At 39.2% G+C, this 72,089-nt stretch overlaps 1 non-coding gene across 1 annotated transcript; it reads right to left on the bottom strand.

Moving 5' to 3' along the window:
• Positions 1-34,594: 34,594 nt before the first annotated feature.
• TRNAT-AGU (transfer RNA threonine (anticodon AGU)) lies at positions 34,595-34,668 on the bottom strand. Its single transcript has one exon. It is a non-coding gene; the product is annotated as a tRNA-Thr (tRNA).
• Positions 34,669-72,089: the final 37,421 nt, after the last annotated feature.

Below are 72,089 nucleotides of genomic sequence, written 5' to 3'. Positions count from 1 at the left end.
CACCCTCCACTTGACAGCAACCCCCCTCCCTCCTCATCATCATCGCAAGGAGACGCCCGGCACGATGCTCACAGAGAGTGCGATAATTCTATCTCTCGTACGCGCATCTTCGAGTATGGCCCCGAAGCGTAGATATACAAGGATAGCCAAAAACCCCGCAAGAGTAGATGGCGGCTTGAATCAAGACGGTACCGCAACCATGAATGGTCTATCATTACACGTAAATACCACTGGAATCAAGGCATCACTCCAAACCCAGGTTGCTCTATTATTAAATCATAGATTATAATTATCATGGTGAAAATCATATTCACGTGCATCACATTGATTGCGCGATTGATGGGTAATTGCCTTGGTATGAATTTAGTTGTGATGTTTGTAACAAACAATATAAATTTCGTTATAAGATGACATCATAATAGGTGAAATTGATTAGGTGATTGCATCGTAAATTACCCCAAAAATTTCTTGCATGAATTCTTGCATAAAGTGCATTGCTCCTTGCACAAGTTCTTGCAAATTACATTTCCACAGGACATTGAAAGAAGCAAAGTGCATCTCCATATCACAAGATGGATTCTAAGGTACATGTAATAAACTGCAGAAAAGATTAAAGTGCAGCTAGACTCATACAATAATCACATAAAGTTATAAAGATTAGATCATTCAAGAAGATTATAGATCGTGTAAATAATTACATAGAGGATAATGTTAAGATTGCATGCATAGAAAATACATTCGCATGTGTGGCATAAAATATCATATGGATTATATCAAAATTATAAGCATTGAAATGAAGGCATGGCATTACGTTGCGTGCATTAAAGTTGAGAAAATTCAACGTTGTTTGTAATTTACCAAATGGGACTGAGATCCATGAGTCCCATGTCAAAGTCCTTGGTGACTTCAAGAGGGATAGGTAAAAGCTTAGTGCATCTGAGCATTATTAAGAGGGCTTAAGAATATTATACTTAAGACGGAGTAGGAACTATTCTAAACAGAACCATCTTGAACAGCCATGGTCAAGGGGATAGACAATCTTGATCAATTAAGATCAAAGATAAAGGTACATAGGTACTTCAAGGGATCTATGAGATAACCAGCAAGTTGACCAACCAAGGATGACAGGATTGTCCATGATCTATTTTACAAGGAGACCCAAGGTAAGGATAATTAGGGTCAGTAGGGTACAAAACCTAAACCAAAGAAAAAGGGGAAACAAACAACCTAGCTTGCCAAGCCCCTGGAATCTTGCCAAGTCGCGAACGATCCATGACCGAATGCTGAGAGCATTCGGAAAGAAGGAATCACACCTTAGCAGCTGGTCATACACGACTACTGAAATGATCGTGATTGTACACTTAGGTACATTGTTTGAACTTCTTTGCTCAAGGAACTAATTCAAGGCAAAATACTTAATGCTTCAGGTTAAAATCTTGGAGGGAGAGGTAGGTTCAGTTACCTCCAACTACTTACCTGGCCCTATCCAAGGGGGTTGTTAGCCGCGCCGGGTATATGGACCGAACCCTCTGCGAGAGGTCTCTCCGTGGGTGTTGCTTGGATTAAGAGGACGCTTGGGTGCCAGGGGAGGCTTTGGCTATAAATCCCTTACCTCTGAATCCCACACAAGAGGCCAACGTGACTCTAGATGGGATCTTGAGGCCCGTGTACTAGTCTACGAGTGAAACTTGGAGCAGCAATCCTGTTGATTTGCTGGGTGAGCCTTCAGGCAAGATACTTGATGTATTCCAAGACTATGATAAATAAATGTCAAATATTTTGGAAAATGAACTTGCTTGACATTGTTTTTTTAAATGTCAGTGTCTAAGTTGTGTGAAGGAACTTGTGTTTAAATTAATTAATTAAGGAAGCTGCTTTTGCATGTCAAATATAATGTGGTAGCTAATTAGATAACTAAGCAACCCGAGGAAAGTGCAGTGGACGTGATTTGGGTCCATCCTATGGAAAAGTGGTCCCGGTTAGCTAGGAACTTTTCTCAAAAGACGTGATAACGATACTATGAAGACCTAAAGTCAGTTGAGTTAGAATCCTGATTTATAATATTTTTGTTGAGATATCGAGCTCCACTCATGATACGCCAGGGTGACCGTTGTGTATTTATGTCACCGACTTGTCAGTTGCAGACGCCGTTGGTACACCGCCCATGAATAATAGCTACATGATAGCTATCCTTATCTACTCTAGTTCGTGGCTCAGTTAGTATGCCACCTTAGTTAGTTGAGTTTGGTTTGAGACCCATATATAGGGTTCTTCTATTTCTTTGTACTTGAGTTCTTTTGGCTTACACAACTAAGAAGAGGAAAACTGTTTTCAGCCTCCACCCTTGTGTGTATTCCCCCATTGTGCAAGCAAGAAAGCTTCAAGTGAGACTCCTTCCTTCTCTCCCACAATCTTGATATGGTATCAGAGCCTTGTTCGTGGTAAGGAGCTCAAGAAAGCAAGCCAAGCTCACGGTGTTCTGGTAAGAGGAGCAGTGTTGCTTTCATTTTCTGTTTTGGGAGCAGATCTCTGCAAGTAGCATAGCCGGAAAGTGCAGGAGTGCATTGTCTCAGGTTGAGACGCCCTTCGCGGTGAAGCAAGAGGGCAGTATATGCTGCGGGGAAAGGCCTTTAGCCCTTGGCGACCTTGTTTTTTTTATTTGAGGCCATTTCGGGGCCTGTTTTGGAGGCGGAAGTTTTCTGCACGCACTCAGGAAAAGGCCCAGTTTTATGCTGTGCGACCACTGTTCTGCAAGTCGGTAAAAAGTTACTGTAGAAATTGCATTGTATGCCTGTGCGCAGAGACATTGGGAGTTACAGAATCATCCCTGTTGCCTGTTGATGCAAAATCGTCACTAGGAAGTGACTGTGTGGTCAAATACCACTTTCGTCAGTTTTGCAGATTTGCCCTTGTGAGACTGAAGCTGTGTTCTTTGCAGTGACAGAATTTTTTGTAGTGTTCTGTAATGGCGTCTGATTCTCTTTCACAGATTGTCACTGAAAAGCTTGACAAGAACAACTTCCAAGCATGGAAGTTTAGAATGACAATTTTTCTTATGGGAAAAGGATATTGGGAATTTGTTGCAGGAAATGAAGAAGAACCAGTTCTTCCTGATGTTCCCAATCAACAGCAAATGCAGGCATTCAAAACATGGCATGAGAGAGCCATGAAAGTTATGTATTGGCTGTCTATCAGTATTTCAGACTCTATGATTGTGCATATTTAGGATGCAAGTATGCCAAACGAGACATGGGATACTTTGTCAAAAATGTATAGCACAAATACGCAAGCCAGGAAAATGCAGCTCAAGCAAGAGTTGCATAATGTGCAAAGAGAAAGTATGAGCATCAACGACTACCACATGAAGGTGAAGAAGATTGCAGATGCACTTGCTTCCATTGGGTCGCCAGTGGAAGATGATGATTTAATTTCCGAGACCTTAAATGGTCTAGGAAAGGATTATGCACAGTTCTGAACATCCATTTCCGTCCGTGAAAGAGTTCCTGATTTTGAGGAGTTGATTGCTCTTCTAATTTCTGAGGAGCAGAGAAATGGTGGTGCATCTTCTTCAAGAGGAACTTCAAAAGAAGCTGTCTTCTACTCAAATGCTGGAAGAGGTAGAGGCAGAGTAATGCCAGGAGGCATATTCCACGGTGGATTCTGTGAGGTTTTACGGTGGATTCCGTAAACTTAGATGACCGGGGCTCATACGCAAAGAGGATTCTTTGTGCGAGAAGTTGATGGGGACGCCTGTCCTTTTCGGGTGTTTCATTAATTTAGTATGTACATGGGTGATTCCATAGCGGGTGATTCCGCAAAATGCATATTAAATTAATAAACGTTTATGAGTTTAGAGTGCGCACTCGTAATAAATTAAGGTTAGGATTTATTTCTAACCAGTTGATTTATTTATGTAGCTGAAGACTGCTAGGTATTCACTTTTGTCGGTTTAATTGTGTTATTTTACTAACGATTGTGAATGCTTCAGTTGATGTGTAGAGATAGCAGCAGTGGCAGAGGAAAGCATTGGAGTCTAGCGGGTTTTCGACCTTTGGACTATATTTTGATAGGCGCCACGCCTATATTTTGTTATGTCTATAGAGACATCAATTATTTATTATTATTTTGTATGCGCTTATGCGCCTGGATATGTTATTTCTATTTGGACATTGAGATTGGGCGTGCCAGACTCTATGGGCACCGTCCATTAGCTTTATTTTCTTATTTTTGGTAGAAAGCAAACTCAAAAGCTAAAAGCTTGTCATATTTTTGTAATTGGGCTATTTTTGAGCATGAAGATTGGAAATATACATTAAATACATGCTTTGTGAAGCGCTCACACAAGGCATGGGGGAGATTGAACCCAATTTGTCTCTTGCCTCATGTCGTGCTTGCTTTTACATGGGTTTTTGTGCTAAAAAGTAGAGTACTTTGTTCTTGGGGACCTTCCGGGATTCACCACGTGAGCTATCTGCGACCGATCTGCGCACCAGTGGTATCAGAGCGGAGCAGAGATCAAGAGCTTCCAATCGCTACCAATCTCGGGCGAAGGCGGAGCTCCAGGAACAAACGGCCTCTACAGTCAATCTCGTCGCGAACCGTCGATACAGGCAGACTTCTGGCGATCAAGAACCCCTATTTCCACTGTCAGATCGCGAAGGACCAGGCTCTGTCGGCGGAGGACCACTCATCCATTCTCTTCATCAAGTCGTTGCAAACAGAGATAAGATCTCTTCATAATCAAGTTTATTATTACCTTAAAGCTTAATCTTAAGCTTAAGAAGCTTATAAAGCTTCAAAATCATCAAGTCGACTTGCAAGAGGAGCCCCCGAAAAATCCGCGCGGGCAAAAACGGTCCCCCCCCCCCACGAAAATTGACGACGTGCTGCCAAATTTCTTCTTCCATAACTTAAGCTTATTAAGCTTAAGCTTAATTCATTAAGCTTAAGTCACTCCATACTTTGCAAGTTATACAAGGCAGAGAAGTCGATATACTCCGGGTCACGCACTCCAGAAGTCAAGTTCAGTAAGTCACTTGGAATCAAGTTCTGCAAGTTCTGCAAGTCGGCCTAAGTCCAGCAAGTCAACAACCCTGCAAGTCTGTTAAGTCTGCAACTCTGCAAGTCAGACTAAATCAGAACTGACTAGTGCTTAAAACTCATAGAAGACTTGTTCGTATGCAAAAACTCTGAACTGGAAAGTTGTTCGCAGCAAGCTGTTTTACCTATCTACAAGTTCGTTGAAGTACTTTCAGCAAATGGAGACAGAAATATTGCAGAATTTCTGAAAATTGAAGAAGAAAATACCCAAAAATACATAGCCTTGTAACCCCAAATTTGAGCTACGCTCATCCCGCTAACTGATTTTGAGTGAGAAAGGTTTGTTGAGTTTTACAGGATGACTACCCCACATATGGATGATCCTATGGCTGAAGACGATCTACCCGAGCCTACCATGGAACAAAAGCTGGATCTTATCATGCTGCAATTGGAAGAAGAGCGAAGAGCTAGGCAAGCCTTGCAAGCGCAATTGACAAAGCTACAAGGAGCGTCCACTAACAAAGAAGAACCTCAAGCTGAAGATTTGATTCACCGTACCATCGACGCCACTCTTGAAGCACAAACCATTCGCAAGGAATCTAAGATAAGTAAACGAAGTTTCAAGTTTCCCACTTTCAATGGCATAAGAGACGGAAAGACTGTTTTATCATTCATTAGCTAGTTTGATGACTATTTCCATGAGGAAACTTATCCCGAGAAAGATAAAATCAAGTGTGTTACTAATCATCTGATAGACAGAGCATCACTTTGGTGGACTGAAGTCCATAAGAGCACAGAATGTCCTGCTACATGGGAAGATTTCAAGAAGAAGTTCATGCAAAATTTCCTTCCACCGCAATTTCATGAGAAGGCTATCAAGCAATGGGATTTACTTCAACAACGCGATCGTGAGCCTATTCCACAGTATACATAGCGTTTTTGGAATGCACTCCTATAGCTACGCATGCTTGAAGACGTACCAGAGACGACACATAAGCGGAAGTACATGTCTGGACTTCTTGGACATTACTACGCTGAGGTGAATATGTTCAAGCCTGCTACCCTTGAAGACGCCATCTCCTTAGCTCACGACACTGAAGATAAGTTACGTGGAAGAGATCGATGACCACAGCCATTCCAAGCAAACGGTAATTATGGATCTAAACAATTCAATTCCAATTTCAGAAGATTTAATCCAGGTCGTTTCTCATCACCATCTTTCCGCAAGAATTGGCCTAAACCACCTGCATTACCATCCACTGTCAATCCAAATCCTAAGCCTATTCCACAAGCAAATCCAAATATACCCAGACTCCCAGCCATTGCAAATAATGTGACCAAAGCCAAGCCCATCGTATGCTACAAGTGTCACCAGCCAGGGCATCTCGCAGCAAATTGTCATTCAAAGAAGCCATCAGCACATATCAACTACCTTGGAGCTATGGACGAAGAAGAGCATGAGGATATGCCAGATTTCACTGAAGATGAAGATGATCCTACTACTACTTCCGACACTTTACCAGGTATGCCTACTTCGCATTCATTGTTGACTATGAAATGTATGGTGCATGGAACAGAAAGAACTATATTGCATGATGACGGTAGTACGCATGACTTTATTTCAGCAAAATTGGTAAAGGAATTGAAATTGCATACAGTACCTACGCACTATCGCATAAAAGCTGCATTTTTAGGCATTAGGTACAATGGCACACAAGAAGTTCAAGATTTAGAAATTCAAATTGGTTCATATATTGAAAGACGAAATTTCTTAGTTGTCCCATTACAGTCTAGCGACATTATTCTAGGAATGCCATGGAGACACCAACATAATCCCAATATAGATTATTCCACACACACGATGAATATTAATTTTCAAGGAAAATCTATTACATTATTTGGTATGCATGCATCTCATATGTTTCCATTGCTTTCGCATACTCAAGCAAAACGTGCACTACGCAAGAACACTAAATCATATCTCATTTGGGTGAATGAATTGCACGCAAAAGAAACTCATATGCACCCTCAGCATAAGGAATTTCTTGCATATTTTAAGGACTGTTTTGCAGAAGACCTACCACCAGGTTTACCTCCATCACGTCCAGAAGACCATAAGATTGACCTAATACCTGGCACACAACCACCTTGCAAAGCCCCATATAGGCACAATCAAATAGAGCAAAAAGAAATCCAGAGTCAAGTTGAAGAATTACTAAATAGAGGCTTAATTCGACCTAGCAGTTCTCCATTCGGTGCACCTGTGCTCCTAGTCAAGAAAAAGAATAATACTTATCGGATGTGTATTGACTACCGAGCATTAAACAAGATCACTGTAAAGAATAGATATCCTATACCTAGAGTTGATGACCTTATGGACAAACTGCAAGGATCTTCTATATTTAGTAAAATTGACCTTAAGTCTGGATATCATCAGGTGAGGCTTGATAGATCCGACATATTTAAGACTGCATTCAGGACACAGTTTGGCCATTACGAATTCTTAGTCATGCCATTCGGATTAACTAATGCACCTGCTACTTTCAGTAGAATGATGAACCGTATTTTTCTAAAATATCAATATTGTGTCATTGTTTTCTTTGATGATATATTAGTGTTCAGTCAAAGTGAAAAAGAGCATTATGAGCATTTATCATTAGTTTTTCAATTACTGAAAGAAAATCAATTATTTGCAAATCCTGACAAGAGTGAATTCTTTAAGACAGAAATAGAATATCTAGGTCATATTGTATCAAAAGAAGGAATAAAAGTTGATCCTAAGAAAATTGATGCAATATTGCATTGGCCTGTTCCTAAAAATCTACATGAATTACGCTCATTCCTTGGTCTTGCTAGTTTCTATAGGAAGTTTGTACGTAATTTCTCATTACTTGCTTTACCACTGACCAAACTTCTTAAGAAAGGCATTGTTTATCAATGGACTGAAAATCAGCAGAAATCCTTTGATTTACTCAAACGTGCATTGACCAATGCCCCTGTTCTACAATTGCTTGACTTTAACAGACCATTCTTTCTAGTTGTGACTGATGCTAGCGGATCAGGAATAGGAGCCGTGCTAATGCAAGACAACCATCCAATAGCATATTCTAGTTCTAAGCTGAAACCCTCTGAGCTTAAATATTCCACCTATGACAAGGAACTTTTAGCAGTTGTACAAGCATTAAAAAAATGGAAGCATTATTTAATGGGTTCAGAATTCATGATAAAGACCGACCAGCAAAGCATTGGACATCTACTTAGCCAACCCCAAATTTCTGACCGTCATATCAAATGGGCTTCATTCATTCAAAGTTTCCATCCTATCATTCAATACCAACCTGGAAAAGAAAATGTAGTTGCTGATGCATTGAGTAGAAGACCTGCAATTCATAACATTTCTATCATATCTTTTGATTCTTTAATTGCTATGAAAGACACATATCACCAGGATATTACTTTTCATTCTGATTGGCAAAAATTAGTTCAAAATAATTTCATTCCTGTTGATTCATTGTCATATAATGATGGGTTCATGTTCTTTGAAAAGAGACTGTGTGTTACTATTCCATTCCGATCTTTTGTTTTGAATGAAATTCATTGTCCCCCATATCAAGGTCATAGAGGTATCATCTCTACATTACGCATGTTAACTGAAGATTTTTATTGGCCGCATATGGATGCAGATGTATCTAATTTTGTCTCTGAATGTTTGATTTGTCAAAGAATAAAAAGACATCATGGTAAACAGTATGGATTATTAATGCCTTTATCTATTCCATCTAAACCTTGGGAACATATATCTATGGATTTCATTACTGGCTTACCAAATACTAAATCTAACCATGACATGATTTGGACAATTGTAGATAGATTTAGTAAGCAAGCATATTTCATTGCATGTAAGAAAACTTTAACAGCATCACAAGCATCACAGTTATTTTTGAAAATTGTTTTTACTAACCATGGATTGCCGAAAGTGATTATTTCAGATAGAGATTCTAGATTTTGTAATAATTTTTGGATTACACTGTTTGCAAATCTAGGCACAAAGATTGATTTCTCATCTGCATTTCATCCAGAAACAAATGGACAAACAGAAGCCACAAATAGCACCATTCTAGATCTTTTATGTGCATACACTATCTCTAAACCTCAGACATGGGATACTCATTTACATTTATTACAGTTTGCATATAACAATACACCGCACACATCTACAAAGAAAGCACCTTTTGAAGTTATTTATGGATATAGATTATCTACACCTGTTGCCTCTTTGTCTAATAGAATACAAAGTGCCGATGATATTGCTGTTATGCATAACACTATTTTTGATGAGGTCAAGGATATGATTGCTAAAGCCCAACAATCATATACCAAACAAGCCAACAAGAAAAGACAAGCCATGAATTTCAAAGTTGATGATTATGTTTGGCTTAGAATAGAAAAGCGTAGACTGCAAAGTGTAGATAGACATCCAGTTGTCAATTTAGCTCCTAGATTTTACGGACCATTTAGAATCATTCACAAGATTAATGACAATGCATTCAAGTTAGAACTGCCATCCCATTGGAAAATTCATAATACATTTCATATTAGTTTATTGAGACCATTTAGAGGACAATTACCTATCCACCCTGTCTATGAAAACCCACCTTTATTAGAAGAAGAGACTGAAATACTTGAACTAGAAGCCATTATAGACACTGACTACATGACCACTAGAACTAGCCGAAGGTATTCTAGATATCTAGTGAAATTTAAGAACCATCCTGTAGAGGAAGCACAATGGATGCACGCTAGAGACTTAAATGCTTTCCCCACTCTGTTAGCTCCACATTGAGCTAATAGCAATTGAGGTCAATTGCTATCCCACCCCGGGGGTATGATGCCAGGAGGCACATTCCACGGTGGATTCTGTGAGGTTTTACGATGGATTCCGTAAACTTAGATGACCGGGGCTTATACGCAAAGAGGATTCTTTGTGCGAGAAGTTGATGGGGACGCCTGTCCTTTTCGGGCGTTTCATTAATTTAGTGTGTACATGGGTGATTCCATAGCGGGTGATTCCGCAAAATGCATATTAAATTAATAAACGTTTATGAGTTTAGAGTGCGTACTCGTAATAAATTAAGGTTAGGATTTATTTCTAACCAGTTGATTTATTTATGTAGCTGAAGACTGCTAGGTATTCACTTTTGTCGGTTTAATTGTGTTATTTTACTAACGATTGTGAATGCTTCAGTTGATGTGTAGAGATAGCAGCAGTGGCAGAGGAAAGCATTGGAGTCTAGCGGGTTTTCGACCTTTGGACTATATTTTGATAGGCGCCACGCCTATATTTTGTTATGTCTATAGAGACATCGATTATTTATTATTATTTTGTATGCGCTTATGTGCCTGGATATGTTATTTCTATTTGGACATTGAGATTGGGCGTGCCAGACTCTATGGGCACCATCCATTAGCTTTATTTTCTTATTTTTGGTAGAAAGCAAACTCAAAAGCTAAAAGCTTGTCATATTTTTGTAATTGGGCTATTTTTGAGCATGAAGATTGGAAATATACATTAAATACATGCTTTGTGAAGCACTCACACAAGGCATGGGGGAGATTGAACCCAATTTGTCTCTTGCCTCATGTCGTGCTTGCTTTTACATGGGTTTTTGTGCTAAAAAGTAGAGTACTTTGTTCTTGGGGACCTTCCGGGATTCACCACGTGAGCTATCTGCGACCGATCTGCGCACCACAGAGGCAGAGGAGGCTGATTTGGAGGCCGTGGCAGAAATCAGAATATGCAGCAAACTCAAGAAAACCAGTCCTATGGAGGAGGACGTGGTAACTCTAGAGGCAGGGGGAGCCAAAGAGGTCGTGGTGGATGGCAAAGAGGCCGAAATGCAAACAGTAATGTTGAATGCTACTACTGTGGTAAAATGGGTCATATGGCTAAAGACTGCTATAAAAAGTAGAATGACATCATGAATGGAAAACTACAACAAGGGAATTATGCATCTTCTAGTAGATAGGGTGATGACAGAAATGAGCACTTGTTTATGGTGCAGCACATGAACAATTCTGTGACAAGTGCAGAAGAAAGAAATGATGTATGGTATGTTGACTCAGGTGCATCAAACCACATGACAGGTCATGCAGAATGGATGGAGGATGCAAGAAAAATGGAAAAACCAGGATTTGTGGAGACTGGTGATAATACTGCACATCCTATTGTGCAGATTGGAAAAATTCCCTTGTCTATGTAGGATGGGAAAAAGAAATACGTGTCCGATGTATTTCATGTCCCGAATATCACCAAGAATCTGGTTTCTGTTGGTCAAATGGTTGAGCAGGGCTTGCATGTCAGATTTAATCCTCATGGATGCTTTGTTGAGGATATGAAAAATAAAGGTCGCTTGATAGCAAAAGGAAAGAAGAAGGGCAGAATGTTTACATTGGATGCAGACATGTCTGAATTGAGTGCAGCAATGTTTGCACATGGGACTGCACTATTGATATCTGGCATAAACGCATTGGTCATGTTAATGTACAACGACTTAAATCAATGCAGGCCCAAAATATTATTGCAGGTTTGCCAAAATTCAAGGTTGCAGAAATACATAAGGTATGTGAAGCCTGTCAGTTTGGAAAACAGGCAAGGAAACCATTTCCTAGACATGTTCAAGAGAGTAAGAAGCCATTGGAATTAATCCACTCTGATGTGTGGACAACTAAAGCTGCATCTCTTGGAGGCTGTCATTATTTTGTCAGTTTTATTGATGACTATAGCAGAAAAGTTTGGGTGTATTTTATGAAAAAGAAAAGTGAAGTTTTTGGGCATTTCAAAACTCTTAAAGCGATGGTTGAAAAAGAAACAGACCTGCAGATAAAATGCCTAAGGTCAAATGGAGGGGGAGAGTACCTCTCAAATGAGTTTGCAAGGTTCCTACAGGAGCATGGCATAAAGCAGCAATATTCATGCAGTCATACCCCACAACAAAATGGAATTGCAGAAAGGAAAAACAGGCATATTGGAGAGGTATCTCGTGCCATGCTCAATGAAAAAGACTTGCCAGATCTTTATTGGGCTGAAGCAGTTGCTACAGCAGTCTACATAATGAACAGGACTCCCACTGCAGCAATACATGGAATGACTCTAGAGGAGAGGTATACTGGTAGGAAACCAGATATTTCTCATTTGAAAATTTTTGGTTGCATTGCCTATGTACATGTGCCAGATGAGTTGAGATCCAAGTTGGATCCAAAAGCTGAGAAGTGCATCTTTATTGGTTACTCTCTGCAGCAAAAAGGGTATAGATGCTATAACCCTTCTACTCGTAAGTTTACAGTGAGCAGAGATGTTGCTTTTGATGAGATGAGTAGCTGGTATAAACCAGTAAATGTGATTGATGATGTAGATGCACAAAATGGTAATGCTGCACAGAATTCACAGCAGCAGTCACAAAATATTAGTGGACCTGGAGTGTCCTCTAGCAGTGGTTCACATTCTTCACCATGGATAGGCAGATTGAGATCAGAGGAATCTTCTCAAAGTAATGCAGATAGTGGTATGCAGGTATCACGAAAAGGAAAAGAGAAGGTTGATCAGCCCATGTTTGATGTGAATGCAGGTCACTCTTATGTGGATGGTGAATCCAGTGGCTCAGAACAGAGCATTAATGATGAGTTGGGTATTCCTTCTATTGTTACACCTGGAGTAAGGAAGACCAGGGATGTTTTGAGAGCACCTGGGAGTGAACCTACTTTGCGCAGGTCTACGAGAGCTAGGTATCCTGTGGATAGGCTGAAATATGATGGATTTACAGCCATTCACTATGCATATATGGTCAAAGTGATACAGGAACCAGAACCCACTTCTTATGAGCAAGCCATGGGAAAAGAAAAATGGGAGAAAGCCATGGATGAAGAAATGGATGCCTTGGAAGCAAATGCTACATGGGAATTGGTACCTTTGCCTAAAGGTAAAAATGCAATTGGCTGTAAGTGGGTTTATAAGGTGAAGCACAATGCAGATGGTTCTGTGAACAGATACAAGGCAAGATTAGTAGTCAAGGGGTATGCACAAACATATGGCATTGACTATGAAGAAACATTTAGTCCGGTTGCAAGGATGGCAACCGTAAGAGCAGTCATTGCTATGGCTGCATCAAAGGGATGGTCTTTACATCAGATGGATGTAAAGAATGCCTTCTTGCATGGTGATTTGCAAGAAGAGGTCTATATGGAGCAGCCACCAGGCTAGACACATACTCAGGTATGTGAAGTCCACATTGCAGTATGGACTATTTTATGAGACTGGGATTCAGATACAGTTGCATGGATACACTGATGCTGATTGGGCTGGTAGTATCTATGATAGACGATCTACCAGTGGATATGCGTTCTCTTTTGGGAGTGCTGCAGTCACTTGGAGCAGTAAGAAACAGCCTACAGTTGCCTTGTCGAGCACAAAGGCTGAGTACAGGGGTGCAGCAATGGCTGCATGTGAGGTAGCTTGGTTGCATAAACTACTTTATGATATACATCAGTCTACAGATGGGCCAGTTGTCATTTATTGTGACAACATGAGTAGTATACACTTCGCAAATAACCCAGTCTATCATGCTAGAACAAAGCACATTGAGATGCATTATCACTATGTGCGAGAGAGGGTTTTACTAGGTCTTATTGATCTAGTTTATGTAAGCACAGAGGATCAAGTAGCTGACATATTCACGAAGGCATTGGGCGCAGAGAAGCTGCGCAAGTTTAGAGACCTGCTTGGTGTGCAGGAATTGGGATTGAGCTCGAGGGGGAGTGTTGAGATATCGAGCTCCACTCATGATACGCCAGGGTGACCGTTGTGTATTTATGTCACCGACTTGTCAGTTGCAGACGCGGTTGGTACACCGCCCATGAATAATAGCTACATGATAGATATCCTTATCTACTCTAGTTTGTGGCTCAGTTAGTATGCCACCTTAGTTAGTTGAGTTTGGTTTGAGACCCATATATAGGGTTCTTCTATTTCTTTGTACTTGAGTTCTTTTGGCTTACACAACTAAGAAGAGGAAAACTGTTTTCAGCCTCCACCCTTGTGTGTATTCCCCTATTGTGCAAGCAAGAAAGCTTCAAGTGAGACTCCTTCCTTCTCTCCCACAATCTTGACAATTTTAGGGGAGCAAAATGGGACTATGCCTTATGGGCAGAGAATTTGAGCTTCGCATCCCTCTGGTTTCCCATTCTCCATGAACCAAGTGCAGTATAAATCCGCTTCGACTCTGTTGTTCCTACGCAAAGTGGTTCATCTGGAGCTCAACGCTAGCTACTTCCTAGAGACTTGGTTCATAGGAAAAAAACCCTAACTTCAGGTCAATCCTAAGTGGGAATGGCCAGATACTTCCGCTCGAGGTAGACTCGGGAAGACCTAGATCGCAAACCCTGTGACATTCCTTGCGAGTTCCAGGTGGCACTTTCTAGACTCCCTTCCCGATGGGCTGCTAAGATGTGTCCCACAAGTGGTCAAGCGGACACGTTACAGTTGGTATCAGAGCAAATCAACGAGATCTAAAGGTTACAAGGGAACTTAATGGAGGAAAATAAAGGGAATAAGGGGATAAACAGGGGAAGTGAGTAGAATAGAGTAGTGTTTTCTGTTGGAAACATTTATTTACTCACTTATGGATGCTGGGTTGCAGAGTCACGAAGCATGGAGCAAGTTCTTGGTGTTCCAGGTCATGTTCATGACTGCAATGCATGCTTCAAATTATCATTAGAGGCTTGGCATGATGGATATTTTGGACTGCATCTATAATCCCTCGCCCCTGTATTCGGAGCGGAGATGGATGGGAGACTCGGGAATTTACTACATAGCAACCCATCGACTCGCGTATCTTCAGACCAACTTGAAGAGAATCAAGTGGATGGAGGATTTAAAGATCGTGAAGCTCTTCATATTTGTCGAAGCTCGCATAAACGCAACTTTGCATGTTAGCAGTTGGCAAGTCAAGCAGAACAAGTATGTCTATGAATAAGTGACCCAGGTGGTCTCTGCTGAGACAGAATTAAAGTGTTAGGGCACTATAAGAAGAACGGGTATCAAAGGAAGGGATACCCCAAGCTTCCTATGACTTAGCGTTTCCTGAAAATCCATGACCCCACTCCATATTATTATTCTGTCCCTGTAGCCGATTGTAACACAATCCTATTTTTCCCAAACTGATGTATCAATCAGCCTATCCTACTTATCCAAATAAATCTGCTCAAAGGGTTATGCACTCATGAATAAATAAGACTTCTTACAATTATCTATCTTGATCATAAATGTTAACTAAGGTGTTAAGTGATTAAATCACTTAGCTAAACAGCTGTGCTAATCATATTAACATAATATGAGAACGTATGATAAGATGTTAACATAAAGAATCTTATTGCCTAGACACAACCCCAAGCACAGGTTCCAAATCCAACTCCTGCACTAAGTCCAATTGTGGCTCAAGAAAAGAAATTCCTTCTCAAACAAATTAAGCCACCCGAGTTTGATGGTAAGGGAAGGACTGTTCAAACCGACACCGAGATCTGGATTGAGTTCATGGAGGACTATTTTGAGGCAGCAGAAACTGCACCTACTAACCAAGCCATGCTCGCCAAACTTAAGCTAATAGGCGAAGTGAGACTTTGGTGGAAACAATGGTATAGAGACCAAGAGATCTCCGAGGGGACAATCACTTGGGATAAGCTTAAGGAAGCTGTGCGAGGGAGGTATCTACCACCTGTCTACTGCACACAAAAGATGAATGAATTCTATGACTTGAAGCAACTAGGATTATCCCTAGAAGCATATTATTCGACGTTTGTTTCACTCCTAAAGTATGCATCTCCAATGGATATGACATAACAGGTGTCAAAATTCTGTATTGGGTTGAATCCACCCATAAACACTCGATTGGAATCAATGCGCCCAACGGACCTACAAGACGCACTCATTCAAGCCACTCCAATAATACAAGAGGTGCAGTCCAAACCAAGGAACAACAGGATTTGGCCTTACAAATATCAGAATAAGGGCATGTCTAAGGCTCAGACTAAGAGAGCACAGGGTCAAAACCAAGGCCAAAGAAAGAAAGCTAAGGCTAATGTTGTCAACAGGATTTGGCCTTACAAAGATCAAAATAAGGACATGTCTAAGGCTCAGACTGAGAGAGCACAGGGTCAGAACCAGGGCCAAAGAAAGAAAGCTAAGGCTAATGCTGTCAACAACCTTGTTCCAACACAAAGCAATGATCGCAACCCACATTGCTTCCATTGCAACGATCCCGAACACTTCAAGAGGGAGTGTCCCAAGCTTGGCAGAGGACATCACCAGGGGCAATTCCAAGGTCAAAACAAAGCCACTCATGGCCAAGGAACCACCGTTATGGCTAGAGGGAGAACCTCCAGTGTTTCCAACAAGGAGTCGAACAATGAAGAAGATCCATCCATGGATGCTGACATTGAGAGGACGACGGTTCATGCCACTCTTCACAAGAAGGGTCCAAATTGCCAATTCTCGGTGATTCAAACTCCATCAGAATATCAAGATAAAAGCTTCAAAACCTTGATTGACTATGGCAGTACACATTCCTTCATTTCACCAATCTGTGCAAAAAGATTAGGGATAGCCACAATAGATCCACCTACTTTACTTGTGGAATTAGCAAATGGTTGTGAGGTCACTTGTACTAGGCAAACTACTAAGATGAAATTCCTACTGGGTGGGAAGCCAACTTCTGTGAGATTCAGGGTAATGAACCTAGGAGTCCACGAATGTTTACTCGGAATGGATTGGCTAATACCCAATGATGCCCACATCCACTCTGGGAAGGGCCAAGTCTCCTTCCGAAATTTTGAAGGGAAACTAGTCACGACTCAAGGTGAGGATGGTAATCCAAAAATACAGTTGGCAAAAGCAACACTGATAATAAAAGGTATTCAAAAGGGTCTACCTGTCTATCTGATTAAACTAAATAAGCTAGATCAGAATTAGGAATCTGGAGAAGAACCTTCATGGTTAAAGGAATACGCAGACGTATTCCCTAAAGATCTGACAGAACTTCCTCCCCAAAGGGAAGTCGACCACGAAATCAAACTTGTGCCAGGAGTTGCACCAGTCGCAAAGAGGCCATATGAGATGCCCATTCCAAAAGCTATCGAATTGAAAGAGAAACTCAAGAAACTATTAGATCAAGGCTACATCCATCCTAGCAGTTCACCATGGGAAAAAAGATGGAACGCTTCGCCTATGCATTGGCTACAGAGGGTTGAATCAAGCAACCATCAAAAATAAATATCCCATTTCAAGAATAGATGAATTACTTGACCGTCTTCAAGGGGCGAATATCTTCTCAAAGATAGATCTCAGATCTGGATATTACCAGATAAGGATCAAAGAAGAAGATATCCCGAAGACTGCATTCAATACAAGGTATGGACATTTCGAATTCCTAGTGATGTCATTTGGGCTGACGAATGCTTCTTACCAACAGAGTATTCAGATGACCCCTTTCCAAGCATTGTATGGGCATGATTGTTGTACCCCTTTGAACTTCTTGGATCTATCTTTGAGGGTAGAAGCTTCAAGATAGATGCTGGAAGACATGGATGATTAAATCAAATCAATAAGACAAGACATTCAAGCTGCCAAGGATAGACAGAAGGCTTACGCTGACTTGAAATGGCAAGACAGATCCTTTGTCGAAGATGATATGGTCTTCATCCGTGTACACCTTAAAAAGAGTTCACTATCCTTGGGAGAGTACAAGAAGCTAAGTCCGAGGTATTGTGGACCTTATAAGATCACTAAGTGCCTAGGGCCTAACTCTTACAGACTACAGCTGCCCGCAACTCTAAAGATTCATAATGTATTCCACATTAGCCTATTGAAAAAGTATCTAACTAATCCGAGTCATGTACTTGATGATCAACAAATTGTAATGCCTAGCCAAGGAGTCCTTGAGCTAGGGCCTGATAGAATCCTAGATGTTAGGGAGAGGCATTTGAGATCAAGGACCTTGAGAGAATACCTCATCCAGTGGAAAGATTATACTGAAGAGGATGCCACCTGGATGGATGAAAATACTCTCAACCAATAATACCCCCAGATCTTCTCGAGATGAGGACATCTTGATTCCTCTATGAGGGAGAGGATGTAACATCCCCCTGTGCCTCCCCCATGAGAACCCCCCCATTCTTTTTAATTTTTTTAAAATTTTAATTCTTTTTTTTCTCTTCCTCTCTCTCCTCGTCGACAGCATGTCGGGGAGAGAGAGAGAGAGGGAGTAAAGAGAGAGAAGGGGGGCATGCATCTCCCCAGGTGGAGGAGTGGCAGCCGTTAACGGCCATCTCCCCCCTTGTGAAGCACTCCCTCCCCCACCATATAAGGGGAAGCAGCCTCTCCCCCCTGGTGGTCTTCAACAGCAGCCCCCCCCCTCCGAGATGATCTAGCGCAACGCCACCCCCTCCGCCTGATAGCAGTGCCACCCCCCCTTCCGCCTGACAGCAACCCCCCTCCTCATCATCATCGCAAGGAGATGCCCCGGCACGCTACTTTGACGGACAGTGCAAGAATTCTATCTCTCGTATACGCATCTTCGAGTATGGCCCCGAAGCATAGATCTACAAGGATAGCCGAAACCCCGCAAGAGTGGATGGCGGCTTGAATCAAGATGGTACTGCAACCACGAATGGTCTATCATCACGCGTAAATACCACTGGAATCAAGACATCACTCCAAACCCAGGTTGCTCTATTATTAAATCATAGATTATAATTATTATGGTGAAAATCATATTCACAAGCATCACATTGATTGTGCGATTGATGGGTAATTGCCTTGGTATGAATTTAGTTGTGATGTTTGTAACAAACAAGATAAATTTCGTTGTAAGATGACATCATAATAGGTGAAATTGATTAGGTAATTGCATCGTAAATTACCCCAAAAATTTATTGCATGAATTCTTGCATAAAGTGCATTGCTCCTTGCACAAGTTTTTGCAAAATACATTTCAGAGGACATTGAAAGAAGCAAAGTGCATCTCCATATCGCAAGATGGATTCTAAGGTACATGTAATAAACTGCAGAAAAGATTAAAGTGTAGCTAGACTCATACAATAATCACATAAAGTTATAAATATCATATCATTCAAGAAGATTATAGATCGTGTAAATAATTACATAGAGGATAATGTTAAGATTACATGCATAGAAAATACCTTCGCATGTGTGGCATAAAATATCGTATGGATTATATCAAAATTGTAAGCATTGAAATGAAGGCATGGCATTACGTTGCGTGCATTAAAGTTGTTGGAAAAATTCAATGTTGTTTGTAATTTACCAAATGGGACTAAGATCCATGAGTTCCGTGTCAAAGTCCTTGGTGACTTCAAGAGGGATAGGTAAAAGCTTAGTGCATGTGAGCATTATTAGGAGGGCTTAAGAAGATTATACTCCATCTTGACCAACCATGGTGAAGGGGATAGACAATCTTGATCAATTAAGATCAAAGATAAAGGTACATAGGTACTTCAAGGGATCTAGGAGATAACCAGCAAGTTGACTAACCAAGGACGACAGGGTTGTCCATGATCTATTTTACAAGGAGACCTAAGGTAAGGATAATTAGGGTCGGTAGGGTACAAAACCTAACCCAAAGAAAAAGGGGAAACAAGCAACCTAGCTTGCCAAGCCCCTGGAATCTCGCCAAGTCGGAAACGACGATCCAGGACTGAATGCTGGGAGCATTCGGGAAGAAGGAATCACACCTTAGCAATTGGTTGTATGAACGACCATTGAAATGATCATGATTGTACACTTAGGTACATTGTTTGAACTTCTTTGCTCAAGGAACTAATTCAAGGAAAAACACTTAATGCTTCAGGTTAAAAGACTGGAGGGAGAGGCAGGTTCAGTTACCTCCAACTGCCTGCCTAGCCCTATCCAAGGGGGTTGTTAGCCGCGCCAGGTACATGGAGCGAACCCGCCGTGAGAGGTCTCTCCGTGGGTGCTGCTTGGAGCAGGAGGACGCTTGGGTGCCAGGGGAGGCTTTGGCTATAAATCCCTTGCCTCCGGATCCCGCACAAGAGGTCGACATGACTCGAGATGGGATCTTGAGGCCCGTGTACTAGTCTACGGGTGAAACTTGGAGCAACAATCCTGTTGATTGCTGGGATGGCCTTCGGGCAAGATACTTGTTGTATTCCAAGACTATGATAAATAAATGTCAAATATTTTGGAAAAGGAACTTACTTGACTTTTTTTTTTAAATGTCAGTGTCTAAGTTGCATGAAGGAACTTGTGTTTAAATTGATTAATTAAGGAAGCTGCTTTTGCATGTCAAACATAATGTGGTAGCTAATTAGATAACTAAGCAACCAGAGGAAAGTGTGATGGACATGACTTGGGTCCGTCCTACGGAAGGGTGGTCCTGGTTAGCTGGGAACTTTTCTCAAAATACGTGATAATGATACTGTGAAGACCTAGAGTCAGTTGAGTTAGAATCCCGATTTATGCTATTTTAGGAGAGCGGAATGGGACTATGCCTTATGGGCAGAGAGGTTGAGCTTCGCATCCCTCTTGTTTTCCATTCTCCATGAACCAAGTGCAGCATAAATCCGCTTCGACTCTGTTGTTCCTACGCAAAGTGGTTCATCTGGAGCTTGACACTAGCTACTTCCTAGAGATTTGGCTGATAGGAAAGAAACCTTGACTTCAGGTTGGTCCTAAGTGGGAACGGTCAGATACTTCCGCTCGGGGCAAACTCGGGAAGACCTAGATCGCAAACCCTGTGCCATTCCTTGGGAGTGCTAGGTGGCGCTTTCTAGACTCCCCTCTTGATGGGCTGCTAAGACGTGTCCCACAAGTGGTCAAGCGGACACGTTACAATCTTTCACTCAAGCTCTCTCTGTCACATTCTCTCAATCACTCATATCTCATAGTCCTCATCCAATATAATATAAAAACACATAATAATTCTCTCTTTGTTGTGAATACACCTCTTAAGAGATATGTTTGATATGAAGAGACACTAGAGATATTACAATGACCTTTCAAGGCTCATTATTATCACTATCACTTCAATATTCAATTCAAGTCTTCATCATCTACATCTTCACTTCTTCAAACTCTTTTGATCTTATATTATTTCATTTCTAATATTAGAAAACTTTTCCAATATAAACATTCATTCATTAGTACACTCATAGAAACAAACATAGGCTTATAGAATATATATTGAAGATCAATAGAAGCTCAACAAAACGACAAAAAACATAAAAACTATATAGCCCTAGCCAAAACTAATCCAAGCCATAAAAAATTATTCATCACATAACCACACTCAAACCCAACAATTCATGATCTCAATCTCTCAAACAATTTAAAAAAACCAAAAACAGAGACAAACTAGACCTATCAAAACCAAACCATAATCAAATAAATCACATAAGCATATCATAAATCATTCAAAAACCATCATGAGCTAATCAAACATATTCAACCCCTCCCGACACATTTCAGAAAACATCAAAAACTACTCAAACCCATCAATTCCATCACAAAATCAATCATTCAATACTAAAGGGGAGGGAAAAAATCCAATCATTTCATTCCCCAACATATCCCTACACTGAATAAAGGAGCATCCTCGTGACCTTGGAAAAAGACTAATAAAAGCTTTAATCCATCAATCACTCCAATCTTTATCTTCAATCCATCAACTCCAACTCCATCCACACCACAAAATAACTTCAGTTTGAATAAATATATTAAAGGAAAACCATAAACCAATATTAACTAATTCTTAACAAAAGAGCAAAAAAACTATTAAAAGATATAATAGCTTTTATTTCTCATCTGCACAAAATCCATATCTTTATCTTCAATCATTGTCCATGTTTGATCTACTTCAACTCGAACTTCTTCTCCTTGTGATAAGGATAACTCACATACACATACACATCTCACACAAACAAAATATCTATAGAACATTGAACTCACATTCATAAGAAAATGTAGTCTGAAGAATGACACAACCTTCCAAAAAATTGAAGACAAAAAAAAACTTTTCATTGAAAATCAAGATACATAAAAAAGCTATTCTATTTGCTTGTTAGGATGAAGATATTTCTTTTTAAACTCCATATCAAGTTCAAATCTCTCTAGTGATGTGATCTCATCCACAAAATACATAGAAATATTTTGAAGAAACTAGAGACACCACATCCTTTCCATTAAGACAACAAACCTAATAGGAAAAGCCTAAGTAAAATAATACAACACATCCATTTGAGCTCTAATACATCTTCATTAGGATCGATAAGAAGAGGAGGGATAGACTTCCTTGTATTTATGTGCAACAGCTGATGCATAAAACTTAAATGCCAAAAAAAGTGAGCAACCAACCTCATAGAAATAACTTCTGATTGAGCATGTGTTTGAGTAAACTGAAGATAGAAATGTGAACATGTAGAATAAGTCTCCCATGATCCTAAAATAACAGGCCAATTAAAAGTGGTTATGTCAAAGAAACTTGTAAATTCCACTGCCATGATGACAAAGTATATCACTATCAAACCCACTCGTATCCATTACTAATGGTGGAGGTAGGTTTATATAATTAGAAGGCTAAGGTAAGAGAATCACAACTGAACAATGGAAAGGGGGATAAGATAAATCATAGAAAGTCAAAATATTAAGCAATAGGGATACTGGAAAAGAAAAAGAAAAAAAAAAGAAAATTTGAAGAGATAAATGGGCAAGGGGTAAATATAGGGATATGAGGAGATAATACATAGGTCAAGGAAAGCATAGGAATGGAATCAAGATTAGTATTAAGAAGGGAAATATAAATAGAAAGGCATTGAGACATCTTTTAATAAGAAAGGGGATCAACAAGATCAGTCAGAGGGGGAGGTAAAGTGTGATTGACCTTCTATATCCACCAATAGAGAGGTCAGGTTTGAGGGACGTTATGACAACTGATGTGTTAGAAGAATGAAAGAGAGATGGGGGCAAAAGAGAGCAGACATCTCTTAGTGATATTCTTCATATTATTCATCACACATAATAACCAACTAACTCAATACATGAACTAGGTCTTATATACCAAAAGAACTAACCACTGACTAACTATGGTTAAGTCAAGTATCGACTTATTGAAGGTACACACATGATAGACAGCTATACATACCCAATTGTCATGTCGGTAGATAGTAGGTAGATTGACAAGGCTTGCATATCTCAATATTCCCCCTCAAGTTCAAGTCACTGCACATATCCCAACAAGTAGCAATCGAAAATGAGTGACCTTATCTCTACCAAGTGATTTGGTAAAGATATATGCTACTTGGTCTTCAGTCTTCACATGAGATCTATCCTACCTCCAAGCACCATTTCCTAATGAAGTGATAATGTACCTCTATGTGCTTTGACCTAGCATGATAATCTTGATTGCTTATTGCCAAAAGCACACTACTCATGTTATCACAATATAGCTTGACTAGTTTATCCACACAAATCCCCAAGTCATCCATCAACTTAACTAGCCAAGAACCTCACATATAGCTAATGTTGCACCCTTGTATTTTGTTTCTATACTTGAGAGAACCATAGTCAATTGTTTCTTACTACTCCAGCTAACCATGTTACTTCCAAGTCCAAATGCATATCCACTGGTCGATCTCTTATCATACATATAGCTAGTCCAATCCACATCACAATAACCTGTAAGCTCAAAAGGATTACCATGCTCATAAAACAACCCATTATAAGACAATTTACCCCTTCACATATCTCAAAATCCTCCTCACAAAATCTAGGTGAGATTTCCTTGGCTATTGCATAAACTGTCTGATCAAACCAACTATATAACTCAAGTCCAGTCTAGTGACAGTGAGATAGATCAAACTCCCAACCATCTATCTATACATAGTCACATTCTCTATTACATTCCCTATATCAACAGCCAGCTTTACATTTTGCTCCAGTGGTGTATCCATGGGTTTTCATTCCAGCATGATGCCATACTTCTCCAACATATTCTATGCATATTTTTTTAATATCATCCATATCCCATGAGGTGTACGCATAACTTCAATCCCTAAGAAAAATTTTGGCTCTCCCAAGTCTGTAATCTGAAATTCTTTCTGCAACATAGCTTTTATGTCATCAACATCCTATATGTCATCACTTGTGATCACTACATAATCTACATAGAGCACCAAAATCGAATATCATGTCTCTATTTTCCTAGTGAATAGGTTATGATCACTAGATTAAAGGTCTCCTCGTAATCCAACCCATATATTGTTGGGCATATCATTTTACTACCAATCTGGCTTTGTACCTCTCTAGTGAGCCATCAAACTTACATTTTACTTTATAGACCCACTTGCATCCAATAGGCATTTTTCCCTCAGGCAACTCAACCAAATCCCATGTTCTTTTTTCAGCAAATCCTCATATTCATAATCCATAGCCTTGTACCAATTCTCATCCTTAATTGCTTCTACAAAAGTTGTAGGCTCTTTGTATTTCTGCACCTCTATCATGTATACATAATGTTTCACTGAGTATCCAATGTACACCAAGAGCTAGACCAAAATACCTATGGTTGCTAAGCAACTCAACAAGTATCAGCTTAGCAATTACCTGTATAGTTTCATGGAGCAGTTCGAGCAAGTATGTGAGGTGTATGGCCCATGGACCTTGCTCAATGAGCATAAGCTTTCGGACTTTACTGGTTTACTAGCCAAGACAATGCCGAATGTTTTAATTTAAATAACCTCAAGAGTCTCTTCATCAAGAGGTTCTTTGAAGCGGGATACTCCAACAACCTCACTATCAAGTTGATGAATGTTAGCCAAAAGGATAATGAGGATATCCAAGACTACATTACCCATATGCAGAGTCTCTTTAAGAGAATCATAGTGATAGAAATGATCTAATGAATGAGAGGTCTCCATTGTATTTATAAATGCAATTTGAAGCAAAGAGCTCTACAAGCCCTTGGTGAGCAACTAGAACCTACAAAGAGACATTCTTTGCTAGGGTCTTTGAAGAAGCCATACGCATGGATGCCCTACTCAAGGAGAGAAGCTCCAAAACCATGACCCAAGATGACACTGCCTCTAGATCCTCAAAGAGAGCTACAACCATTAGTGAGAGATCTAGTCAGAGTACACAAGACAAGGGAAAGGGTGTCCACTAGAGCCAAGAGTTGTCTTAGCTTCAAGAGATGATGAGAAGGCCCACACGACCTCATTGCAATGCGTGCATTGTAGAGAAAATCGCCTCCCAGTCAAGTGCTTGGATCCTAAGTCCAGACCATGTGCTGATTGGTAAATTTGGCCATGACACAATGCACTGCATATTGTCAAAACTATTTCCATACCTGCAATCATATAATCAACTATACTACCTAGGGAATAGGCTGTTGAAATTCAGAAGGGGAGCTCCATTAGCTCTCCTAGCATCCAATGACTCAAATCCAGCCATCCCTAGGATGGACATCACCCTACAAGGATACCTAGACCACCTAGACCCATTGTGACCCATCCATCAAGCAACACTCTAATACATTACATAGAGAAGCCAAACGAGAATGAAGCATATGTGAACCCTTATGTCTCGTATGACAAAGAGAGTAACCCCAACTTGATGAATTTCAAACCACTGTTAGGTGATGGTGTTAGGCAGGGGAAGAGATAGAGGTCTAGGAGGATAGTACCAAGAACCCATCGCATGTTGGACTTGTGGTCACTCAGGGCATATTTCATATTGCTTCCTTGAAAGCGAGAAAGTCAATCAAGATAAAGCCAACCTGAGATGTCCAGAGTGCGGGATCACACACTTGTAGTTGAGTGACCCAGGCAAAAACCTTTCACTAGTTCAACAATCATGCCATTCATACCCTTGGAGCTATTCACAGTTCAAGAGACACGATGGTGAGGCCACCTTGATTCCATTGAACGTCATGATTCGAGCACAAATGAAGTAGGCCAATATCTCATTACCCAAACTTCAACACGAAAGAAGAGTCATAGGAGAAGGAGAAAGAGGACTAAGGCAAAGGCTATATGCTTAAGATATTACCCAAGGGGAAGGAAGTCACAGACGCAAAAGTGGAAACATCTACTCCTAAGACGACAGAAAAGGAGAGTACCAAGTTTGGGGAGTATCTCGACGTGAGGCACCAATTGGAAGTAATGGATAAGGTCAAGGAGTGGGTGACAGAAGCCCAAGAGCACCTAAAATATGTTGAACCCATCATAGAAGACGAGATCGATGAGCTCTCTAGGGTGAGCACACCAATCTCACTTATGTGGTTAAGATCGAGAGATGAACCTACACCCCATGTAGCACTGTATAAACAAAGCCTAGATGCCACAAGCAAGCAGACCCAGTTGAGATCACTGGCAAAAGAGTGTAGAGCCTAATGAAAAGCAAGAGTTTGGAAACTTTCTCAAGATATTGATAACATCCCCCTTGTGACTCTACCTCTGGGAGAGTTGCTTAGGTAGAACCCAACACTATGGCAAGAGTTGAAGTAGTGGGTAAAAAGACATGACGATCAACTTGCCTGACCACGACAGTGTAACGCACATACCCAGATTGACCCTCAACTCAAGGCCTAAGTCTTTGCACATAAATGAATTTTTGGAAAGGCATAGAGATGCATACAGTCTTACCTGTCAACGCATTAGGAGATACTACAAGGAAGAGAATTGTAGATACAAGAGCGAGAGTGAGTGTACTCAACCATACAGTTTTGTAATCTTGGGGTAATCCACCTATGAAGATTGCCATGTTTTAAAGTCACATTGGCTAATGGAATGAAGGTTAGACCATTTGGAGTACTACAAGACTAGCCCTCGAAGATAGCTGGAGTCTAGTTCTTAGTGAACTTCATAGTCATGAAGGGAGTGGACTACAACATCCTGCTAGTCCAATCCTAGATGTGAGGCTCACGAGTGATAGAAGACTACAGCAATGGTCTAATATTATTAGGCAATAGATCGGAAGCTGTAAGAGTTGAGATGGACACCTGGAAGACCACGCTGGTCAACCTAGATACCATCTTTACTATCTTAAAAGGAGACTCACAAGTCAGCAATTCCTATGGGCCACTAACAAAGTATATCCTTTGCCTCAAGGATGAGTGATATTGGATACATGTGCTAGCCACTATCGACTTGCCATTCTCAAATGATGAGAAGGATTATAAGTAAGCTACCATGGCAGTCCACTAAGTCCCACAAAGTCACAACATCTCAGTTCCGAAGAGTAGAATCCCACCATCAGTACCACTTTAAATGATGACTAGGAGCTCTAGCAGTCAACCAAAACATGTTGTCCCTTTCACATCCCATCTAATAAACTCAAACTCCAAGAGATTCTTGAATATTTGACAAGAGAGCTAGTTGGTAACCCAACTGTCAATCTCAAACCCCTCAAGGACCTCATGGACGAGCCGAAGTGACAATGGAATAAAGTGCATGACTTGAACCTATTGTAAAAGTGGGCACTAATCACAAGTGAAAAGAAGGCTAAGAGCAAAAGCCTAGGAGATGATGATTAGTTAGAATATGATGGATTCGGACGACGAGTATGAAGACTGCTACTCCACGAATGAGGAACTGAGGAAGAGGCCGATACAAAGAGTATGATATGGATGATCGAGTGATTGAATAGATATGAGTAAACTCCAAGCCACGGAAATCCAACGTAATTTAGGATTGAAAGAGGAGTTGTCAAGATGGAATGCGACTAGAGCACCTAGGTGTAATAGATTATGAGCAAGTTGGATTAGTTCAACCAAATATTGCACCACTCTTTAGAACCAAAACCACTAGGGAAAGCTCCTTCTTCTAGCGAGGGTTGTGAGTTTAACTATGAATCATAAGTGAGATCCAAGAGTGATCCAGAGATATCCCGACCATCTAAGACCAAATGCATCAAAGGGGACCTACCAGTCCACCTAAGGCGTAGGTGCTTGAAGGAGGAAAAGAGGAGGCAGTCAAAGGGGTTAGAAGCCGAAGAGCAAAGGAAGCCCAAGGATCTACCAAAGTGCTCTACGAAGTTCAAAAAGGGCAATAGGGTGGTGATCTTGCTAGGAGCTAAGAAGCAAGAACAAGCAAGCAAACCAATAAAAGGGTCCACTAAGGTCAAGAAGGTCAATATTTACCACCACCCATGAACTATAAGGGAGTTCAGTGCTTCCTAGGACACACAAGGTACTGTCAACGTTTTGTTCTAAACTATGCATTGATTGCTAGAACCCCTTTACAAATTATTGATTGTATTTGAGTGGACCGAGGAATGCCAACGCACGTAGGAGGAACTACAAAAGGCTCTTACCACCGCACTAATCCTATGAGCCCCATATTGGAACATAACATTCCATGTATACATTGATGTATCAAAGTTCATCATGGGAGCTATTTTGTGCCAAGCTGGTGAACATAATATTGATTTATATCTAGTGAGCTTTGCTAGCAGACAACTCACAAATATGGATATGAATTACTCCACGACCGAGAGGGAAGACCTAGCTATGGTGTTTTCACTGTCAAGAAGTTCTGTCATTATCTTTTAGCTACACCCTTCACCTTCTTTGTTGACCATCAGGCTTTACTTTATTTAGTAAACAAACATTGCACTATAGGATGCATAGCTAGATGGTTACTTCTACTTCTAGAGTTTGACTTCTCCGTTGTTGTATGCAAGGGTAAGTAGCACTACATGGTAGACCATATGTCCCACATACCAACAGGAGAAGCTATTGACTAAGGTATCGTAGATGACTTACCGTATGCACACCTTTTTAGCATGTCCAGTGTGAGCAAGACCTATTCAAGGCCAATCTAACACCATATTGGGCAAATGACATAGTCCAAATCTTAGAGCATGGATTGTCTAAGAGACCTATAAAGAAGGCTAGGCTAAAGTGCCATATCCTCAAGGTTTAGCCCTATCAGTAATAGTTGACCAACTCTATAGACTAGGACATGATGGGTTATTACGAAGATGCGTGCATGATACGAAGATCTGTGTGTGCACGAGATGCATGATGCACTTGCTGAAGCGAATGATGGAATTACTAGAGGACACTTTAGTCAGAGACACTACAACGTGTAAGATGTTGAAATCTCAACTGTGGTGGCCCACCCTATTCCACGATGCAACTAAGTTTATGAGGCATTGGGACAAGTTCCAGATAATCAAAGTCCCCATCCGTAAGGACAAGATGGAGTTGAGCCTGATAATAGCATGACAACCCTTTGAAAAGTGGAGAATTAACTTCATCAGGCCAATCAGTCCTGCAACGTAGTACTCACATGCAAAGTGCATAATTATGGCAATGGAGTATCTCACGAAATGGGTTGAAGCTCGAGCTACCAAGAAGAATGATGCTAGGACCACAGCTAAGTTCCTTTGGGAGCATGTGATCTTGCAAGTCGGCTGTCCCATTGAACTATTTAGTGATAAAGGCACACACTTCATTAATGAAGTGATTGCCCATTTACTATCCATCTTCTTGATCATCCATAGGAAATCCTCACATATTACTCTCAAGCTAATGGTTAGGTGGCATCTATGAATAAGATCCTAGTAAATGTCTTAACTAATAAGCTAGTCTCCACCTCACTCACTCGCTAGGACAATAAGCTCCTAGCAGTGCTATGGGCCTATATAGGATAGCTTATAAGACGGCGTAGCGTAGACACCATTCAAGCTACCCTATGGGACTAAAGCAATCCTCTTAGTGGAGTTCTTCATTCCAAGCTTGAGAGTGATAGTACAAGAGAGATGGGATGGAAAGAAAGCATGGGGACAGAACTCCTAGTGGAGTTAGAACGCCTCTCTGACACCTAACTCCTCGCAACCCATGCACTAATCTGTGAAAAGATGAGACGCAAGAGTTGGTTTGACAAACATGTCAAACAAGGCGACTTCAAGTAGGGAAACCTAGTGCTCTTATACTTTATGAAGAGCCATAAGAAAAAGATTAAGTTCAAAGGATTAGGACCTTTCAAGGTCAACAAAAAAACATTAGTTGAATCGGCAACATAGAGCTCAATACTCTAGAGGGAGAGAGCATAGGCTTCTTTAATGGCAGTCACCTCAAGAAGTATTGCCCTCCAATGCACCCACTACATGAGCCATATACCCATTTCTGTGAGAGCAAAACCCCCTGATTGGGATGAGTTACTTGCACTATTGCTACATGAAGAAGTAAAGCTTGGCTTGAATATAGGTTCAAGCACATCTCAGGGTGGCAAAGACACTGTCTTTTACTCTAGTCAGTGAACTAGAGGTGGTAGAGCTCATGGAGCTTTTCGGAGTCGAGGAAACGCTCTAAACACACATTGATAGCAGCAGCAAAATGCTTAGCATAGCTCAAATACGCACTCAAATACGCAACAAGGACATTGAGAATCTAGAGCCTTTAGAGGTAGGGGGAGATCACCTAGAGGAAGAGGTGGCTCCTAGCAATAGTCACATGAGTAGTCTAACAGGGATAAACATTGTCATTATTGTGAAAGATATAGGCATATCGCGAAAGATTGCCATAAAAAGAAAGTTGATACTACGAAGGAAAAAGGCAAGCAACATGGGCATTATGCATCTTCCAGTGGTACTCAGGATGACTAGGGAGATAAATTGTTTGCTATACAACATGTATCAAAGAATGCACCTAAGCAAGGCAAAGATGAGAAATGGTACATAGACTCAGCATCCAATCATATGACTCCTCATGGCGAATGGTTTAATGAGTTAGTGGCAAGGTCTCATGGATTTGTTGATGATACACAGCATGATATTCAACATACATGTGTGGTTCCGTTTCTCATGCTTGATGGGTGGTAGAAAAGAAGAGCCTATGTTGTATCTTTTATTACCAAGAATTTACTATCGGTTGGAGATGACAGAACAAAATCTACAAGTCAGATTCAACAGGGATGGTTGTTTTATTGAAGAATATGGCAATGGCTATAAATTCATTGCCAAAGACAAGAGAGATGGTAGAATGTTTACCTTCGATGCATCTATCTTGGAATTGAAGGCAGCCATGTTTGCCCATGATAATGAAGCAGCTCGGGATATACAAATCTGGCACAAACGCATCATTCATGTTAATGTACAGAAGCTGAAAAATATGCAGCAGAAAGAGGTTGTACTTGGCTTGTCGAAGTTCAAGTACATATCTTGGACATGTATGCTATGCTTGTCAGTTTGGGAAACAAGTGAGATTCTCGTTCATGAGACATGTAAGAACACTTCTCAATCTTTGCAATTGATACATTCAGATGTATGGAGTTTTACCCATAATGCATCTTTTAGTGGTGCCGAGTATTATGTATCCTTCATTGATGAGTTCAGTTAATACACATGGATGTACATTCTGAAGCACAAGGATGAAGTGCTCGATGTCTTTAAGGACTTTAAGAAGGATGTTGAAAATGAACTTGGTTGTTATATCTCATGTCTGAGATCTGATAGAGGTGGAGAATATGTATCCATAGAGTTTGACAAGTACCTTGCTGAATATGGCATAAAAAGACAGCTCACATACAGTTACACACCTCAGCAAAATGATGTGGTAGAGAGAAAAAATCGAGTGCTTATGGAAGCTGCCAGGGCAATGCTTGATGAAAAGAATTTGCCAAATGCTTATTGGGCTGAAGCAGTGGTTACTACAGTTTATGTGCTGAACCGAACACCTACAGCTGGGGTTCATGATTTGACTCTGTATGAGAAATTGTATGGGCACAAGCCTGCCGACATTAGTCACCTAAAAGTATTTGGCTACATTGCCTACGGATATGTGCCTGATGAAAAGAGGAAGAAGTTAGACCTGAAAGCTATCAAAAGTGCTTTTCTTGGCTATGCACAGGAGAGAAAGGCTTACAAATGCTTTGATCCATCCATTCAGGAAACCTTTATCAGCATGGATGTAGTTTTTGATGAGCTGGCCTCATGGTATGGTAATCCAAATGCAGTGGTCTCTAATGCCAGCTAGCTCTACTTATGCTAAAATTATCCTTCAACTAGTACGTTTACAAGACCAACAGGTGATGGGGTTTATCTACTGTTAGTCCTTGGACAGGACGATTCCGCAAGCGTGCTACTGCATCCACTAACACCAATATGTCAATGAGGGGGAGATTGGATAAAGGAAAAAACATGTTTGATGATGCGACTTGCCCGCTTACAACTGGATATGAGTCACCTGGCAGTGACAGTCTTGACAATGAATTGGGCATACTATCAGTTATGACACCTGGTGCAAGGCAAAGAGCAGGTATGTGCCGCCTCATGAGAGGCAGGCCTAGAGTGCACCGCAACTGAGGAGGTTTGAAAGGGTCACAAAACCAGTTCATAGACAAACATACAATGGGTATTCATCCAAACATTATGCATATATGACTAAAGTGTGAGGCTATATAAAGCCTACGAAGCTCAATGATGCAGTTACAGATAAGAATTGGTGTGCTACCATGGATGAGGAATAGACAATGTTGACTGAAAATGAGAGATGGACATTGGTCTGGACCGTCTGTTTGAAGACAAAGTACCCATTGGTTGCAAATGGGTTTATAAAGTGAAATGCAAGTCAGATGGTTCGTTGAAAAGGTATAAAGCTCGGTATTGCATTAGCGGCTTCTAAGGGCTGAAAATTATGGCAGATGGATGTCAAAAATGCATTCTTGAATGGTGACTTTCTTGAAGAGGTGTATATGGAGCAACCTGAGAGTTATGTACACCCAGACTATCCGACATATGTGTGTAAACTGAAAAAGGCCTTGTATGGGCTGAAACAGGCATCGAGAAGAGTACGGAATGCTTACATAAGCACTTATTTGCAACAGCTTGGTTTTCAGATAGGTCATGTAGATCATAGCTCGTTTATAAAGAAGAAAGAGCATGGTTATGTTTTTCTAGTGGTTTATGGCCATGATTAGATCATCACTGGAGATGATGATCATGGGATTGTTGAAATTAAAGCAATGTTACAGGCTGAATTCAAAGTCAAGGATCTTGGTGAATTGAAGTACTTTCTCGTGATTGAGATTGTGTCTACACCTCAACGTATATGGATGCTGCAAAAATAGTATCCTAATGATATGTTGTTGAAATATGGCATGATATAGTGTAAAGTCATGGAAACAGCATTAGATCTGAATGTCAAACTTGCAGTTGATGTTGGGACTGAGATTGAGAATGACACTATGTACAAATAGATGGTGGACAGCCTGATTTACCTTACTATTACCCGTCTTGACTTGAGTTATGCAGTGGGGTTGATTAGCTAGTTTTTGCAAAAACCTCGTAAGCCACACTTAGATGCAGTCATGAGGATTATGCGGTACGTGAAGGTATTGTTGATTATGGGCTATTTTATGAGTATGGAAAATCATTCAATTTGAGAGGTTATACGGATGCTGATTGGGTTGGTTGTGTCTATGATAGGAGGTCAACCAGTGGTTATGCTTTCAGTTTGAGCAGTAGTATGATCAGCTGGAGTAGTAAGAAGCAGCCCACCATTGCTTTATCTAGTACAGAGGCAGAATACATGAGTGCAGTCTTAGCGGTATGCAAAGCAGTTTGGCTTGTGAAAAGTGCTACATGATTTGGATATCCAGTTGGACAACAAAGTCACATTGCATTGTGACAATCTCAATATAGTGAGATGCTAGCTAGTAACCCCGTCTATCATGCTAGATCCAAACACATAGAGGTTCATTACCATTTCATCAAGGGAATGGCACTTGCAAGAGAGATTGATCTACTTCATGTGAAAACAGAAGACCAGATAGCAGATATATTTACCAAATCACTTGTTAAAGAGAAATTTATTTGTTTCAGGGAGCTACTTGGAGTATAGCAGCTAGTCAGACCTTGAGGGGGAGTGTTGAGACTTCAAGCTCGACTCATATACACCGACATGACAGTTAGTCTCCAGTTGTCTCTAGCATATGAGTCGTAGTCAATAAGTTGGATACACTTAACTCTGGTAGAGTTAGTCAATGTGAGTAGTCATCAGGTCACTTAGACCTAGTTCTTTCTAGTCATTCAGTATGTGTGTGAAGTACATGGAATAATGAAGAATATGGGACTTCAGTGCTCTATGTTGCCTCATCTCTCTCTGTCCCTATCTTATGACACACCTGAGGAGTATATATTGAGGCTCTTCAATTGTGAGACGAAGGGAGGAAGGAAAAATACTAAAAGGAGAAGCAAGTTGGCTAAGACAGCATGAAATGCTACTGAGGTGAAGAGCATGTGAGAAGCATGGTATAGGCCCACAAACTAAAACTTGATCGACTTTCAGGGAGTCGAAGCGAAACTGGTCGGAGTGGTGGTTGGACGGTTGTCTACGGCGGATGTGAAGAGCGGAATCTGCCTTACCACGCAGCCTGCACACAATCAGAGCACATCTGAGGAAAAGCTCACGCCTCCGCAGCAAAAGCAGTAAAACAACTCTACTCACGTTGCCTGTGCGACCATCAATACTGCTTCCAGTGAGAGTTGAACTCACGACCTCCCGCTTACTAAACGGGTGCTCTAGCCAACTGAGCTATAGAAGCCTGTTGCTGCTGCTCGTCGTTGCAGCCTCTATACAAATCTGGTCCTTCATCCGTACAACATGAAAATCGCGCGCCCCCGACCTTTCTTGCCCCCAACAAAGATCTCAACCTTGGAGGTGTTTGAGCTAATATAGTCAGTCCACTTCACTTCGTAGCTGCCAATCGCAATGACCGCTCTCGTAGTTGTCTTTTGCTCCATCAATGCGAAGGCCAGGCCACCTAGGCTAACGTTCATGTCACGCCTACGTAGTTTTACGGCTCATACCTTCACCTTACATCACTCTCCACATCTCAACCCTTGTTTCTTGGGATACCTCGAATTGACTTCCTTACAAGGTCCATCCCAATGATTCAAGGCTTCTTCCTATTGTGATTTCCTAAGGGGTTTCCCAAATCATCCCATTGAATGTAAACAACAACAATAAACAAATAGATCCCCCCGACCCGCCCTTCCCCAAGAGAACAAAATTCCTACTAATAGTCGCCTTTGAATTAATGCGCGAGATGTTACAAGCGGTTGGTGTGACCATGGTAGTAGGTGATGACCATTAAGGATCCATCGTGCTCACATATCACTCACGATAGGGCGACAAACCAAGGGAGAGGCAAGAAACCATCAATGTAGCCCCTACCACCTAGGGAGCCAATCATGTTCCTAAAACTTTCAAACACAGCGGTAGCAAGAGCTCTTGAAGATGATTGAATACTTCAAGCAATTCTGGCCTTATAAACAAAATGTGCAGTGCATAGATTGCGGCGATGTCGTGAAGATTTTCGTCTAGTGTGGAAACTCTCCAACCATGTGACGTTTTGAGGTATTATAGGTCCGCCGGGACAAATAGGCAAGATTATCAAGTTTGTGAGCTACTTCTTCTTGGTGTAGATACACTATTAAGTGCTTAGAGCAATAATGCACTAGCACTTGCTTGGCTTAATAACCGTGCTTTGCATGAAAGCAAACTTCTTGGAGGTTAATATAAATAATGAAGATAGATAGTTATATTTAAGCTATGCTAAGGCTATTGCAACCTTTAGGAGGCTATTTTTGGGAATGTAAAGAGGACGTACCCATGTAGGAGAAAAGAAAGGGGAAAGCTAAGGCTACTATGGCATGTGGAAAAAGTGCTAGAGGAAGAGAAGGTTGTTACTAGCCTTTGAGAGAGAGGGGGGGAAAATAACTCATAGGGATTATGGAAGCTTCCATGGAGTCAAAGCTCCAAGTCTCCACAAGCATCGGGCTGATCAAACATGTTTGGCTACCTGATGAGGGCACGACACAACATGCTGAAGCAAGATTTGGAGGGTCATATGTGAAAGTCATCTATGAAAATAAGCATGTTAAAGGATGAACAACCTTGGCTTTTTGGGAAGGATGTGCATGAGATGGCAAGACAAAGACCTTGGTACCTCGGCTATTTGCAGGATTGAAGGTGTTGTTGATGGTGGCATTATCTGATTGCGGACTACGACTGTAGCCCACAAGTGTGACATTCATGAAGCATTCACTGTTGTAGTAAACTGATCTAACAATGCATGTACTAGGCACATTTCTCCTTCCACATAAACATGCCAAATCACTGCTAAATATACTGATCTAGATAGAGGCTCAAATCCTTATGTCCAAGTGCTTTAGCATGTAGCTATTGCTCAAGTAAATAAGTGATTAATCATGGAAAATAATGTCAACAGCTCCACTTTCTCGAAATAGGAGGCATACGTATGTGGATTTTAGAGTAAGCGACTCTTATTTAATTTTTATGATGAATCTCAGTGCATATGATGGAAAGATGATCGAAAATTATTGAAATATGTTTGTTGATGTCTGAAAATTTTAAAAATTCATTCATTTTTCTATAGCATATTAAAAATGATAAAATTGTAAAATTTAAAATACGATATTTAATAGAAAATAGTGTCTCAATTTCAAATAAGTGATAAATATTTGACTATGTGGCTAAATCTTAATCCATATTTGAAAGTGAAATTTGGGAAGGTAGCTCATATATATAGCATTTAGGATAGACTTCACCTTTAAGTAAGACAACAAGATTTGACCATATGGTCAAATAATAAAGGTGTTGGGGGTTCCCAAAAAGTGCATGGAAATTTTGAAATTTATTAATATAGTATTTATTAGTATGGTATGAAAATGAGTATGCTATTGGATCACACTTCACATAAGTCTTACAAATCAAAAGACTCAAAAAATTGAATAATTTATGTTAGAATAAATGGAAAATTTCATGAAAAATAGTCAAATGAAGGGAAAATTTTAAGAAAAAATAGTTTTTGTGCATTCAAAATTACCAAAAAAAAAATTAGAAGAATATTTGTGATGGTATAATGACGATGAAGCATGAAGGTTTGACTCAATTTTTTCTTATTTATATGTTAAAGTGCATGTTCAGGACTTGTTTCTATGATAAATTATTACGAAATTGGTGCGCAGATTGGTCGCAGATAGCTCACGTAGTGAATCCCTGAAGGTCCCCAAGAACAATGAACTCTACCTTTTTGCACAAAAAACAATGTAAAAGCATGCATGACAAGAGGCAAGAGACAAATTGGGTTCAATCTCCCCCATGCCTTGTGTGAGCGCTTCACAAAGCATGTATTTAATGTATATTTCCAATCTTCATGCTCAATAATAGCCCAATTTACAAAAATATGACAAGCTTTTAGCTTTTGAGTTTGCTTTCTACAAAAATAGGAAAATAAAGCTAATGGACGGTGCCCATAGAGTCTGGCACGCCCAATCTCAATGTCCAAATAGAAATAACATAACCGAGCGCATAGGCACATACAAAATAATAATCAATTATCGATGTCTTAATAGACATAACAAAATATAGGCGTGGCGCCTATCAAAATATAGTCCAAAGGTCGAATACCCACTAGACTCCAATGCTTTCCTCCGCCACTGCTGCTATCTCTACACATCAACTGAAGCATTCACAATCGTTAGTAAAATAATACAATTAAACCGACAAAAGTGAATGCCTAGCAGTCTTCAGCTACATAAATAAATCAACTGGTTAGAAATAAATCCTAACCTTAATTTATTACGAGTGCACACTCTAAACTCATAAACGTTTATTAATTTAATATGCATTTTGCGGAATCACCCGCTATGGAATCACCCATGTACACACTAAATTAATGAAACGCCCGAAAAGGACAGGCGTCCCCATCAACTTCTCGCACAAAGAATCCTCTTTGTGTATGAGCCCCGGTCATCTAAGTTTACGGAATCCACCGTAAAACCTCACGGAATCCACCGTGGCACGGAATCCACCGTGGAATATGCCTCCTAGCATCATACCCCTGGGGTAAGTATTTCAGTCTCTTCTTCTAATAAAGGTGGGTTTTCATAAACAAGGTGGATAGGTAATTAGCCTCTAAATGGTCTCAATAAACTAATGTGAAATGTATTATGAATTTTCCAATGAGATGGCAATTCTAACTTGAAGGCATTGTCATTAATGTTATGAATGATTCTAAATAGTCCATAGAATCTAGGAGCTAATTTTACAACTGGGTGTCTATCTACACTTTGTAGTCTACGCTTTTCTATTCTAAGCCAAACATAATCATCAACTTTGAAATTCATGGCTTGTCTTTTCTTGTTGGCTTGTTTGGTATATGATTGTTGGGCTTTAGCAATCATATCCTTAACCTCATCAAAAATACTGTTATGCATAGTAGCAATATCATCAGCACTCTGAATTCTATTAGACAAAAATGCAACAGGTGTAGATAATCTATATCCATAAATGACTTCAAAAGGTGCTTTCTTTGTAGATGTGTGCGGTGTATTGTTGTATGCAAACTGTAATAAATGTAAATGAGTATCCCATGTCTGAGGTTTAGAGATAGTGTATGCACGTAAAAGATCTAGAATGGTGCTATTTGTGGCTTCTGTTTGTCCATTTGTTTCTCGATGAAATGCAGATGAGAAATCAATCTTTATGCCTAGATTTGCAAACAGTGTAATCCAAAAATTATTACAAAATCTAGAATCACGATCTGAAATAATCACTTTTGGCAATCCATGGTTAGTAAAAACAGTTTTCAAAAATAACTGTGCTGCTTGTGATGTTGTTAAAGTTTTCTTACATGCAATGAAATATGCTTGCTTATTAAATCTATCTACAATTGTCCAAATCATGTCATGGTTAGATTTAGTATTTGGTAAACCAATAATGAAATCCATAGAAATATGTTCCCAAGGTTTAGATGGAATAGACAAAGGCATTAATAATCCATACTGTTTACCATGATGTCTCTTTATTCTTTGACAAATCAAACATTCAGAAACGAAATTAGATACATCTGCATTCATATGCGGCCAATAAAAATCTTCAGTTAACATACGTAATGTAGAAATGATACCTCTATGACCTTGATATGGGGGACAATGAATTTCATTCAAAACAAAAGATCGGAATGGAATAGTAACACACAGTCTCTTTTCAAAGAACATAAATCCATCATTATATGATAATGAATCAACATGAATGAAATTATTTTGAACTAATTTTTGCCAATCAGAATGAAAAGTAATATCCTGGTGATATGTGTCTTTCATAGCAATCAAAGAATCAAAAGATATGATAGAAATATTATGAATTGCAAGTCTTCTACTCATTGCATCAGCAACTACATTTTCTTTTCCAGGTTGGTATTGAATGATAGGATGAAAACTTTGAATGAAGGAAGCCCATTTGATATGACGGTCAGAAATTTGGGGTTGGCTAAGTAGATGTCTAATGCTTTGCTGGTCGGTCTTTATCATGAATTTTGAACCCATTAAATAATGCTTCCATTGTTTTAATGCTTGTACAACTGCTAATAGTTCTTTTTCATAAGTGGAATATTTGAGCTCAGAGGGTTTCAGCTTAGAACTAGAATATGCTATTGGATGGTTGTCTTGCATTAATACGGCTCCTATTCCTGATCCGCTAGCATCTGTCACAACTAGAAAGAATGGTCGGTTAAAGTCAGGCAATTGTAGAACAAGGGCATTAGTTAATGCACGTTTAAGTAAGTCAAAGGATTTCTGCTGAGTTTCAGTCCATTGATAAACAATTCCTTTCTTAATAAGTTTGGTTAATGGTAAAGCAAGTAATGAGAAATTACATACAAACTTCCTATAGAAACTAGCAAGACCAAGGAATGAGCGTAATTCATGTACATTTTTAGGAACAGGCCAATGCAATATTGCATCAATTTTCTTAGGATCAACTTTAATTCCTTCTTTTGATACAATATGACCTAAATATTCTATTTCTGTCTTAAAGAATTCACTCTTTTCAGGATTTGCAAACAATTGATTTTCTTTTAGTAATTGAAAAACTAATGATAAATGCTCATAATGCTCTTTTTCACTTTGACTGAACACCAAAATATCATCAAAGAAAACAATCACACAATATTGATATTTCAGAAAAATACGGTTCATCATTCTACTGAAAGTAGCAGGTGCATTAGTTAATCCGAATGGCATGACTAAGAATTCGTAATGGCCAAATTGTGTCCTGAATGCAGTCTTAAATATGTCAGATCTATCTAGCCTCACCTGATGATATCCAGACTTAAGGTCAATTTTACTAAATATAGAAGATCCTTGCAGTTTGTCCATAAGGTCATCAACTCTAGGTATAGGATACCTATTCTTTACAGTGATCTTATTTAATGCTCGGTAGTCAATACACATACGATAAGTATTATTCTTTTTCTTGACTAGGAGTACAGGTGCACCGAATGGGGAACTGCTAGGTCGAATTAAGCCTCTATTTAGTAATTCTTCAACTTGACTCTGGATTTCTTTTTGCTCTATTTGATTATGCCTATATGGTGCTTTGCAAGGTGGTTGTGTGCCAGGAATTAAATCAATCTTATGGTCTTCTGGACGTGAAGGTGGTAAACCTGGTGGTAGGTCTTCTGCAAAACAATCCTTAAAATATGCAAGAAATTCCTTATGCCTAGGGTGCATATGATTTTCCTTTGCGTGCAATTCATTCACCCAAATGAGATATGGTTTAGTATTCTTGCGTAGTGCACGTTTTGCTTGAGTATGCGAAAGCAGTGGAAAAATATGAGATGCATGCATACCATATAATATAATAGATTTTCCTTGAAAATTAATATTCATTGTGTGTGTGGAATAATCTATATTTGGATTATGCTGGTGTCTCCACGGCATTCCTAGAATAATGTCGCTTGACTGTAATGGAACAACTAAGAAATTTCTTCTTTCAATATATGAACCAATTTGAGTTTCTAAATCTTGTACTTCTTGTGTGCCATTGTACCTAGTGCCTAAAAATGCAGCTTTTATGCGATAATGCGTAGGTACAGTATGCAATTTCAATTCCTTTACCAATTTTGCTGAAATAAAGTCATGGGTACTACCATCATCATGCAAGATAGTTCTTTCTTTTCCATGCACCATACATTTCATAGTCAACAATGAATGTGGAGTAGGCATACCTGGTATAGTGTCGGAAGTAGTAGTAGGATCATCCTCATCTTCAGTGAAATCTGGCATATCCTCATGCTCGTCTTCGTCCATAGCTCCAAGGTAGTTGATATGTGTTGGTGGCTTCTTTGAATGACAATTTGCTGCGAGATGCCCTGGCTGGTGACACTTGTAGCATACTATTGGCTTGGCTTTGGTTATATTATTTGCAATGGCTGGAAGTCTGGGTACATTTGGATTTGCTTGTGGAATAGGTTTAGGATTTGGATTGACAGTGGATGGTAATGCAGGTGGTTTAGGCCAATTCTTGCGGAAAGATGGTGATAAGAAACGACCTGGATTAAACCTTCTAAAATTGGAATTGAATTGTTTAGATCCATAATTACCGTTGGCTTGGAATTGCTGTGGTTGTCTGTCTCTTCCGCGTAACTTATCTTCAGTGTCGTGAGCTAGTGAGATGGCGTCTTCAAGGGTAGCAGGCTTGAACATGTTCACTTCAGCGTAGTAATGTCCAAGAAGTCCAGACATATACTTCCGCTTATGTGTCGTCTCTGGTACGTCTTCAAGCATGCGTAGCTGTAGGAGTGCATTCCAAAAACGCTCTGTATATTGTGGAATAGGCTCACGATCTCGCTGTTGAAGTAAATCCCATTGCTTGATAGCCTTCTCATGAAATTGCGGTGGAAGGAAATTCTGCATGAACTTCTTCTTGAAATCTTCCCATGTAGCAGGATATTCTATGCTCTTGCGGACTACAGTCCACCAAAGTGATGCTCTGTCTATCAGATGATTAGTAACACACTTGATTTTATCTTTTTCGGGATAAGTTTCCTCATGGAAATAGTCATCAAACTGGCTAATGAATGATAAAACAGTATTTCCTTCTCTTATGCCATTGAAAGTGCGAAACTTGAAACTTCGTTTACTTATCTTGGATTCCTTGCGAATGGTTTGTGCTTCAAGAGTGGCGTCGATGGTACGGCGAATCAAATCTTCAGCTTGAGGTTCTTCTTTATCAGTGGACGCTCTTTGTAGTTTTGTCAATTGTGCTTGCAATGCTTGCCTAGCCCTTCGCTCTTCTTCCAATTGTAGCATGGTTAGATCCAGTTTTTGTTCCATGGTAGGCTCAGGTAGGTCGTCTTCAGTCATAGGATCATCCATATGTGGGGTAGTCATCCTGTAAAACTCAACAAACCTTTCTCTCTCAAAATCAGGTTAGCGGCATGAGCGTAGCTCAAATTTGGGGTTACAAGGCTATGTATTTTTGGGTATTTCTTCTTCAATTTTCAGAAATTCTGTAATATTTCTGTCTCCGTTTGCTGAAAGTACTTCAACGAACTTGTAGATAGGTAGAACAGCTTGCTGCGAACAACTTTCCAGTTCAGAGTTTTTGCATACGAACAAGTCTTCTATGAGCTTTAAGCACTAGTCAGTTCTGATTTAGTCTGACTTGCAAAGTTGCAGACTTAGCAGACTTGCAGAGTTGTTGACTTGCTGAACTTAGGCCGACTTGCAGAACTTGCAGAACTTGATTTCAATTGACTTGCTGAACTTGACTTCAGAAGTGCGAGACCTGGAGTTGCTGAACTTGATTATCCTGTGTGACTTGCAGAAGCTTAGAGTCTTAATATTATGGGACTTATGGCTTACCAAGCCAAATTTGATTTTCGTGTATCCGAGTATGTTGGCGACGGATTCAATCGTGGCGAGTTTATACTGACGCTGCCGAAACGATTTTTCGTGGGTTAAGGTTTATTAAAGCTTAACTAAGCTTTAAGACTTTTGATTTTTTTAAAGCTTTTAAGCTTGTAATTGAAACTTAGCTCTGGTTTTTGACGACTTGATGAAGGAGATGGATGTGTGGTCCTCCGCCTACACAGCCTAGTCCTTCGCGATTTGACAGTGGAAACAGGGGTTCTTGATCGCCAGAAGTCTGCCTGTATCGACGGTTCGCGATGAGATTGACTGTAGAGCCCGTTTGTTCCTGGAGCTCCGCCTTCGTCCAAGATTGGTAGCAATTGGAAGCTCTTGATCTCTGCTCCGCTCTGATACCACTGGTGCGCAGATCGGTCGCAGATAGCTCACGTAGTGAATCCCTGAAGGTCCCCAAGAACAATGAACTCTACCTTTTTGCACAAAAAACAATGTAAAAGCATGCATGACAAGAGGCAAGAGACAAATTGGATTCAATCTCCCCCATGCCTTGTGTGAGCGCTTCACAAAGCATGTATTTAATGTATATTTCCAATCTTCATGCTCAATAATAGCCCAATTTACAAAAATATGACAAGCTTTTAGCTTTTGAGTTTGCTTTCTACAAAAATAGGAAAATAAAGCTAATGGACGGTGCCCATAGAGTCTGGCACGCCCAATCTCAATGTCCAAATAGAAATAACATAACCGAGCGCATAGGCACATACAAAATAATAATCAATTATCGATGTCTTAATAGACATAACAAAATATAGGCGTGGCGCCTATCAAAATATAGTCCAAAGGTCGAATACCCGCTAGACTCCAATGCTTTCCTCCGCCACTGGTGCTATCTCTACACATCAACTGAAGCATTCACAATCGTTAGTAAAATAATACAATTAAACCGACAAAAGTGAATACCTAGCAGTCTTCAGCTACATAAATAAATCAACTGGTTAGAAATAAATCCTAACCTTAATTTATTACGAGTGCGCACTCTAAACTCATAAACGTTTATTAATTTAATATGCATTTTGCGGAATCACCCGCTATGGAATCACCCATGTACACACTAAATTAATGAAACGCCCGAAAAGGACAGGCGTCCCCATCAACTTCTCGCACAAAGAATCCTCTTTGTGTATGAGCCCCGGTCATCTAAGTTTACGGAATCCACCGTAAAACCTCACGGAATCCATCGTGGCACGGAATCCACCGTGGAATATGCCTCCTGGCATCAGAAATCTCCCTACATTTGTGTAAGCAAGAAAAATGGAAAAACGATAAGGGGTATGGCACTGAAATGAAAAGATATTTAATTAAATTACTAATTTCTTTTCATACCTTACCATATAAAGTATGGTTTACATAAGTTTTAAGGGGTTAAACAGCACGAGTTAGCCTGGTGGCGTTCCCTAGCACTCGGGGGGTTCACTATATATATATTCTCCATATAACGTTCGTCCATGGCCTATTTATAAATATCCTAATCTGTGAGTTTTTCTTCAATAAAACACAACCCTTTTCTATTCAATCTTATAAGTAACCCCCTTCTGTATGTAAAAAATGTATAAAAATGGTGTTTAAAAACCCCTTATTTTGAACTCACGTTATATATACATATATTCATGAGTGACCCCCCCCCCCCCCCCCCCCCCGAGCCTAGCAACAATACAATATAATGCTAGTAGAAAGAAATCATTAAAATATTATTTTTGCACTTCACATTGGTTGGGTTTTTAGTTAAGTTATTTAAGAATAGAGTGCCATACACTTCGTATATGCAATCTAAATATGGTATCAAAAGCTAAATTTCTAGATGCATTGCAAGTCTAGGTGACAACCAACGTTGAGAGTGTAGATTTCCCTTTGCTGTAGGATAGTACAATGTTTAGGAAAATGGATTAAGTGAGGAATATATACAATCTTCTGGATTATTATATCTAAATTATGAGAGGATTCTATTATGTTTGTGTTTTTATGTTAAGATGATGCTTCCTAGGGCCAATCCCTAGGGTGTAGGGGAGCCATAGGAGCCACAACACTATGCTTGGGAGGGGGGGAGCTCTTTGTATATGTGAGTCAAGGTATTGATCACCTGTATATTTGGATATTCCTTTTTTTGGAGTTGGGGAGGAGAAAAATCATTAGACTGCAAATCAATACAAATGTCTGATTTATTTAGAGTAGTGTATAACATTGAGATGCTCCTAGCCCCCACAAGGCAACTATGAGGGTGGTTTGGTGAGTATAGGAGGCCCTGTGCTAGAGCCATAGAGCCATTGTAGGGCCCATTTTAGGTCCCAAAAACATGACTTATGATGAAGAGGATAGCACAATTCTTATACACTACTGACTTGTATCAATCATAATGTTAGGGCAAGGAAAAGGATGAGCACCAACCTAATATAAAGATCCCATCAAGTGTGCTAGAACTATTATAGGTAGCCAGGACATGTTTCCTCAAGATGCCCTTAGAAAATCAAACATCGTAAGGATAGTCAATCAAACTAGTGATGCCTTGAATATGGGATAATCCATATGTATCATGATTGTCCTTATAGGAAGACCAACATAAATAGGCTATTGTCCCATCTATACCCCTCACACTCTTCAAGGTAGAAATGATTCATTATAAGGATATGATACCAATACATGTTAATGCCTTCACAAGGGCTCAAATAGCAAGAAAGCTAGAGTTAGCATTCTAGGATCATTGATTGCCAATGGATCCATAATTGGGAAGAAGAATGCTAAGAAGAGGAGAAAAGAGTGGCTAAAAAACTCATGTTGCAAAACTAAGGGATTACCACAAAACCAAGAAACAAAATCATGTCCAATGCTAAGAGTGCTACCACTACCCCTCGCACCAAAAAGATGGAAGCCTCTAAAACAAAGGAATATCCCAATGTAGAGTGATAGCTAGAAATAATTGGCAAGGTTAAAAAGTGGGTACAAGATTCTTAAGAAACTAAGAAAGTGCCAAATTTTGCATTCAATATGAGTCATAAGGCTGTCAAACATCGCGCCTCATAATGGGACCAAGTGAATCAAAGGACGTAAAACAAAGAATTTAGCCTTTGATTCACTTGGAATTAGAAGGGACCAAAGCCTCATAATCCCTAAACACATTTGCAACCAACCAAGTCATTGGCCTCACTATAAGGACATGGCGATCAACTTTGTCGCCTCATTTGTTGCGACTAGTGTGACAATACTACTTGGTTTATTAATATGTAGTGCCCCTAACCTCTAAAAAGAATTTATACATTGAATAAAGGGTGTGGGATGGAACCACATGAACCACCATTCCGTGTGATTTGCAGAAATAATACAAGTGTGGGAGCAATTGATCCTTCTCTAAGAGCCCTTGGAGTCAACACCTTTTGGGAAGGCACCAAACATCATGCCATCCTTCCCGTGGAGATTCTAGGTGACTTGCCAAGAAGAGAAATCATAGACATAGGTACTGGAGTGAGCATAGTCAATCAATTAATGTTAGAGACATGGTGAAATCCTCCCAGCCTACATTTTAATCTAACAATGGATAATGGCTATAAAGTTCAACTATGAAGAGTGTTTAAGGATTTCCTTCTCAAAATTGTGGGGATCAACTTGACAATAAACTCCTTGTGATGAAGGAAATGAATTATAATTTACTTTTAGGCTACCTTGGATATGGAACGCCTGACTCATTGAGAACTAGGGGTAATAGATTGGTCTTCTTAAGGAATTCATAGGATGCAATAAGGGTTGAGATGGAAAGCTGGAAGGCCACACTGATTGATCTTGATATGCTATATCTAACATGCTTAAATATAGGAGACACAAATTATATAGCCACGTCAAAGCTCCTCAATAAATATATCCCCTATCCAAATGATGAATAAGACTAGATGTGTATTCTAGCCATTCTTGGCATACCATTTATGGAAAAAGAGGAGTACAAAAAAGAAAACTCAGCCAAGCTAGCAAAAGTGAGCTCACTACACACATGGCCTAGCCTAGCACCTCTAGCTTTGATATATATGCACTTATGATGAATCGTGGACCTTCCTTTGGTAGTGGAGATGGTGTCTAAAGAATAACCTTGTGGCCAACCTATTCATATTCAAAGATGTGCTTCAACAACACAAGTGGGAATGGACAAGGTTGCACTAGGTTTTATTTGATTATCATGTTGATTTAGTAGCATCATTTAAGAAGTATGACAAGCTAGGAGAAGAGGATGTGAGTGAGTCTAAAGAAAGTTTGAATGACGAGGGAAGCAAGCACGAGTCCAAAGAATATGATTTAGATGGAAAAGCCACAGAGCAAATCATGGCAGATTCTAAATTGAAGAAGGTGTTTTGAGTGCTTCTAGATGTAGGAATTGTTAGAGTGAAGCTTGAACTAGAATGGTTTGAATATTTGGAGGTGCTCAATCATGAATGATTAGGATTTTAGCCATCAGACCTCATCCTGGGTCTTAGCATATTTGAGAATGCAAGTTCACATGAAGTACTAGACAAGACAAGCTCGAAGTCAGATGAAATCACAGATTCTAACCCAAAGATTTCACAATTGACCCCATCCAAACAATCTAGCATGAAATTACCAATACATTTGAGGTGGAGAAAGCTAAAAAAAGTGACTTTGACAATGATAATTAGCAAAAGCTGCAAGATCTTTGGAAAATGTTCACTTTCTTCAAAAAGGGGGACCATGTGGTTATTCTATTGAGAGAATGAAAGTGAATCTCACAGAGAAAGGAGAACCTCCTGAACATGCACATATTGCTGACTACATTGTGGAGGAAGAGGAGAGACACAACTCATCGCACTTCTTAAGTGTTAAGAAGTGAACTAGAGAGAGAGAGAAAGAGGAGAGAGAAGATTGCATAAGTGAGAGGAGTGTAGAAGAGAGAGAAGAGAGTGATAAGGAGAGAGAAAGACTAGAATGGGAGAGAGAAAGACAAAAAGAGGTAAGAAGCCATTGAAGCTGAGAGCAAGGTATGAGGAGAGAGACACTAATGTATTAATGTTTCAAAAGATGAGAAAAATTACATGTCCCTTTGTTTTCTACCTATGTCAGTGTAACATGGTATTCCTATTATTTTCACACTAAACCACTATTCTTCCTAGCTTCTTACAATCCATCTCGTCCCCCAAAGTTTTTTGCCTCAAAAACAAACTTACAAAGATTGGTAATGGATGGATGGAATAGAGAACTACTCTGTTTTCAGCTTTACAAATGGGTAAATGAATGAAAGATTAAAGACATATAGACTAAAATTAAGGAATGGAAGCAAGCCTCTTATATACATAATCAAGAGTGCTTCAAAAGTGCTTGGAGCCTTAAAGTCTTCAAATGATGGACTCAAAGTGAAATAGATAGCTTGCGGTAAGAATAGACCCTTCTAAGCCAAATCTGCCATAACTTCTAATAGAAGTATCCAAACGAAGCATGCCACATGTAAAAACATAGTTCTTGAAGAGTACTTTGACCCTATGTAGGTGGCATAATTCTAAAAACTAGGTAGAATAAAATCTATTCCAAAACAATTTGCTATGTTAGGTCCATGTCTACATCATAACTGGCTCCATAGTCGGTAAGATTCGGCCCCACCAAATGCCTCCAAGAAGCTTCCTCAGGCAATAAATCTCTCCATTTGATCAAATATTCAATGATGGAGCAAGATAAAATATTATTCTCATGCTTACATATAACAACCTCTAGGATGTACTAAATAAGACCTTCATCAATAGGTGGTAGCTCAATTATATCAATAGGATCACCATAGAAAGGCTTGAGCTGACTAACATAGAATACATTATGAATCTTAGTGGAAGGGGGTAGCTCCAATCTATATACCAAGTCTCCAATGCGCTTTAGGATCCTGTAGGGTCCATAAAATCTATAGCAAGCTTGTTACTGGATCCATATTTCAAAGTAGAATATCGAGACTTGGCCACCTTCAACAAAACTAACTCTCCTTCTTGGAATTCTAAAGGTCACCTCTTCTCATCTACATACATCTTCATTTATTCTTGGGCTTTCCTAAGATTCATCTTACATTGTTGTGAAGAAGGGTTTGCATTCTTTCCAATTCTTCTTTCCCATGAGGATTGATTCTTTCATTGAACATGACGGTGGGTAAGAGTACCTTATAATCATACATAGCCTCAAAGGGTGAAACTCCAATGCTAGCATGAGTGGAGTTATGTAGGCAAACTCAGTAAAGTGTAACAAAAATAGCAAAGATAAGTCTCCAACCACTTGTTTATCCTTTTTCTGTCCATCAGTTTATGGATGATAGACCATAGAGGAGCCAATTTAGTGCCCATGTATGTGAATACTACCTGCCAAAAGTTACTCATGAACTTTGAATCTCTGGCATGAACAATTACATGTGGTAATCCATGTAATTTAAAAACATGCTTCATAAACTTATTGGCCACTTGAGATGTAGTAAACTGAGTCTTGGTTGGAATGAAATGGGCTACTTTGGTGAGTCTATCCACCACCACATATATACTATTCTATCCATTTTTGGTAGTAGGCAAGTCAGTAATAAAATCCATAGTAATGTGCATCCATTTGCATGTGGGAATGGGTAAGACTGCAACAAACCACCTAGCTTATGGATGTTGTCCTTATTGTGCTGACAAGGTATGCACTTCATGACAAAATATTTGACATCTTTCCACAGTCCTTTGCATGTGGGAATGGGTAAGACTGCAACAAACCACCTAGCTTATGGATGTTGTCCTTATTGTGCTGACAAGGTATGCACTTCATAACAAATCTTTGACATATTTCCACAGTCCTTTCCAATAAAAGCTTTTACTAATCCTATCATAGGTTTTGAAAACTCCAAGAAGGTGTCCAACTAAAGGTATAGAATGCAACTTCTCCATAATTTTCCATGTAAAAGAAGCAGAGGGAATGACAATCTTACCATTTAACAAGATTAGGCCATTTTGAAGTTGATAATGTGAGTTATCTTTCATGAGACATTGCTATAATTTCTAAAAAATATGGCTAAGCTCTTCATCCAAAAGATAGGCTTCTTATAATTCTTCAATCTAGTCACTATGTAGCTCAATCATAGCTAAAACTTTACAGGCCCACATACGAGAAAGAGGATCAGCCACTACATTATCTTTGCCCCTCATATGAGTGATGTCAAAATCATAATTTTGCAGTGTAGCTACCCACCTATGTTGCTTAGGAGTAAGATTGGACTGAGTGAGGAAATACTTAAGAACCATGTGATCACTTTGAACTCTAAATCGACTGCCATACAAATAATGGTGTCATTTCTTTATTGCATGCAAGATAGCCAATCTTTAACATGTTGCACCTTCTTGGGGTTAGCATGGATCCCTTTTTCACTAACAATATGTCCCAAGTATTCCACTTCAGTCTACATGAAATAGGATTTCTTCTCCCTTATCAAAGCGTATGTCATGCCTCAATATATCAAAAACCTTCCTCATGTGTGATAAATGTTCCTGAAGGGTCTTGCTATAAATCAAAATGTCATCAAAGAAGACTAGAACAAACTAAAATAGGAAAGGATGCAAAATCTTGCTCATTAGACTCCGAAAGGTAGCTGGAGCATTTATAAAACCAAATAGCATCACTAGGAAATGGTAGAGCCCTCGATCGGTCCTAAAAGCAGTCTTGATTTCATCACTCTCTTGCATATAGATTTTTTAAATGCTCCAGGGGGCTAGATTTCAATTCTCAGTATTGGGTAGATGTTCTTCAGTGTGATTTAAAAAAATCTATATGCAATAGGAATTGACGATTTGCTTGATGAAGAACATCTACCCAATACTGAAGAACATCGTCAATTCTCAGTATTGGGTAGATGTTCTTCAGTGTGATTTTTTAAAGATCCATGTAATCAATACACATCCTGAAATATCCATCTTTCTTTTTAAATAACAAGACCGAAGATGCATAGGATGAAGAACTAGGTTCAATAAATCCCATTTCAAGAAGCTCTTTAATTTTCTTGGCTTCTTCTTCACTTTCAAATTTGGAAAATTGATTTGATGGCTTATTAATTTGATTTGAGTTGGGCTCCAAATCAATTGGGTGATCTACTACTCTCTTGGGAGGCAATGAAGTAGGCACTTCAAACAAATCTCTGTACTCCTCAAGAAGAGTTTTCAAAGTTGGGTGACTTGCTGAATTTGTAGACTGATCTTCAACCTCTTTATTCAAGTGAAAAACAAAGATCTGTGAGCGCATCTTGTACTCCTCTTTAAGTTGTTGAATTGTGATAAGTTGAAAATATGATCTACTAGGAATTCATTATAATGGATGAGTTGTCCATCAAAGATAAACCCCATATACAACTGTGAGAAATCCATAGTATTTTTTCCCAATGTCATCAACCAATCACAATTGAGTACAATATCTATAGCCCCCATTTCCAAGGTTATCATGTTTACCTTCTTTTTCTTTTTTTTCTTTGTAGAGGTCCATAGGAATAGACTTTGGATTCATATTGGTTGAAATAGATTTAGGCTTGTTGTCCCCTTCTTTGAGATCTACTCTTGGACTATTTGCTATCCTGAAATTGCTTTGAGGTCTTGAAGCATTGAATGATGGATAAGTCGGCACTCTTAAGCTCTCACTTAGTGCATGATTGCTGCCATAAACATTGCCAACTTGTCCCTATTTTAAAAAAGTCCTTGGTTTTCCATAACTAGGCTGAAATGGGAACTCCCTTCTATATTTCCTTCCATCATGCTCCGCAAGATCAATAGCTTTGAAAAGATTAGTATGGTTTTGTGCCATAACATTAGCTAATGGTAAAGACGGCTCTAAACCATACGTGTACTTGTGGAGTTTAGCTTCATCACTAATGCTCTCTACATACATGGTAAGATTGAGGAATTGGTTTGTATACTGTACATTTAGGCCTCTTTGCTCTAATCCATGACATCTCCGTGCTAATTTCTCTTTTTCAAGAGGAGAGACAAAGACCTCAACCATAAGTGTCTTAAATGCATCCCAATTCTCTATAAGTATGTTCTCCTTATTCATGTATCTCCACCAAGTATATGCACAAATCCCTCCAAATGCAAGGATACAAAATGAATCTTCATATCATCAGTTCTAGGTGTTGAGATATTTGCAATCACACCTACTTCAATCCCTTTGTAAGGAGTAGTGAGAGCTCAGGACCAAAATCCCATATGCGCAGTAGGAGAAAGTACCACCACTCAATTCCTATAAAGCATTGTACTTGCACTCTTTTTCTAATGCAATGATAGTATTCTTTCCTTTCCACTAAAGTGTCTAGTCACTGTCAATACACAAGATTGTGTTTATGAGTCCAAGTCTCAATCTTGGAACCTAATTCACTTGTGTGACAATTTGACTTTGCCAGGGTCAATGTCTTCATGAGTTCCTTCTTCCTCTTTCAACCTCCATAGCTTCAGCATCTGCCATGCTCTAGATCCCGCTTATTTTAATATGCTATTAGAGCGCAGCTGAGCATGGATTAGCTCGTTTTAGTAGCTCTTCACCACTGGTTCACCTCTACTTAGCTCAGTCTCAACCTATGAACTCACTTTCCATCTCCATCTTCAAGCTTGCCTTCATGGCTGCCATAGTTAGCAACACCTTGTCAGATTGAAGCTTTCATATCTCTCTCCACAAGTCAAATCTCTCTAAAATTTCTTCTAGAGAATTTTTTTCTTGCTTTTGAAGCTCCTCCCTGTCATCTCAGAGCTCATCATTAGGCCAATTGAAACTCAGCATTGCGATTCTTCACAATTGCTGCCCTGTGTGTTTGCCATAACCTGCAGGATCTACTTGACTTAGAGGGTTAAGATCTCTTTAATCAAGGCATGTCTCTCAAAGATTCCTTCTAAGAAGATCTTCCCCAGGTCAAGCCGCTCCATCCTATCACAAAAATTGTTGAGATTGATACACAATGAGACCAACATTATTGTTTTTACAGGTCGCTATCAAAATCTACCCCTGATTAGGTCATGCTACTAATGTGTGCTCTACAAGGTGCAATCCCAGCCATTACAATAGGCCATTGATAGCCCTTGAATTAAGCTTCATCCTCATATAAAGAAATTTCAAAATAATCAAGTATAGCTCCTGCAATGTCAGAAAAACCAGGTTGCCTCCAAAAACCCTAACTATGACTCCATAGCCAAACTTCACCCCAAGCTCAAAAATCTCATCATTTTCTCTCTTTTGCCACTTGGAACAATCCACTATCACTCAGATTTGAAGGTCCGAACATCAAATCAAGAAGGGGAAGATTTTGATCTGAAAGAACTTGAAGGCTTTTGCAGATTTGAAAGACTTAAGGAAGAAACATAGTGTCTATTGACACTCATTTTAGTACTCTAAACACTTATGTCTTTTTACACATCTCAACCAACTCTTCTATTGCTTAAATCAAATAATTATGAAGCTAATTTGTTGTTTTTCCTGCAAGTCTAACATGGGCAAAGACTCTCCAACTGCCTACTTCAAAGGAGTCAGGTTTCATACCTGGCAGACCCGCATCAAACTCATCCTGATGAAGAAGGGCCTCTCGGCCATTACCATCGGAAAAGAAAAGAAGCCTCGTGATGTGGACCTTGTTGTCACTTGGCAAAAGAATGATGATAAGGCTCAGGCCATTATCAAATTGGAGCTAGATGGCATCTATATCCACCATGTGGATAACTGTGAGACTTCACAGGATACATGGGAAGAGAGTTGACATCTTGTTTCGTGCACAGTCTAAATCATAAAAGTATGGTCTCTTGATTGAGTTTTTTAGGCTTGAAATGAAGTCGAGCACATCACTTGCCACACATCTAAATTATATGGAAGGACTTCTAACCCAACTTGCAGGAAGCAACATTAAAATGGAAGAAGATGTTTGCATCGGTGTTCTACTTAAGAGTTTGCCTCCTGAATATAATAATGTATCAACAACTTTAATCAACATGCCAAACCCCAAACTTGTTGATATCCAGGCGTCACTGTTAGAGGAGGAAAAGAAGCTAAAAACTAAGGAAGAACGAAGCACCTCTAGAGATGAACATGCATTATATGTTGGTAGCAGGTACAAAGGCAAGAAGGATTAACTCTTTTGTGACTTCTACAAAAGGACCGGACACACCGAGAAGTTCTGCCACGCCAAAAAGAGGTCCCAAAAGGCCTGTCTAGTTGCAGTCAAAGAAGAAGAAGAAAACATAGCAAAGGAAGAAGAAAAAGAAGAAGACCACTAGGAGAAGGACAAACCTCATCAGTCCTTCTATTTAGAGAGACTTTTTTAGCTTTGTATTTCCTAGCCCTAATGCCTCAAACATAAACTTGTAAACTCCTCAGTTGGCCATGTACTACAGCCTCTGTACACTTTCTCAATCCCCTTTCTGAAGCCCCTGCTACAGCCTCTGGATGTCCATCATGTTTTGTGGTACCCACACTTAGCTCTCTTTTTTTTTGCGATAGCCTCTGGTGTTTTGCTATGTTTATGGTGTGCCCACACTTTACAGGAGTTGCTCTCACTAAAGCCTCTACACACTTTGTACTTCTGGTTGTGATTGAGGAGGGGTGTTGAGATATTTGCAATTACACCTACTTCAGTTCCTTTTTAAGGAGCAGTGAGGGCTCATGACTAGAATCCCATATGCACAGTAGGAGAAAGTACCATCACTCAATTCCTATAAATCATTGTACTTGCACTATTTTTCTAATGCAATGATAGTACTCTTTCCTTTCCAATAAAGTGTCTTGTCACTTTCAATACACAAGATTGTGTTTATGAATCCAAGTCTCAATCTTGGAACCTAATTCACTTGTGTGACGATTTTTCTTTATCAGGGTCAATGTCTTCATGAGTTACTTCTTCATCTTTCAACCAGAATCCCATATGCACAGTAGGAGAAAGTACCATCACTCAATTCCTATAAAGCATTGTACTTGCACTATTTTTCTAATGCAATGATAGTACTCTTTCCTTTCCAATAAAGTGTCTTGTCACTGTCAATACACAAGATTGTGTTTATGAATCCAAGTCTCAATCTTGGAACCTAATTCACTTGTGTGACAATTTTTCTTTGTCAAGGTCAATGTCTTCATGAGTTACTTCTTCATCTTTCAACCTCCATAGCTTCCGCATCTGCCATGCTCTAGATCCCGCGTATTTTAACACTAGGGAATATATCAAAGTAAGATTTCAATTTTGAAATCCATTCCTCTAGATCAGATGGTGAAGATGATTGACCATTGTACTTTGCCAAAATGAATTTATCCTTCAGCTCTCTTTCATGAAAGGGTTGCTACCTCAAAATAGACTACTCATGGAAATTAGGCATGGAACCCCCAAAATAAGATAGGACTCTCCCAATAGGTGGCTGAGAACTAGTATGAAATCTTCCCTTGGTAAAGGACCTCTAGGAAGTTGGGTATTCAACTCAAAAGCTTGGGAATTAGCACCATTCGATTTTCCCAAATAGTCATCATGTCTTTGTGAAGTCTCATCTACTTCATATTGGCTATTTGGAATACCCCTTTGTCCAATGATACCATGACCTTGACCATTTTAGTTAGGTGGTTAATGTGGGACTGAAGGCTCACTAGTTGAATGAGATTTCTCCTCTGCTTCTTTGGTTCCCATTTGATTTTGCATCCATTGGGAGAATTAAGCCATTATTTGAGCATTAGATTCTACTGACTTGTTAATTGAAACCTTTGTTTGGATAGTGGACTTGTAACATGCCCACTCGAGCTACTTCCTCTGCAATTCGTTCTTAGTAGCCCATCAAGAGATGTCCTAGAATACACCGTTCGGGATTTGATTAAAACCCTCAGAGTTTGCTAACTAGGCTCGCTTGAGTCTACCCCACAATGAAAGTTTCGACCCCTCCCACAAGGATAGACCTGAGTCTTTTTGGTCAAGTCAACTACTAACAGTTGATTAGTATTAGCAGTTCGAGTATCCACCCCTTATAGAATTTGCTGTCTGAAACATGCTTACATTGTGCTAGGTTTAAAGTGAATGGGAGACGAAGGGAAGTGTGGCACTCTAATCCCTTCTACCCATGGTTCTAAAGTGATTCAAGCCGTACTTTTTGATCTCTAATGGTCTATCAAAAAATGTGATTTTTATTCCTTCTTAGGAAATCTCTTGACTCACCAAGACCACCCAACCATAGGTCTAGATCCGGTCAGGGGTCCATCCTACTGCTTCCCTTGAGAGATTATTTTTAATTACCTAATTACCTACTACCCTTAGGTTCAACATATAAAAATAACTTCTTTGAAATATCTCCTAATACAAATTTGTTACATGCCTTTGTTTCATGACACAAAAACAGAGTAAAGCAATTCCTTCTCAATAGTTCCTTTTAAGAAAAATAACATTTTGCAATGTTTTCTGTTCGAATATATTATTCTCTCCAAGTTCAAGTCCTAAACTAGTATTGGAACTTCTAGGATGCTATGTGGAATTTGAAGGGTAGTTGGCAGTTCATAAGAGCCTAAGGAGTTTATGACCAAAGCCCCCTGATATCCTCACCTCCTCCTACCGACTAGAGTTTCCTATGACAACACCTTTTGCATCATGATTGGTCTATACTCACTAACGCAAAATAAGAAAAGAAAACCCCTTGGAGTCAATTTTATTCATGTTGGCCTTGGGGAGGTCTAGCACCATAAAAAACACTGCCTTGATCGGTGTTTTGTGCTCATCGAAACACTATCTCACTTGCAATCTGTACCCGATCATCCATCTTTTAGCCTGATGATTTTAGGAAAGATAAGAACCTAACTTACAATCACCAACATCTTATTTTGAATGCATCGTACATAAACTTTTAACCAACTTATTTTCAACGTAAATCTTTTCTTTCCAAAAATAATAATATCAAGGCAAAAACTTAGCGTAAGTGGCAATACCTTCCCATAGTCTTCTCAAATTTCCTCTTCCTTGGGATCTAGTTTGGACTGAATCTAAACAAGAATTATATTTTTGAGAATAACTCCCTTGGTGAACTTTTCTCAATGGATTTTCGTGGGTCCTTGCCTCCATTAAAAAATATCTTGGTTAGTTTTATTACGAAAAGTATTCTTTTGACAATTCCATCTCAAGGTCTTTTATATGCCGAGAATTAGCATATGTGTTTATCCATTAGAGGTTTCATTAGATCAATGCAAATAAAAAATATTAAGTCTTTAGTGGCACAATACCTTCCTTTTACTCTCCTCGGTACATCTTGTACAAACCCAAATTACCCCTTGGAATTTGCGGTTAAGAATTCCTTTAAAAGATTATATGCAGGAAATAGATAAAATCTTATTTTATGAATGTAGCTTTTTGTTGCCAATTCTTGGGATGATAGCCTATTATGTGCCTTTATTATCAAAATATAGTATCTTGGAATCCATGATGAGTACTTGGTTGATGTTATTCGCAGCTTTTTTTGTAATCTCGATACTCGTCATTCCATTTGTAGTGGTTGTATCCGCAATGTTATAGGCAGCTCCTGCCTCCGCGACCTTCATAATTTTCTTCTTTAGAGCCATGGTCTTTAATCGCAAGATTATAAAGGGGATTTTTGACAAGAGAGCTTGGGGTTGTCGCAATTGGATTGATGGAAATTTGTTTGATGGGAGATGGCAATCACTAGGAATTTAGAAGAATCGAGTAGAGTCTTGATTCCATAGGGAAGTGGGGTAGAAGGGATGGAGGATTCAATTCCAAGAGCCCACAGAGTATACTCCTTGTCTTCGTGATGAGAATTCCTCGCCCTTGCACTTCTCTTGTCCCACTCACTCTTGCTCTATTATCTTGAGAATAGCCTCTCATCTCTTATTCAGGCTGCCGTCCAGCAGCTCCTCATGCCTTGTATTTATAGTTAAATTGAAGAAGAAGGGTTGTGGCCAAGAAGAGTTCTTTATGGAAGGTATCTTAGTAAATTAGTAATTTGGAAGCTTTCAAGATGCAATCGAAAGGTCTAGAGAGGTTGCCAAAGATGCCATGACTGATTCACCTGACTCTTGGATGATATTGGTTTAATCTAAGCCTCTCGTCGAATTGAGAAGAGAGGAAGATTACTCGAATTTTTTTATGTGATGCAGGAGGAGAATTCAAGTTTTTTCCCATGTGATTAGGATCTCCGAATTTGAGATAATTGGTGCGTTGTTTTTTTTAAATAAAAAAGGGGAGGGCCTATTTGTCATCGTTTTCTTCTTCTTCCTCTTTCTTAAGCTTTAAAGATTTAAAGCTTAAAGCTTTTAAACTTACCTTGCTTTGCTAAGTTTTAAATGGGTTTGGTCAATTATGACTTATGACTCATGACTCGCATTCGCGTGGTGACTTCCGTAAAGGATGGCTACATTCCCTATATCAACCCGGGAACGGGTTACAAACTTTGGACTATTTTTGTTCAAGACTTCCTTTATTTAATGTTCTACTTTTTTAGAAGGTCGATGAGAGGCACTGCAATTGAGCCATAGTCGTTAATGAAGACTCTATACCAATCTATTAGCCCTAGAAAGCCTTGCACTTCCTTGACCATTGTTGGGGGTGGCCAATCTTGTATATCTTGGACTTGGATCCACTGAAATGTCATTTGCTGATACTATGAATCCTAAATATTCATCGATCTACTTTTTAAAGAAGGCACATTTCTTCTTTTTAGCATATAGTTTGTGGGCTCTCATTGTTTCAAGAACTACTCATAGATGTGCTCCATGATCTTCTTCATTCTTGGAATATGTTAAGATATCATCAAAGAAGACAAGGGCAAAGTCATCAAGGTAGGGTCAGAAAATGTCTTGCATCAACTTATTGAAGGTGTCAGGAACATTTTTTAATCCAAATGACATCACAATAAACTCATAATGACAGTATCTTGTGTTAAAAGCAGTTTTAGGGATATCTTCCTCCCTAATTCTTATTTGATAATAGCCTAATCTGAAATTGATCTTTGAGAAGACTTTTGCTCCCTAGAGTCGGTCAAGCAACTCGTCTATCTTGGGGTTTGGATATTTGTTTTTCACTATCACCTGGTTTATTCAATGATAATCAATATAAAGATGAAGTGTTCCTGTCTTTCTTTTTCTGAAATAGTACCGGGGCTCTCCACGGTGAATTACTTGGCCAGATGTATCCTTGGTCTAATAGCTACTTGAGTTTTTCTTCTAGCTCAATGGCTTTTCGATACAATGGCACCTAGAATGAGTTGAATTTTGTGATCTACTTCCCTTGTTGGTGGAAGCTCTATGCTAGGTCTTCTAGAAAAACATCCACATATTCTTTTAACCAAGATGGTTGATCCTTGGCTTCACTATTCTACTCAGCCTTGTTGAGTTTAATTAGATAGACGGGTAATCCTTTCTTTAGCCCTTTTACTATTCGGGAAGATTTATCCAACTGAATATTAAGGTTCCCTGCTTCTCCTTGAGTGGTTACTTGTTCTCCCTTTGAGTTTTGAAATGTGATTTAGCCCTTTCCACAATGGACATGGGCATTACTTAGAATTAACCAATCCATTCCTAACAGACATTCATATCCCCGAGGTTCATAATTCGAAAGCTCATTTTGGAAGAATTGCCACCCAAGCTAAATTCTACCTTGCTAGTTTATTTTGTTGATAGAACTTCTTTGCCATTTGCTAACTCCACAAGTAAACTAGGTGCAAGATTAGTGTTTATGCCTAGCCTTTTCGCACATTTTGGTGATACGAAAGAGTGGGCACTTCCACGATCAATTAAAATTCGAAAGGGTTTACCTTGATAATTTGTTGGTGTTTGAATTACTGAGAATTGGCGATTTAGACCCTTCTTATTGAGAGTGACATGTAATCTGGCTCTTTCCATATCGGATTCCATTGTAGGATCTTTATCATTCATGGCCTCCTTTAGGTTTATCCACTAACCTTCCCTCTAGAATATTGGCTTTACTCCCGAAATTGACCTTGTTTGGGCCAAGCTTTGTGCACTGCCTCTTGAAATGTCTTGGTTCCTTACAATAGAAGCACTTTGGAGTCTCACATCTCTTTCATGTGGTTACAAAGCACTGCCTCTTGAAATGTCTTGGTTTCTTGCAATAGAAGCACTTTGGAGTCTCACTAATACAATAGAACTGCATTTAATTTGGCTTTCTTTGTCCTATTTGATTGGTACTGCCCTTGGGGTCTTTTTCCTTAATCTTGGAAGTTGCTCTTATTTTGACTGTTTATGTTCCAAATTTTTACATTTCTTGGCCTTTGTTCGATCTCCTGAACTTTTGGAGTTGCTCTAATCAATGCATCCTATAAATCCAATGGTCTCATTAATTCAAGGTGCATATTCAAGGGTGGATCTAGACCATTGCAAATTTTTGATACTTGATGTGAAACATCCATTGTAGGTGCATATTTTAGAAGTGTTACGAATTTGGAGTAGTAAGCTTCTAGGCTTAGGCTTAACTACATTTTAAAATATTTTCATCAAATGGATAATATCTTCCCACTATTTCTGATTATCAAGGAGGCAAACAAGTAGACAAAAATAATTCTTTTCATCAATAGGAAGGGAATACATTATTTGAGTAGTTCGAGAGCTTATTCTTAGAAAGGTTTTTCTACCACCAGGCATTGCATTGCGGCACATCCATTGCGTAGTAATTAGGATTCTATGAATGGATATCCAAAAATCTATATTTTAGGGGAAGATTAGGTAATCCATCTTTCTTGTAGTTGTGGCAACTGGACAATCCTACAACCATGACTCAATCAGCTGGTATAACCTTTATAACCTCCTCATAGATGTACCACTTTAATTTGACTTATTGTCCTCTAGTGAACATGTTTGAGTTTACTTTGGCCTCATAGAAAAGATAAATCTTGGCAACCTTAAGGGTTTCCATCCACCTTAGCCTCTTTAAATTATTTTGGTGGTAAGCAAGACAGTTTGTGTCAATGTAGCAATACCCTCTGCTTAACATCCATCGTATTTTATAATACAAGGGTGAAGGATTGTATATCTAATCTAATATTCACATCATTTGGTTTCTCCAGTTCAAACTAGAGGAGTGCATTGCTAGCATAAACATAACTTGGAAAATTAAGAATCGTTCCCAAGGTTTGTCTTTCTACCAAAAATCAAGAGCATATATTAACAAGAGAATGTTTTCACCACTTAAGGGAAAGATATTTTATGATATAATTAAACTAGTTTTATTTACTTGTGTCATGTCCTATATCAACATGCGCTCTGATACCAACTGTGACATGCCTGCCCAAGCTGCTTCCTCGATGGTACGTTCTTAGTAGCCCATCAAGAGATGTCCTAGAAAATAATGTCCAAGATTTTATGAAAACCCTCGTAGTTTGCTAACTAGGCTCGCTTCAGTCTACCCCACAGTGGAAGTTCCGGTCGCTACCACGAAGATCAACCTTAGTCTTTTTGTTCAAGTTAACTACTAACGATTGATTAGTGTCAGCGGTTGGAGTATCTGCCCCTTATAGAATTTGTTGCCTGAAACAAGCTTACACTGTGCTAGGTTAAAAGTGAATGGAAGAAGAAGGTAAGTGTGGCACTCTGATCTCTTCTACCCATGGTTCTAAAGTGATGCAAGTCGTGCTTTTTTATCTCTAATGGTCTATCAAAACATGTGATTTTTATTCATTTTTAGGAAAGCTCTTGGCGTACCGAGACCACCCAACAATAGGTCTGGATCCCTCAAGGGTTCATCCTCCCGCTTCCCTCAAGAGAGTATTTCTAATTACCTAATTACCTACCACCCTTAGGTTCAACATATAAAAACAACTTCTTTGAATTATCTCCTAATACAAATTTGTTATACATGTCTTTATTTCATGACACAAAAAAAAGTAAATCAATTTCTTCTCAATAGTTCCTTTAAGAAAAATAACTTTTTACAATGTTTTCTATTTGAATGTATTATTCTCTCCAAGTTTAGTTCCTAAGCTAGTATTGAAACTTCTAGGATGCTATATGGAATTCGAAGGGTATTTGGCAATTCATAAGAACCTAAGGAGTTTATGACCAAAGTCCCCCTGGTATCCTCACCTCCTCCTTGCGACTAGAGTTCCCTATGACAAGACCTTTCACATCATGATTGGTCTATACTCACTAATGCAAAAAAAAAAAAAAAAAAACTTAGAGTCAATTTTATTCAGGTTGGCCCCATGGGGAGGTCTAGCGCCATCAAGGACACTACCTCATTCGGTGTTCTGTGCTCATTGGAATACTACCTCACTCGTTATCTGTACCCGATCATCCATCTTTTAGCCTGATGATTTTAGGAAAGATTAGTACCTAACTTACAATCATGAACATCTTATTTCAAATGCATTATACATAAACTTTTAAAAAAATTATTTCTAAGATAAATCTTCTCTTTCCAAAAATAATAATATCAAGGCAATAACTTAGCGTAACTGGAAATAATCTTCCAATAGTCTTCTCGGATTTTCCATTCCTCCGGCTCTAGTTTGGACTGAAGCAGGTTTTTGATGGATTAAAGTGGTTTTGGTTTGAGTTGTATAGCTTTTATGCCTTCTATAGACCTTATGTAGTGTTTTGTAGAGCTTTTATATCTAGTATGCAAGCCTCTGTTAGCTTCTATATGTATTCTAATGGAGGGATGCTTAGCTTGGGGATATTTTTCAATCTTGGAAGAGGAAGAATACAAGTTCAAAATAGCTCGAAGAAGCAAAAGAAGTAGCTAATGAAGACTTCAACTAAAGATTGAAGTGACAGTCATACTAGGGGGTCCCAAGGGACATTGTAGTGGCTCTGGTGACTCTTCCTATCATGCATGAGTATGAGAGATAGCTTATTTTGTATGAGAAATAATGTATCTATGAGAGGGATTGAGAGAAAGACTATGAAAACATGAATATGATAAAATATAAATATTATGTGATGAATTTCATTCAAAATTGATAATTTCTTTGTGTTCTTTTGGTTCTTTGATGGTTTTCTGGGAGATTTGCTATGTGATGTTGCATGAACATTTGTGAATATTAGTGTTCGTTTTCTTCTTGTGGTCAATTAAAGTATGAAGAACATGCTTGTTGATGTGACAAGACAGATTTTCTTGTAGTAGTTTTCATGTTTTCTCAATGTTCCTCTTGGAGCTCCATGTTTTTGGTGTGCAATCAAGGAACACTACCATCAATAGAAAGCACCAACAGAGGCTGAAAATGGAAGAAGTGGCACTGTTGAAGAGGAAGAAAAGAAATGGAAAATATATCACCATCCTAATGCGGGTTTGATGTGATAGAACGATCCTGCTATCTTCTCAAGCTACAAAAAGTTATATCACAATAGCAAATCGTTTTCCATCAAATTGAAAAGTAAAGCAGAAATAGAGAGAATGACTATCCATGGAAGATTTGTCCTTCATTGACAAATTTCTAGACATTACCAAGTGGGAGATTGTGAAGAAGCTTCAGGAGTCATGGTCTGTTGAGATTCACAAGAATGAGAAGAAAAAGAGTTGGGACTTGTTCGTGGATGCCCAACAACAAGATACATGGGATGCTTGGTGCACTAACAACCTTCTATTTGTCCAATTGGCAACCCACTAGAAGCTAGTAGACATACCTCACAACCTATGCTAAAACTCTCCAAAGTTAGTATTATCAAGACAATGGCACTATGGCAATCTTCAAAAGAATGAAAGTTGATACCTTTAAAATTGAATATTTTTCCCTTTGCAGTGGGATGAAAACTGAATTTAGAGACGTTGAAAAGAAGAAAGTAGAAGAAATGTTGGCAAGAGAGTCCTCCAAAGACTGAAGCCCTTTTGATTCCCTTCTATTGAGTACAGACAAACTAGGTGGAGCTAACTCCCTAATGAATGACATGATCAAGAGACAAGCACTAGAACAAATCTAGGAGGTACGTGAGAAGAGAGAAGGCAAAAATCAAAGCCGAGAACAAGCTAGTAGAAGTTTCCTTCAATGCCCTTGGAGTGACCCTTTACAAAAGCCCCAATGGCAACCCAAGTTCCCCTTCCAAGTCATATCCATCCTAGAAATGTTGATAAAAGGCCAGCAAATGTGGTCCCATTGCCAATCTTTAAGGGAGAGTACAATGAAAACCTTGATCTTCATATAGCCAAGTTCATGGTAGCATATGTAGCCAACAATGCCAAAACCCTAAAGCATCAGTTGGTGATATTCCATGCCACTTTCAAAAGCGCAGCATTTTAGTGGTATGAGAGACAAGCATCATGAACTTTTGGCACATGGGACAACCACTGAATTGAAATGTGACCCTACAACCCTATTTATCCCTTTGAAATCGACACTTTTTCTTTTTATTGCCCTCTATTTCGAGCAATGGCTCCTCAGTTACTAATTTTTGAAAAAATTTCTGCGAATCAGATGTGTCTCTATGCAAACGCGCATTTCTCATACAATAGCTGCAATTTGACTTGATGGCCCTAGTCTTTCACTTTTTTATTTTTTTTTCTTTTTACAATTCATCTTTTTGAAGCATGGATTGACTGTTATCATTTTTGCGTATTTGTAGGTATTCTCTTCCATGATTTTTTTTTTCTTTTTCCATGTGAACATGCATTATTCTCGTCGAAATGGCTTTCTACTTGGATAGTCTTTGAGCCACCCATCTAACCTGACATTTTTTCTTTCTCCTCCCCTTGTTTTGGCACAAGGATTTCATGTTATTAATTGTTTATTGTATTTTCATACACATTTTTTATATTTTTTCATGTAAACACACCCTCTTGCCATCGTAACCACATTTTGACAAGACGACCCTATTAAATACTACTATCTTGACACCTTTCCTTTTCATTGCTATCTATTTCGATTGACGAATCTTCTCAAATTAATTTATGTTCCTCTTTTGTGTGCGTTTTCATCATTTTTTAATGTGAATGCCATGTTTCTCACCAAACCTGTGTTTGATTTGATAGCCCTATTTATATGATAAAACCATACACATTTTCTTTTTATTGCACTCCGTTTTGGCAAATAGATTTTTTGTTATTAATTTTCAATTATATTTTTGGGTGCATTTTTTATAATCTTTTCATGTAAATACCTATTTTTCATTTTGAACATTTTACTTGTTGTTCATTCTAGATCCCCTGTCATCCTACCCACTTTTTCCTTTTACTCCACATCAATTTGAGCCCAAATGTTTTCGAATTAAAATTCTAGAGAATTTTTAGTCTCATTGCCCCTGTGTGTCCGCATCAACGCTTAGTTTTTGCCTCGAAATATGTGTCGTTGGGTCCAATGTCTTGCAATCCCCCCCTTTCATTTGTTTGTAGCGTCACAAATTTTTTTTACTTGCCCTGCATTTGTGCACGAGACGAGAGGGAGGAGGGTTTTCATATTTTTCTTTTTTTTTTTAAATTAAAAAACCAAAAACCTCCCCATTCAATTTCTCCTTCTTCTTCTTCTTCTCTCTCCTCCTTCTTTCTCTCTCACCATCCCCCATCCCCAACTCCACCTCCCCTCTCCCTTCTCCATCCCTCCCTACACCCTTCTACCCTCCCACCATGCCATGCCATGCCACCCTCCCTCCCACCCTGCCCTCTGCACCTCCTTGCTTGCCCCCTTGACGCCATCTAGCTGCACCCACTACTCCTTGCAATGCCCTTTGTAGTGTTGCCCTATCCGGTCTTAGCGCACCTCACCCAGCTTTCATGCATCCTCCCCCTTGTTCTCCTTCTCCTCCACCCCCAACCCACCTCCTCTTCCACACTTCCTCCTTTCTCCAACCCCCTATCTTCATCCCCCCATCCCTCCTCCTCCTCCCTGCCTGCCCTCTCCTCCCCCATCCTCCATCGCCATCTTCCTTCTCATCCTATCCTCCCTCCCACCACCCTTTCTCCTCATGCGCTCACCCTCCTCATTCTCTTCCTTGTCTCCTGCCCTTCCTCCACCTCCACCTCCACCCCCCTTCCTCCCTCTCCTCCATTCCCTCCTCTAGCACCACCTCCCTGCCCCACCCCCTCCTCTCCCACCATCTCCTCCCCCCCAACCCCCCATTGCCCCCCCCCCCCCCCCCCCACAAGCACACCCTCCCCTTCCAGGCTCATGTTGCCCCCCATCATTTATGCAACAAAGCACAAATCAACCCAAACCCCATGTGAGGTCCCCCTTATCACACCGATGTGCAATCCCACACGTAGTACCCTATGTGTCTCCCCTCCGCCACCATTAATCATTGTTCATGCATGTGTTTTCTTGGCTCATCTTTGTGTCGTTTAAGATGTCATTCACGTGTGAGGACCCATGTGAGTCTCAGTCGTCGTGCCATGCAGCTGTTGTTGTTCACGCGCAATGTTGCGGATTCGATTATGCACCTTCTCGCAATTTTAAATTATTGGAAAAAATACTTAAAATTTTTAAATAAACCATAAAAATTTAAATAAAATATAAAATTTTAATTAAAAATAATAGAAATAAAAAATATTAAAAATTTTAACACAAATATAATTGAAAATTGCAAATGAACAATAGGAAAATTTAGAAAACCTAATAAAAACCTAAAATTTTCATTAAAAGTCTTAAAATTTTAGAAAAAATGGCTAAAAATTAACCTAAATTATTAAGAATGAAAAACATTCTATGATCAGATTTTAACCTTTTTATTTCTATTTGTACAAAAATAAAATCCAAAAACTAATAAAATAAAATAAAAATAGGAGAAAAATATCTAAAAACCCAAAATATATAGATTAAATTACATGTGATATTTTTTGTATTTTTTCCTCACGTTATAAATTCTCAAGTTGGTTGGATTGTATTTTGGGATTGCTTCATGGCTACAATTTCCTCTCCATCAGTTGATTTTTGTGTGCTCATTCAGATTAGGGTGCATTCACACATCCTATAAGTATCAAAATTTTCTTTTCTTTTTGGTGCACCACAACCCACCATTAATTGCTAAAATGAACTAGTCAATCACCTTTTTCATGCACATCCATGCTCAATACACATTAGTTTGAATAAAATAAAATAAACTCGTCATTCACATTACACATACTTTTCATATGCTAAATACACACATTATAATTTGTAATAAAATGAACCAACTATCACTCTCAGACACATTGGCAAAAAAGTGCTCCACACACAATATTTTACAAAAATAAATATGCATTTAGAGACCCTCATAGTCGAGTTCAAAGTCTAGGGTTCGTTTAATGTACCATGAACATGTAATAATTTTCTTTAATGAATAAAAGGAACCATTGTTTTCTTTTAAATGTTGATCACCTAATAAAACAATTCACATATTGATAATAACTTGTAAAATTCAACTACCATTAAATCTGAATCTATCTACATTGCACATCCATCATTTAATTAATGAATGTGCTACATGGGTATGAGGGCAACACAGTCTCTTAATTAGTCCATGTTGTCAGGTGTAGTCTTGGATTTGTTGTGTCAGTGTAGTGAAGTCTTTTGTGTTTCTCGTATTTTTATAGTTACACTAATGTAGTCCAGGGTACAATGATGTGTACGAATTTTTATTTTCTTACTTGATAGGGGGATCATGGTGCTTGTATGTTTGTACCTCATGAAGCTATCAGTCGCATGTGTGAGTAGGTCATGCTAATTTTTTCCTAGGATGTTGTTTACTTGGGGTGGTCTTTCGTGTTGAGTATAAGTTGATATTTTGTTGAAATCTTATCTTTTTTTTGTTCTACTGCTTTGCAGGTCTCCTTTGTATTTATTTGTGTGGTGTGTATTTCATTTTTATTTGAATGGCATCTCGAACTGCTCTCCCAAATCCATTATGTTCCTTTGGTAGATATCGACTATTCTCAATTTTTGGAATCGAACCTTATTACTAAGTCTAGCATATTCCATTTTATGGCTCTCTCATTGCCACTCATTCCTGATTATGTTACCTTATGTGATGAATTCTTAACCTCTTATAGCAAGAAGTATGGTCCTATTTGTAGTACCATTGTCATGATGATACCTCGAGGCTTGGGGAAGGCTTTGTCTCTTCCCTACTGTGAAGAAACCTTTTTCACAGTCATCAATTATTTTCCAATGTGGACATTATGAAGCTTCTATAGAGATAGACTAAGGACTTATTGGATGCTAAACCCGTCATCACTACATCTAGTGTTTACATTTCCATGATCTCTAACCCCCTTTGAAAACAGTTGTGTGAGTTCCTTCAAGATAGATATATGCATGCCAAGACTCCATCTAATTACTTGTCCAAGGAGTTATTCACTATCTCCAAAATGGTACTCAAGGGCATGACCATTGATTGGAGTTCTTATCTCCTTGCCAAAATGGATCAACATGTTATCAAGGTTACTAGGGGTAATATGACTCATATTATGTATGGTTCTTACTTGTATGTTTTCTTGACATATTATGCCCTTGCAAAGGAAATCCCACTACCTCTTGAAAATCCTCCAATGATTCCCTCTCCTTCTATTGAATGTTCTAAACCTATCCTTGAAGATTGTGACTATCCTCCGCCTCCTCTGGTCATTTAGAGGAAGTGCGTAAAGTGTGTAGCTAAAATAGTTCCTACTCTAGTTCCTCTAGTATCAATCCCTACTATATCGGGTAGTACCCTTCATGCATCCTCTTTGCACACCCAATTGACTAAATCCAAGGCTCAAGGAGCTACTATCAATGAGGATAAAGATCATCTTTTTAAGGAAACTCCAGAGCTTAAAGCTTTAATTGATGTCCAACTAGTTGAGTTAATCAAAAAATTGCACAGTTGAGCATCAAAATACTAAGATTGAGGAGTTAAGAGAACAATTGGCTCAGTCACGCTCCATTCCTCCAAGTCCTAATGTACCATCATTACCTTCTTTATCAGTTACAAACTTGGATGTAGTGTAATGCAACCTTGCATCCCTTATTCCAAGCTAAGGTAGAAAGGCTTCAATCTAGGAATGACCTTTTGTGGTCTTGTTTTGAGAAATTTATAGAATACATCCCGCTAGATTGTTCTTCCTTTGTGCACTATCAACAACAAAAGCTGGCCATTTATATGCAGTTGTCTACAATGGATTTGCATCCTCCAAAGGATAGATGGAATGGTGATATGTCCTCAAATCTCCTAGCAGAGGTTGCCCAAATGGTCTTTGTGGATTCAATTATATTTGACACCATGCTGATATATTATATGCATCTTAGAGGCGATCTTTTGATTCCTAAAAATGAGGATATGTCTTGGCATGTGGGGGATGTTATTTTGGAATATGTTCTTTATGTCTGATATTTGGAGTTGTAGATGGATGAAATTTTCCAAGGCTATTCTTTCAAAGTGGATACATGCCCTGAAGTTTCTTGGCATTCCATGATAGAGTCTGTTGTATTGAATCAATGTGACAATTGAAAGCCCCTGCACATTTACAAAATACTAACCAACTGAAGGAGGATCTTTTCACCCATGTTTCTAAAAAATCCCCTTTTGAGGCCTCCTTTGAATCTTACAATCACTAATATGTTCTAGGTCTATTAGTGCCTTCCCTCACTTATTATCAATAGATGGCCCACAAATTTGATTCTCATTTATCCATACTACTCCCCATGTTATTTCTCCTCTTCTTTTCCAACCGTAAGGTGCTTTCCCAAATTCGTATATTTACTTATTTTCCATTCATTGTGGATTGTGTTTTTTTCCCTACTCCTTGTCCTCCATTGTCTACCACACTCCTTTCTACTTTTCCTGTAGATTTCTTAAACCTTTCTTATTTGATTTAGTTGAATTACCCAAGTCTCCATCTTTAACCCTTTCTTCTTTTTACAAATTTTCATATATATCCCTTCATCCCTTGATACTTGTTCCTCTTCCTCCATCCACATCTTTTATTCCTAGTCCCTCTTAGTTGGTTAGTAGCCACTTTGGTTTTGATTTTCTAATACCTACATGCAAAGGGTGGAGTCATATTGATTCCTTAATAGGACCTCAATTTAATTGGCATGTGATTCTAGGGGATTAGCAAACTTCTATACAAGCTTATCAGAACTATTTACAGTTTGCCCAAATCTATCATCAATCTACTAATCCTTCAATTAGATTAACTACTCATTTTGCTTGGTACTTAGTGTATATACATCATCATTCTCATAGTGATCAAAAGCTGGTACTAAAGTTTTATATTAATATCAATGTGGATATTGATCCCTGTTAGTTGGATATCTTGTATTTCCATGCTCTTTGTCTTACGAGCAGATATCTCGTCCTTCTCTCGAGAGGATGTGCTATTTGCAATTCTTTCAAAATCCTCCCAATATATTTGTGGATAAATACCTTTCCATGGATAGGTTTCAAAATCATTAGGCCTTTAAAAGAGAATATCTTCATTGATGGTTTCTTTCTAGATCTAATTGGTAGTTTAGCTTTAATGAAATCTTTTTTAATTCTCCCTTATTAGGGTGTCATTCAGATTTCTATGTATTATGTGTTTGTGTGTGGGTGTGGGTGTTTTTTATTTGTGTTCTTCTAGAGACATGCTTTTTCAAGAAAGCTAAAAAGATTTGAAGTTGTTGATTTATTGATATGGCTAAAGTTTTGAAGACTTGCGAAGTAATAGAAGAATCTCTTATATTCTTTACTAGTTTATTTGGTTATATTTTGTAAGCTAAGAATTGGTTCATGCTTCAAGGTGTTTTCCTTTTGTCAATCTTTTTAATAGATCCAAGTTATTTTGGAGCTTGATGGAATTGAGGTTGGATTGTGGTGGATATTGATTGATTGATGTTCTAGATAGTAGTGTTGACCTAATCTTTGGGCTTAGTATTCTATCTTTTTCCAAGGTCGTGATGTTAAGTGAGCACTGATCAAGAACAAGCCTCACTCACTACCTAATAACGAGACATTAAGGAGTGCTTGTAGGAAATTGGCTTTTTTTAATGTTCAACACAAATGAAAATTTTCAATCTCTCTCAAACACAACACATCCAACACATGAAACAAAATGATTGTAGCCTCAAATACTCCTAAAATCAACCTCAAGGTAGATCATCAATGTTGGGGTAAAAGGCCCTTGGGCTTGCCTGTGTACACTCACTGCCCATATTCTTTATTCATATATATGAGATAGTGCAAAAAGGATGTCATATCACTTTTGGATAGCACCTACATTGTGTGTGCTTTTCTCTCCCGCGTCTTCCTCTTCTCCTTCTCCTTCTCCTTCTCCTTCGCCACTGCCATTGCATCCCCTTCAACTGGTATCAAAGCTTTGGATCAAAGCTTGATCGTGGAGCTTGGCCTAGCATTACTTCAGCTGGGAATTACTTCAAGCATTACTTTAGCCCGAATTGAAGACCTAGAGCTTGGAGCTTCAATGCCAACCATGGCTTCTTCCCCCTGAGATAAGATTTCATCTCCCACCTCTCCCCGACCCTCATAGGCTCTTTGCAGGTGTTCCTTAGCTTCATTGGGCACCTTGTATGCCCCCATTTGTCCCCTTATCCTCAGCATAACCAGCAGGCCCCACAGTAGCGGCTCACGTTTTTTTCATAAGGGGACAAAATTCCCATTGTTTCTCATATCTCAAGCATCCGAAACTCGATTTAGGCAAGGTAAAAGTCTAACTTGGGGTTTTTTCATGCTTCAAATGTGATGGTGATGTCAGATCTACCAAAATCTTATCACAGCATTTTCTACAATAGATCTGAGTTGATTTACAGTAAGAAAATGTCATGCTCTTAGCTTATGCGATCCTCCCAAGGCTTGGTCTTTCATGCCCAGATGCTTTGGGACTTGGTTTGAGCTTCCATAACTCAAATTATGCAAGGATTTACTACTGTACATTGTTTGGGCAGCAAGGTTTTATCAGGAACAACTTATGCATAATGTGCTTTGTTGACATTTCGGTGTCCTATTGGATGTATTGATGCTTGGTTATCATGGTTTATGCTCAGATATGCTATTTGAGAGCTATTGAGCCTTAATTTGGATGTAGACACTTTGTTGTTGGTTGGGATTTATGCTACCTTGTTTGACAGGTTATTTTACCTCTAGTTTGGTTATGCCTATGGTCTACCGGTGCTCCCGACTACTCAGGATCATATGCTGATGCATTTGGATTATGCCACTTTGAACTTTATGCTCTCAGATGCTTCTTGAGAAAAGAGTAGAGCTCAATTCTTGGTTCATTGTCATTTTCTTTGTAGCTAGAATTTCACTTGACAAGGTTTATGCCCTGTGCTACCCATTATGGGATTGATGTCTAATGTGGATACTTTTGGGTTTCGATTGCAGTATGGCAGATGTTTGGGCTTAAATCAAC

Source organism: Lygodium microphyllum, chromosome 29 (genome assembly GCF_053477565.2).
Source record: "Lygodium microphyllum isolate KBCC chromosome 29, Lygodium_microphyllum_v1.1.10, whole genome shotgun sequence".
Lineage (NCBI taxonomy): Eukaryota > Viridiplantae > Streptophyta > Polypodiopsida > Schizaeales > Lygodiaceae > Lygodium > Lygodium microphyllum.
The sequence above is the reverse complement of the archived record's forward strand: the minus strand, read 5'-3'. Positions and strand labels throughout refer to the sequence as shown.